General features: G+C 34.2%; 6 protein-coding genes across 6 annotated transcripts; 1 reads left to right on the top strand and 5 right to left on the bottom strand.

Moving 5' to 3' along the window:
• Positions 1-29,611: 29,611 nt before the first annotated feature.
• On the bottom strand, positions 29,612-30,448 carry LOC112016556 (uncharacterized). Its single transcript, XM_024049110.2, has one exon. The coding sequence runs from the start codon at positions 30,446-30,448 to the stop codon at positions 29,612-29,614; it is 837 nt and encodes a 278-aa protein (XP_023904878.2).
• Positions 30,449-41,449: 11,001 nt separating this feature from the next.
• On the bottom strand, positions 41,450-47,594 carry LOC112016551 (uncharacterized protein At4g13200, chloroplastic). The gene is made up of 3 exons (XM_024049106.2): positions 47,262-47,594; positions 43,730-43,884; positions 41,450-42,053 (listed from the first exon to the last, which is right to left on the bottom strand). The coding sequence occupies exons 1-3, from the start codon at positions 47,488-47,490 to the stop codon at positions 41,787-41,789; spliced, it is 651 nt and encodes a 216-aa protein (XP_023904874.2). The 5' UTR covers positions 47,491-47,594; the 3' UTR covers positions 41,450-41,786.
• A 4,096-nt stretch (positions 47,595-51,690) lies between these two features.
• Positions 51,691-58,384, bottom strand: LOC112016557 (DEAD-box ATP-dependent RNA helicase 15). Its single transcript, XM_024049111.2, has 12 exons — positions 58,202-58,384; positions 57,973-58,091; positions 57,070-57,170; positions 56,091-56,263; positions 55,748-55,979; positions 55,512-55,630; positions 54,917-54,973; positions 54,647-54,831; positions 53,187-53,331; positions 53,019-53,102; positions 52,872-52,935; positions 51,691-52,326 (listed from the first exon to the last, which is right to left on the bottom strand). The coding sequence occupies exons 2-12, from the start codon at positions 58,086-58,088 to the stop codon at positions 52,316-52,318; spliced, it is 1,287 nt and encodes a 428-aa protein (XP_023904879.1). The 5' UTR covers positions 58,089-58,091; positions 58,202-58,384; the 3' UTR covers positions 51,691-52,315.
• Positions 58,385-59,536: 1,152 nt separating this feature from the next.
• On the top strand, positions 59,537-61,284 carry LOC112016555 (protein BUNDLE SHEATH DEFECTIVE 2, chloroplastic). The gene is made up of 5 exons (XM_065762068.1): positions 59,537-59,671; positions 59,780-59,878; positions 60,064-60,123; positions 60,464-60,560; positions 60,880-61,284. Exons 1-5 carry the CDS (start codon positions 59,614-59,616, stop codon positions 60,956-60,958), a joined length of 393 nt encoding a protein of 130 aa, XP_065618140.1. The 5' UTR covers positions 59,537-59,613; the 3' UTR covers positions 60,959-61,284.
• Positions 61,285-61,444: 160 nt separating this feature from the next.
• LOC112016553 (probable carboxylesterase 6) lies at positions 61,445-62,901 on the bottom strand. Its single transcript, XM_024049108.2, has one exon. It carries the CDS (start codon positions 62,515-62,517, stop codon positions 61,582-61,584), a length of 936 nt encoding a protein of 311 aa, XP_023904876.1. The 5' UTR covers positions 62,518-62,901; the 3' UTR covers positions 61,445-61,581.
• A 945-nt stretch (positions 62,902-63,846) lies between these two features.
• Positions 63,847-67,592, bottom strand: LOC112016570 (SPX domain-containing protein 1). Its single transcript, XM_024049125.2, has 3 exons — positions 67,061-67,592; positions 65,829-65,955; positions 63,847-64,486 (listed from the first exon to the last, which is right to left on the bottom strand). Exons 1-3 carry the CDS (start codon positions 67,349-67,351, stop codon positions 64,047-64,049), a joined length of 858 nt encoding a protein of 285 aa, XP_023904893.1. The 5' UTR covers positions 67,352-67,592; the 3' UTR covers positions 63,847-64,046.
• Positions 67,593-72,089: the final 4,497 nt, after the last annotated feature.

Below are 72,089 nucleotides of genomic sequence, written 5' to 3'. Positions count from 1 at the left end.
AATGTAAAATATGTTAAAATAGAAGCAAAAGTGTAAGTATAAAATCAAGAAATACAAAAAACACGAGAGTTACATAGTTTAGACCGTTACATCTTTATTAATAGGAGTGAAGTACAAATCATGTGTTACAATGAACTCAACATAAGTATTTATAACAGGCCAAACCTTAAACTAACTATATATTAACTATGATTACTAGGCTTGTGATACAAGTAGGAGACTTGACTTACACACAAAGTATGAATAACTTTAGGCCTATACTATTGGACTAATATATCTCTAATAATGAATTACCCAAAAAAAAAAAGTTTATTACTTCTTTCTTATTACAAATCTCGTGTTATACTCTTATATACTTGGTTCTAAGATATACTCTTTTTTTTTTTTTGGTAAGTAGCCACTAGTTGAATTTTTAAGTAAAAAAAATCACTTGATTATATTATTATTATTATTAGAGAGTGAGAGACCAATGGGATAATAGTTCTTCGTTTCTATTTTTTTTTTTTTTTTTTTGATAATCTTCATTTCTAGTAATTCGATCCTCAAACAGTGTCTTTCAACTAGTGTAATAAAAATACTCAAATTATTGAAACTATACCTTTTAGATTTAACACTCCCTATATTTTTGTCACATTAGTTTTCTTATTAAAAAATTATTAAAATGATTTTTTTTTTTTCAAAAGTTCCAAATTACCCGAAGTCTTTTTCCAATCTAACTTCAAGAAGTTAATAAATCCCTAAAAATTATTTTATTCAAGCTAAGATATACAGCTAGATTGGACTACACGGGCAATGGAGATTCAATAAATATAGGAGTTGAGCTTTCTCATTGGGTGGGTTTGATTCCTGGTGATAGTGATAGATGGCAGTCGTATTGTCCAATGTCTTTAAGGGTTTCGGGGAGTTATGGCAGGGTTGCTTTTGAAAGTCAACCAAATGTACTATCCTCATTCCTCAGTGAGAGATCCTCAATGTGAGCGGCAGGATCGGAGCAACTATGTAACTCATAAGTGTATGGCGAGTAGTAGCTGTTTTTTCTAGTGTTTTTATATTAGAAAGAGTTTGTGTCCGGTGGCTAATTTTAGTGAACATGTTAAGATACGGATACATGTTTAATTTTGAATACGTGTCTAGTAGAACTAGTCATTAGATACAAATTGTGTCCTTCATTGCAAAATATCAGGTCTATAGCCGCCTTTTTAAAATGCATTTGTAGCTTCTAAAAATGCAAGTATAGGTTCATTTGAGCTATATTTGCGTTTTATATAGCCGCAATTTGTAGTGTTGCCCATACACTGCGGCAATAAACTCGACTAGACTATACCAGCATTTTTAAAGCACCGCTATAAATCTTTAACCTATAGCGGCATTCTAAAAATCCAGCTATAGGGGTTTTTTATTTTTATTTTTTAATATTAACTTTATAGGTCTTTAACCTACAATGCCATTTTAAAAACGCAGCTAAAGGTTTCTTTTTTAATATTGACTTTAGTAGTGTTTTACAAACGCTAGTCTTTAACCTACAGCATCATTTGAAAAATGCAGCTAAAGGTTTTTTTTTTAATATTGACTTTAGCCGAATTTAATAAACGCTGCTATAGGTCTTTAACATACACAGCTTTTTTTTTTAATTAGCTATAGCCACGTTTTATAAACGCTGCTGTAGGTTTTTTTTTTCTTTTTAATTTAGCTATAACCGCTTTTAATAAACGCCGCTACAGGTTTTTTTTTTAATTTAGCTATAGTAATGTAAAACGCAACTATAGGTTTTTTTTATTTATTTCCCTAGCACATCACAGATTTTTGTTTTTGTTCACAGATCTATGTAGCAACCTGCTAGGCTATTTTATCAACCTATTTATATATGTCCAAAATATTTAGTACTAAATAAAGAAGTGGACAAACCAACCTATCAAATTAATTCATTAACAACATGCTACGATAAATAGATTGAAATGTCAAATTAAAGAAGACAGTTCAAATGTCTAGAGAAGTTAACTATCCTACATTATACATTCAATATATAAATAAATAACTAAGTACTCCTTAAACCCAAAAATATAAGAACTAAGTTAACTATCCTACTATATACATTGAAGAATACTTCTTGCAGCCGGAGAGTACTCATCAATCCTCATAATCATCATCATCGTCATCCTGAATATAATAAAGGCATAATATTAAGATCACTTAACAACATTCGTATGAAATAGACAAAAAAGAACACAATGCAACTAATTTTCTTCCAACTCATTGCAATAAGTTACTTTTCCTTAAATTAATTTTTTTTTTGTACCTGAGAAAGAAATGAAGAATGCATATGTGTGCTAAATCCGGCCATCATTTGTCTCATTTGCAACATTTCTTCCCTCCTCTCACTTCTCTCTTACTCTAGTTGCTCTTTATGCATTGCATCTGATTGGGCTTCGGCCATCATTTGTCTCATTTGCAACATTTCTTCCCTCCTCTCACTTCTCTCTTACTCTAGTTGCTCTTTATGCATTGCATCTGATTGGGCTAGTTGCTCCTTCATAGACACAAGCACAGTCTCTAATTTCGTAACCCTCTAGGAGGTTTCATTGGAAGGTGGCGATGTCATTGTATATTTTGAAAGGTTTCTTGGACTTCTTCCTGAGGGATTCGTCCAAAACCCACCCCACGTACCCGTCCATTGTGCTCTGGACCCATCAACTGAGTGAATGCATCATCTTTTGACCATAGGATTCCACCACTACTCTCTCCTTGTAGTTGTGTGCCCTTTTCATTCAGAAGTTCTTTCATGCTGGCCTGCTTTCCTAAAAGAACCAAATAATATATTACTTTCTATAAATAATACAAACAATTCCACGTATTTACAGTGAACAGATAATACTTACAATGTTTTCTCCTGCTCGGGCAGTAATAGGAGTTCCATCTTTGCAGCTATATACTTTTTCATAAACCATAAACCACTACACACTCTACTAGTGACCCTATTTCTTGCAACTACAACATGTTCAATAAGCTCATTACAATAATTATAGGGTGAAGACGTGTTTAAGTCTTTATAGTATCATCTTTGTAGTGTGGCTACCCATATTCATTCAATATAATATTTAAGAGTTCATGTCGATGATAGCAAAATATATGGCATCATGCACGTACAACCTATATATAGCAATAGTCAGCCCAAAGCCAGATCTAATCTATATATTACTAAAAGGTTAAGCGTAGCATTTAATGTTGCTACGCTCAGGTTGATCCACATCAGCTGCCATGTCATTACCATTCTTTTTCCTGAATTTGTCCTACAATTTAAAATTAGTTTTTTTTAAAATTTAAAAATACTAATAAAAGGAAAATAGTTCCCTACCCTTTGTGTTCCATGGTTACAATTTTAGATGACAACCCTTTGTGTTCCATGGTTACAATTTTAAATAGCAACCATTTGTATTTTGCAGTTATAATCTCAAACGGCAACCCTTCAGCTTCTTAACACTAGACTTTGGCTTTCTAACTCCTTCATCTCTTCCTCTCCTCATACTATATTAATACTGAAAAACTGGATAATTCAGTTTAGGTATCTCTAAATCCCAATTGCTCTTAACCTCTATTCTTGTGGCTGCCTACATAATAGTTAAATGTAAGGATTAGATTAATAGTGTTGTTCTTTTTTATTGCTGTTTTTTCTTTTTCTTTTTTAATTTTGTTACTACCTCTTTTGTGTTGTGGCTCATATATGAGTTTTTATGTATTTAGATTAGATATTTGTACTGATACATGATTGTTTGTTTCTATGTTTAAAATTGATTTTTTTTTTTTTTTGGTTTAATGTTTGAGACAATAACGTTATTGGTTTATGTTGTGTAATCCGTGTGATAGAGTTTTAGTAGTATCCACGTGATAGAGTTTTAGTAGTTAGAAAATTGAATGATAGAGTTTTAGTGGTATCTGTGCCTGCAGAAATTCAATTGAATGATGTAATCCGTGCCTGCAGAAATTCAATTTGCTAAGGTATTTTAGTAGCTAGCAAATTGAATTATAGAGTTTAAAATTCAATACTATACTCAAAACATGATACTTCTCCTTTTTTCTTGGTCTCCTCATTTAAGTGAACCCCTTCTTCATCATTGAAATAGATTTAAAATTCCTTCTATTAGCTTTGATTTTGCTCTTGGCTATATCATAAAAGACTGTTTTTGATATAATCTTTTATGGTAATTATCGTCATTTTTGTTGTAGTTGAATCAAAATAAGATTATGCTAGATCTGCATAATTAGTAGTTGTTGCATCTTCATCATTATCACAAGTTTAAGATACAGATTATCCTCATCAGTAGTTGTTGTGTCTTCTTCATTGCCAAACTTGATCATCTTGACAAACCTTTTATTTATTTGATTGCACCACATGTATTTATTTACTTATGGATTCTATTTAATTGTATGATTTTTATGTCTTTTGATATAAATTAACTAGCTGGTATGCTAGTGAAACCGCTTACTTCTTCAGTTTTTTTTTTAAATCTTTTACTTTGCCTCCAACACTATCGTAATTGGTTGTCTCTTTAATGGCATGTTCTGTCTCCATTGCTATATATATATATATATATTGTTTTGTAAGATCCAAGCAAGAAAGAGTTTAAGATGCTTGCTGTGTTATTCTCTCAAATTTTTTACAGCCTGAATAACTTGCGGTATTGAAGTAATTACTGAATATTTTATATCAATAGTTATTTGTTAATAGGTGTTTGACGACTTTAGAATATGAAAAGTTTTAGGTTAAATGGGTAAAAATTTTAATTTTGTTAATTTTTGCTTTCTAAATTACTAATAGTGATTTATCATGTTAAATTGGTAGTTTATTTGTATATTAATCAGCTACAATGTTGTAATGTTATTTATTTTTTCTTTCTAATTTGTGAGGTTTAATTCAAATAATTTTGAATGAGTCCTNTGGACACTCTATCCTCATATGACCAAAACTTTTCACTCATGGCATTGAATAAGGGGTTTTTTCATTCTTGCCCCTCCTAGAGGATTTAAATTTCCTAGGAGGTTTCCTTTATTCTTTTCCTAAATTGAAGAAGCTTGATAATCTCATCAGTTATGAATTATAGATCCTCATCCTCATCCTCATCTTCATCTTCATCTTCATCTTCATCTTCATCTTTGCTTTCAGAGTCCTCAATCTCTTCCTCTATACCCTTAAGAGTCAAGTTTTTACTCTTTTCACCTTTTCCCATTGAGCCTAATCCCATCTCATAAGTTTGAAGGTTTCCTATAAGCTCAGTCAAAGGAATTTGATCAATGTCCTTTGCTTCTTCAATGACAGTGATCTTGGCATGGAATCTTTCAGGTAAGGACCTAAGGATTTTCCTCACAATTTTGGATTCTACAATACATTCTCTAAGGTTAAAGGCAGAATTCACAATATCCTTGAGTTTGGCATAGAACTTATCAAAGGTCTCATTCTCTTCCATCCTTTTCTTTCAAAACTACTAGTGAGTTATTGAAGCTTCACAGTCTTTACTGCCTTGGTACCTTCACAGGTGGTCTCAAGAATGGTCCATGCTTCCTTGACAACTTCCGTGGATGATATTTTCTTGAATTCCTCATTGGTCACCCCACAGAACAAAGCATTCAAGGCCCTACTGTTAAATTTTTTCGCAATGATTGTTGCAACATCCCAATCCACTGGCGATTCCTTTGGCTTAATCCAGCTGACTTCAATAGCTTGCCATACCTGTTCACATAAAGCCTGCAAAAACACTTTCATACGAACTTTCCAGTACGCACAATTAGTTCCATCAAATAAAGGAGGAATCAAAAGAGATTATCCATGATCCATGACAACAGGGGTCAAGGATCACACTCAGGAAATTAATGTAATCAGAGTGAACCCGCTCTGGTAACACTTGTGGGAAATTTAGACCCCGGTTGATAGAAATAACAAGTTTTAAACCAAGTTGTTAATTAGATTTATTATGAATAAAACTTGTTAAAACAAACAAACATTAATATCATGTCAAAATCATGCAGCGGAAAAATAAATAAGACAAGATATGATGACCCAGAAAAATCAATGAAACAAACTAGTCTCACAGTAAAAAAACCTAGGGGGAAACCTTCCCGAAAAGCAATCCACTATAGTAAAAATAAGTTTTAGATCTAGTATAAGACCTTTGTTCTTAGACTCTACAATCCCCGTAGATGAACTCACAGTAGAAACCTTCTACCGCTTCAGAACCTCTGAACTCTTCAATATATGAATGCCACCATTTTTGTTGCATAGATCCCAATACGTGACTAACTCCTTTGCACGAATCCCAGTACGTGACTCACTCACCAACTTAAGGAAGAAGAATGTTGGCTGCAAAGTTTTTCACTTCATCAATAATGAAGATCAAGAAGCACTTGGTTATAAAATCCTAAGGCGCAAAGACGCAGTAGCTTCTTTTTGAGAGAATAAGGTATCGGTCACTTTTTGCATATGTTCTCCTTGTATTCTCTTATGTGATGACCTCTAAAATTAGCCTTATATAGGTCTAGGGTTGTGAGAAAAGAAACCCTACACAAATACAAAAGTCTGGCCCAAAAATTAGATCTGAAAATTCTGATTTTTTGTAACCTCGATCGGTCGGGAGGTGTCGAGCTTTAAACCTCGATAGATAGCTAGGTGTCGAGGAGGTGTCGAGAAGTTGTCGAGGGGACAGGAGATTTCTCGATCGATCCACCAATTGTTGAGAAGGTGTCGAGATTGCGATAACAATCAACTAAAGAGCTCGATAGATAGCCAGCTGTTGAGAGGTGTTGAGCAGGTGTCGAGCTATCTGTTCGCAGGTGTCGAGCTATCTGTCCAGCTTTAATGAACAACTTTTTTTCACTTATTTCATGTTCCAATCTTTATGGCTTTAATACTAGACTTAAACAACATATTTCTTGAAGTATTAAATACATCCTAGATTTACCCAAATACAAGTAAAATGCGTTTTGTCAAAAGATTAACTAATTACATAAAAGAATGACATATGTTCTTAATAAGTGAAACACATATGTCCTAACACTAAGCTTCTTAGTGGCCAACCTATACAACTTCTCATACTTTTCGGAGACTTTGTATAACTTTGCATAGGCTGTGTGTATGTCATCTTGTTTATCCATCTTTTCAAACTTAGACTCCACCAATTTCTCTTCTTTATCCACATCTTCAACGATCCTCTCAGTAGTATTTATGGTGGTAGTGAAGGCATTTAGGATTCCATCATCCTCATTATCAGAATCATTTTCAGGCTCAGTGTCACTTAACGTAGCAGTATGTGCCTTGCACTTCCCAATGGTCTTGAGATACGTAGGGTACTCTTGTTTCATATGATTGAAACCTTGACACCCAAAGCACTTTAGTCTTAAGGGAACAGTGTACTGATCGCCATCCCTAGCATCCTTCTTCCCTTTGTCTTGGCTCTTAGACTGAGAAGAACTCGACTGTCTACGGTCCCTGTCAAAACCCTTTGCATTGGCATTCTTCATAAACTTCTTGAATTGCCTGGTGATGTAGGACTTCATCTTAGAATCTTCATTGTTTAAAGACTCATCAGTGTCTTTGCTCTTGACTTTCAAAGTCATCCTTTTGCTTTTGCTTGATTTCCCTATCCTTGTCAAACCCAACTCATAGGTCTACAAATTTCCAACCAGTGTAGTCAAAGGAATTTTATCGATGTCATTTGATTCCTTAATGGTAGTGATCTTGGCATGAAATCTCTCGGGTAGAGACCTGAGCACCTTTCTCGCAATCTTGGGTTCAGAAATGGTTTCCCCAAGATTAAAGGTTGAGTTCACTATGTCTTGACATAGAATTCATCAAACGACTCATCCTCCTCCATCTTGATCTCTTTAAAGCTTGTAGTGAGCCTCTGAAGCTTTGAATCCTTAACAGCCTTAGTTCCTTCATAGGTTGTTTGGAGAATGGTCCATGCTTCCTTAGCAGTTTCAGTAAAGGATATTTTCTTGAATTCCTCATTTGTGACTGCACTGAATAGAGCATTCAATGCTCTGTTGTTGAAGTTTGTCGCCTTGATCTTAGCATCATCCCAGTTAGTCGACGCTTCTGTAGGCTTGGTCCAGCCTATCTTCACAGCTTGCCACACTTTCTCATCTAAAGATTGTAAGAAAGCTCTCATGCGTACTTTCTTTTATGCATAGTTACTGCCATCAAATAAAAGTGGTATAATAAAAGACTGTCCTCTATCCATGACAAACAGAGGTCAATGGATCATATAGAAAAGATTAACTCTAATCAAAGTATGCCTGCTCTGATACCACTTGATAGGCCAAGAATGTATTGACTCATTATGTTGAATTAATTGATTAATTAGCCAAATTTATTAATTAATCAAATTAACATGCAAAATGCATGGTAGCACAAACAAATCACCAATTAAACTAAGTATGAAGCGAAAAATAAATTGACACGGTAATTTGCTTACGAATGGGAAAAACCTACACAGCAAAAACCCCCACTAGGTGATTTTAAGGTCACCACTCCTAAGAATCCACTATTATCAAAACAAGTGGTTACAAGTAAAGGAATCCCAGTACCTTATACCAACTTACAGTTGAACCCTTACCCTAATACCTAATTGGACTTGTTCTGTAGTGACAATCTCTCTTTCTCAATTTACAGCTCCTAGTACGTGACTAATCAATTGCGCGGATCTTAGTACACGACTTGATCACCGACTTGAGAAGGATTTTGGTTGCAAAGTTCTTCTGTTCATCACAGGATGAAGATCATGAAGTTGCTTGGTCACAAAACCCTGTGGTGTATAAACACAGCAGCTTATTCGAGAGAAAGAAGAACTGGGGCAAACTAGGTTTCTGGTTACACTTTTCTTTACACTTGTGGAATTGTACTCTTGTGCAACTGTGCGTAACCTTTTACGGTCCTTAAAATAATCCTTATATATGTTTAGGGTTGTGAGAGAAGAAAACCCAAACATACATTCACAGATTGGATGAAAATCAGATCTAAAAAACTGAACTTCATAAATCTCGACAGATACCCTATCTTTCAAGCAGTTGTCGGGCCTTCGGGCCGAAACAGCTCTCTTTAAGCCTCAATAGATACTAGATGTCGAGCTTTAATGAACATCACTTTCTCACTTGATTCTTAGACAGATTTGCATGGTTTTAACACTTGAACTTGAAACCTTGTTTCTTGAAGTATTAAACACATCATAGATCTACCAAATTACAGGTAAAGTGCGTTTTGTCAAAGGATTAGCCAATTACATAAAATAGTGACATATGTTCCTAACGTTGAATCACATGTCCTAACAGTAGCATTTTTAAAGTGTTGCTGTAGGGGAGGTCTATAATCGTGTTTTTAAGGGTCTTTAGCCGCATTTCTGTGGAGAGGGCCTATTGTAGCGTCGAGAAGCACAGCTATAGGCCCAACAAAAAATTAAAAAGAAAAAGAGAGAATGTACTACGACATTTTCGAAGCGCTGCTATAGCCAATCTATAGCCATGTTTTTAACAAACGTCACTTAAAACTCTAATCTATAACAACATTTATAAACACTGCAGTAGAAGAGGTCTATAGCTACGTTTTTAAGGATCTTTAACAGTGTTTTTTTGGATAGTGCCTATTGTGACGTTCGAGAAGTGCGGCTATAAGGCAACTAAAATTTAAAAAAAAGAAAAAAAAGAGGACCTATTGTGGCGCTTTTAAAGTGCCGTGATAAGTCCTACCCAAAAAAAAAAAAAAAAATTTGTGTAGACCTATTACAGAGCTTAGAAAGCGCCGCAAAGATCTTGTCCCAAAAAAAAAAAAATTAATGTACCTATTATGGCGCTTGAAAGCACTGTAAAGGGGTATTGAACATTTTAGACATATTATAGTGCTTAGAAAGCACCGCAATAGGGGATTACCAAAAAAAAAAAAAAAAACCCTTAAACGTGTTTTTTTTTTTTTAAAAACACTTCAGCTCTTTCTCTCTCTAACCCGATTTTAGATCACTCTCTCACCGTCAATCCACCCCTCACCGGCACCAATCCTCTTCACAATACTGCGCCAACGAAGCTTAGGCTAGCACATACTAATTTGATCTCTACCTAACAAATGCCACCCCTCCTTGCTAATGCTGACAAACTCTAGCTGCCCCTCCTTGCCAGCGGCGCCTTAGAACCCAGCGCTCCTCCTCACCACCGACCCATACTCTTTCATACCCATTTCACCTACATCTCCTCCCTACTCATTTCCACACAACCTTCCACAACCATATATGTATATACCATACCCACTTCCCTTCCCTTATGGTATAAACAAAACTCCTACATTAGATCTACTACATTATCATATGTTATCACATGCTATCATGGTAGACTATATTCACCTAGTACTCGTCCTACATTATCATCATCATCACATTAGATCTGTTACATTAGATCTATAGTGGCTATACATAGGTTTTATGTACACAAGACTTGAAGCATCCAACACCATTTTATGAAATGATCAAACGGTTGAGTATGGTTGTAAGTTGCAACTGAACATGCATGTGATATAAATAATGTTCAAATTCATATTGAACCCACTGTCTTATAAACACAAGAAAGAGCTCACTTTAAATAAATGGGAAACTCACAATAATAAACAAAGTGTTTGGAGCACACCTACACCAATAGTGACTTGTACCAATACTGTTATGTACTGTGGGTTAGTTAGGATTTTAAGAAAATAAAAGGCATGGATATGTATAGAAATTTTGAAATTTCTTACTTTGGATAGTTTTGCCATTTTGGTTTACTAAATACAACGTTAGGCATAAGAAATATTTGCCATCAGTGAGGGCCAAACTCAACCCAATTTGCTGTGTATCAGTGTATTGATGAAGGCAATAGATCACTCGAGCTGAAATGGGCTAGCTCAAATATAACACTCAAGAAACAGTCATATAGATTAAAGTCAAAGGATTAGATGAGAATGCATATGGATTATTCCTTGGGGATCCCAAAAAAGGATAACAGAATTATAGGAAAAAAGAAGAAGGTGTGAATGCATGGATTCCTTCGGGAATCAAGATCGCTTTAAGCAATTGTAACCTTTAAAAGTACCTCTTTTAATTGAATAGCGCGAATATAAAAGTCAATTGAATAGCTCATCTAGCTATCTTTTTCTAGATCAAATAGCTTCTTGTATGACATGACAGATTTGACACTTCCAAGAAATAGGATCTTAATCTGTATTTAACTAATCATATAGATGAGAGAGAGAGAGAGAGAGAGAGAGAGAGAAGAAAAGAATTAAAAAAAGAATAAAGATTCGAGGTGTAAATAGAAATGAACAAAGTGATTTTTTAGGTGAAAATTACTAAAAATGAAATCTAATGAATTCAAAGCAATTATGCAAAATACTATTTAAATTAAAAGATAAATATTAGTGAATGTCATTATTTTTAGCTATTTGTGTTACATCTAGAGTTTTATATCTAAGTTACTACAATACTACTTGTAGCAATTGAAGCTCACAATATAAATATATTATATGAGGCCAAAACTTATATTATCTTTAAGCTCCTCTTGGCCTTACAGAGTCCTTAACAAAATTTCTTTTGTATTGAATTTGATTTCAGGTTCTTCGTTTCTAGTTTTTTTTTTTTTTTTTTTGGTTGATAATCTTCATTTCTAGTAATTCGATCCTCAAACAGTGTCTTTCAACCAGTGTAATAAAAATACTCAAATTATTGAAACTATACCTTTTAGATTTAACACTCCCTATATTTTTGTCACATTAGTTTTCTTATTAAAAAATTATTAAAATGATTTTTTTTTTTCAAAAGTTCCAAATTACCCGAAGTCTTTTTCCAATCTAACTTCAAGAAGTTAATAAATCCCTAAAAATTATTTTATTCAAGCTAAGATATACAGCTAGATTGGACTACACGGGCAATGGAGATTCAATAAATATAGGAGTTGAGCTTTCTCATTTGGTGGGTTTGATTCCTGGTGATAGTGATAGATGGCAGTCGTATTGTCCAATGTCTAATATCGTTTAATGGTTTCGGGGAGTTATGGCAGGGTTGCTTTTGAAAGTCAACCAAATGTACTATCCTCATTCCTCAGTGAGAGATCCTCAATGTGAGCGGCAGGATCGGAGCAACTATGTAACTCATTAAGTGTATGGCGAGTAGTAGCTGTTTTTTCTAGTGTTTTTATATTAGAAAGAGTTTGTGTCCGGTGGCTAATTTTAGTGAACATGTTAAGATGCGGATACATATTTAATTTTGAATACGTGTCTAGTAGAACTAGTCATTAGATACAAATTGTGTCCTTCATTGCAAAAAATCAGGTCTATAGCCGCGTTTTTAAAATGCATTTGTAGCTTCTAAAAATGCAAGTATAGGTTCATTTGAGCTATATTTGCGTTTTATATAGCCGCGTTTTGTAGTGTTGCCCATACACTGCGGCAATAAACTCGACTAGGCTATACCAGCATTTTTAAAGCACCGCTATAAATCTTTAACCTATAGCGGCATTCTAAAAATCCAGCTATAGGGGTTTTTTATTTTTATTTTTTAATATTAACTTTATAGGTCTTTAACCTACAACGGCATTTTAAAAACGCAGCTAAAAGTTTCTTTTTTAATATTGACTTTAGTAGTGTTTTACAAACGCTAGTCTTTAACCTACAGCATCATTTTAAAAATGCAGCTAAAGGTTTTTTTTTTTAATATTGACTTTAGCCGAATTTAATAAACGCTGCTATAGGTCTTTGACATACACAGCTTTTTTTTTTTTTAAATTAGCTATAGCCACGTTTTATAAACGCTGCTGTAGGTTTTTTTTTCTTTTTAATTTAGCTATAACCGCTTTTAATAAACACCGCTACAGGTTTTTTTTTAAATTTAGCTATAGTAATGTAAAACGCAACTATAGGTTTTTTTTTTTTTCCCCTAGCATATCACAGATTTTTGTTTTTGTTCACAGATCTATGTAGCAACCTGCTAGGCTATTTTATCAACCTGTTTATATATGTCCAAAATATTTAGTACTAAATAAAGAAGTGGACAAACCAACCTATCAAATTAATTTATTAATAACATGCTACGATAAATAGATTGAAATGTCAAATTAAAGAAGACAGTTCAAATGTCTAGAGAAGTTAACTATCCTACATTATACATTCAATATATAAATAAATAACTAAGTACTCCTTAAACCCAAAAATATAAGAACTAAGTTAACTATCCTACTATATACATTGAAGTATACTTCTTGCAGCCGGAGAGTACTCATCAATCCTCATAATCATCATCATCGTCATCTTGAATATAATAAAGGCATAATATTAAGATCACTTAACAACGTTCGTATGAAATAGACAAAAAAGAACACAATGCAACTAATTTTCTTCCAACTCATTGCAATAAGTTACTTTTCCTTAAATTAATTTTTTTTTTGTACCTGAGAAAGAAATGAAGAATGCATATGTGTGCTAAATTCGGCCATCATTTGTCTCATTTGCAACATTTCTTCCCTCCTCTCACTTCTCTCTTACTCTAGTTGCTCTTTATGCATTGCATCTGATTGGGCTAGTTGCTCCTTCATAGACACAAGCACAGTCTCTAATTCCGTAACCCTCTAGGAGGTTTCATTGGAAGGTGGCGATGTCATTGTATATTTTGAAAGGTTTCTTGGACTTCTTCCTGAGGGATTCGTCCAAAACCCACCCCACGTACCCGTCCATTGTGCTCTGGACCCATCAACTGAGTGAATGCATCATCTTTTGACCATAGGATTCCACCACTACTCTCTCCTTGTAGTTGTGTGCCCTCTTCATTCAGAAGTTCTTTCATGCTGGCCTGCTTTCCCAAAAGAACCAAATAATATATTACTTTCTATAAATAATACAAACAATTCCACGTATTTACAGTGAACAGATAATACTTACAATGTTTTCTCCTGCTCGGGCAGTAATAGGAGTTCCATCTTTGCAGCTATATACTTTTTCATAAACCATAAACCACTACACACTCTACTAGTGACCCTGTTTCTTGCAACTACAACATGTTCAATAAGCTCATTACAATAATTATAGGGTGAAGACGTGTTTAAGTCTTTATAGTATCATCTTTGTAGTGTGGCTACCCATATTCATTCAATATAATATTTAGGAGTTCATGTCGATGATAGCAAAATATATGGCATCATGCACGTACAACCTATATATAGCAATAGTCAGCCCAAAGCCAGATCTAATCTATATATTACTAAAAGCTTAAGCGTAGCATTTAATGTTGCTACGCTCAGGTTGAGCCACATCAGCTGCCATGTCATTACCATTCTTTTTCCTGAATTTGTCCTACAATTTAAAATTAGTTTTTTTAAAATTTAAAAATACTAATAAAAGGAAAATAATTCCCTACCCTTTGTGTTCCATGGTTACAATTTTAAATGACAACCCTTTGTGTTCCATGGTTACAATTTTAAATAGCAACCATTTGTATTTTGCAGTTATAATCTCAAACGGCCACCCTTCAACTTCTTAACACTAGACTTTGGCTTTCTAACTCCTTCATCTCTTCCTCTCCTCATACTATATTAATACTGAAAAACTGGATAATTCAGTTTAGGTATCTCTAAATCCCAATTGCTCTTAACCTCTATTCTTGTGGCTGCCTACATAATAGTTAAATGTAAGGATTAGATTAATAGTGTTGTTCTTTTTTATTGTTTTTTTTTCTTTTTCTTTTTTAATTTTGTTACTACCTCTTTTGTGTTGTGGCTCATATATGAGTTTTTATGTATTTAGGTTAGATATTTGTACTAATACATGATTGTTTGTTTCTATGTTTAAAATTGATTTGTTTTTTTTTTTTTTTTTTTTNATCCGCGCAATTGGTTAGTCACGTACTGGGAGCCGTAAATTGAGAAAGAGAGATTGTCACTACAGAACAAGTCCAATTAGGTATTAGGGTAAGGGTTCAACTGTAAGTTGGTATAAGGTACTGGGATTCCTTTACTTGTAACCGTTTGTTTTGATAATAGTGGATTCTCAGGAGTGGTGACCTTAAAATCACCCGGTGGGGAGTTTTTGCTGTGTAGGTTTTTCCCATTCGTAAACAAATCACCGTGTCAATTTATTTTTCGCTTCATACTTAGTTTAATTGGTGATTTGTTTGTGCTACCACGCATTTTGCATGTTAATTTGATTAATTAATAAATTTGGCTAATTAATCAATTAATTCAACACAATGGGTCAATACATTATTGGCCTATCAAGTGGTATCAGAGCAGACACACTTTGATTAGAGTTAATCTTTGCTATATGATCCATTGACCTCTGTTTGTCATGGATAGAGGATAGTCTTTTATTATACCACTTTTATTTGATGGCAGTAACTATGCATAAAAGAAAGTACGCATGAGAGCTTTCGTACAATCTTTAGATGAGAAAGTGTGGCAAGCTGTGAAGATAGGCTGGACCAAGCCTACAGAAGCGTCGACTGACTGGGATGATGCTAAGATCAAGGCGACAAACTTCAACAACAGAGTATTGAATGCTCTATTCAGTGCAGTCACAAATGAGGAATTCAAGAAAATATCCTCTACTGAAACTGCTAAGGAAGCATGGACCATTCTCCAAACAACCTATGAAGGAACCAAGGCTGTTAAGGATTCAAAGCTTCAGAGGCTCACTACAAGCTTTAAAGAGATCAAGATGGAGGAGGATGAGTCGTTTGATGAATTCTATGCCAAGACATAGTGAACTCAGCCTTTAATCTTGGGGAAACCATTTCTGAACCCAAGATTACGAGAAAGGTGCTCAGGTCTCTACCCAAGAGATTTCATGCCAAGATCACTACCACTGAGGAATCAAACGACATCGATAAAATTCCTTTGACTGCACTGGTTGGAAATCTGTAGACCTATGAGTTGGGTTTGACAAGGATAGGGAAATCAAGCAAGAGCAAAAGGATGACTTTGAAAGTCAAGAGCAGAGACACTGATGAGTCTTTAAACGATGAAGATTCTAAGATGAAGTCCTACATCACCAGGCAATTCAAGAAGTTTATGAAGAATGCCAATGCAAAGGGCTTTGACAGGGACCGTAGACAGTCGAGTTCTTCTCAGTCTAAGAGCCAAGACAAAGGGAAGAAGGATGTTAAGGATGGCGATCAGTGCACTGTTCCCTCAAGACCAAAGTGCTTTGGGTGTCAAGGTTTCAGTCATATGAAACAAGAGTACCCTACGTATCTCAAGACCATTAGGAAGTGCAAGGCACATACTACTACGTTAAGTGACACTGAGCTTGAAGATGATTCTGATAATGAGGATGATGGAATCCTAAATGCCTTCACTACCACCGTAAATACTACTGAGAGGATCGTTGAAGATGTGGATAAAGAAGAGGAATTGGTGGAGTCTAAGTTTGAAAAGATAGATAAACAAGATGACATACACACAGTCTATGTAAAGTTATACAAAGTCTCCAAAAAGTATGAGAAGTTGTATAGGTTGGCCACTAAGAAGCTTAGTGTTAGGACATATGTATTTCACTTGTTAAGAACATATGTCATTCTTTTATGTAATTGGCTAATCTTTTGACAAAACGCATTTTACTTGTATTTGGGTAAATCTAGGATGTATTTAATACTTCAAGAAATATGTTGTTTAAGTCTAGTATTAAAGCCATAAAGATTGGACCATGAAACAAGTGAAAAAAAGTTATTCATTAAAGCTAGACAAATAGCTCGACACCTGCAAACAGATAGCTCGACACCTGCTCAACACCTCTCAACAGCTGGCTATTTATCGAGCTCTTTAGTTGATTGTTATCGCAATCTCGACACCTTCTCGACAATTGGTGGATCGATCGAGAAAGCTCCTGTCCCTTCGACAACTTCTCGACACCTCCTCGACACCTAGCTATCTATCGAGGTTTAAAGCTCGACACCTCCCGACCGATCGAGGTTACAAAAAATTAGAATTTTCAGATCTAATTTTTGGGCCAGGCTTTTGTATTTGTGTAGGGTTTTTTTTCTCACAACCCTAGACCTATATAAGGCTAATTTTAGAGGCCATCACATAAGAGAATACAAGGAGAACATATGCAAAAAGTGACCGATACCTTATTCTCTCAAAAAGAAGCTACTGCTTTGCGCCTTAGGATTTTGTAACCAAGTGCTTCTTGATCTTCATTATTGATGAAGTGAAAAACTTTGCAGCCAACATTCTTCTTCCTTAAGTTGGTGAGTGAGTCACGTACTGGGATTCGTGCAAAGGAGTTAGTCACGTACTGGGATCCATGCAACAAAAAGGGTGGCCTTCATATATTGAAGAGTTCAGAGGTTCTGAAGCGGTAGAAGGTTTCTACTGTGAGTTCATCTACGAGGATTGTAGAGTCTAAGAACAAAGGTCTTATACTAGATCTAAAACTTATTTTTACTATAGTGGATTGCTTTTCGGGAAGGTTTCCCCCCAGGTTTTTTTACTGTGAGACTAGTTTGTTTCATTGATTTTCCTGGGTCATCATATCTTGTCTTATTTATTTTTCCGCTACATGATTTTGACATGATATTAATGTTTGTTTGTTTTAACAAGTTTTATTCATAATAAATCTAATTAACAACTTGGGTTTAAAACTTGTTATTTCTATCAACCGGGGTCTAAATTTTCCAACAAGTGTTACCAAAGCGGGTTCACTCTGATTACATTAATTTCCTGAGTGTGATCCTTGACTCCCGTTATCATGGATCGTGGACAATCTCTTTTGATTCCTCCTTTATTTGATGGAACTAATTATGCGTACTGGAAAGTTCACATGAAAGTGTTTTTGCAGGCTTTATGTGAACAGGTATGGCAAGCTATTGAAGTCGGCTGGATTAAGCCAAAGGAATCGCCAGTGGATTGGGATGATGCAACAATCATTGTGAAAAAACTCAACAGTAGGGCCTTGAATGCTTTGTTCTGTGGGGTGACCAATGAGGAATTCAAGAAAATATCATCCACGGAAGTTGTCAAGGAAGCATGGACCATTCTTGAGACCACCTATGAAGGTACCAAGGCAATAAAGACTGTGAAGTTTCAACAACTCACTAGTAGTTTTGAAGAAATAAGGATGGAGGAGGATGAGACCTTTGATAAGTTCTATGCCAAACTCAAGGATATTATGAATTCTGCCTTTAACATTAGAGAATGTATTGTAGAATCCAAAATTGTGAGGAAAATCCTTAGGTCCTTACCTGAAAGATTCCATGCCAAGATCACTGTCATTGAAGAAGCAAAGGACATTGATCAAATTCCTTTGACTGAGCTTATAGGAAACCTTCAAACCTATGAGATGGGATTAGGCTCAATGGGAAAAGGTGAAAAGAGTAAAAACTTGACTCTTAAGGGTATAGAGGAAGAGATTGAGGACTCTGAAAGCGAAGATGAAGATGAAGATGAAGATGAAGATGAAGATGAAGATGAGGATGAGGATCTATCATTCATAACTGATGAGATTATCAAGCTTCTTCAATTTAGGAGAAAGAATAAAGGAAAACCTCCTAGGAAATTTAAATCCTCTAGGAAGGGCAAGAATGAAAAACCCCTTATTCAATGCCATGAGTGCAAAAGTTTTGGTCATATGAGGATAGAGTGTCCAAACTATCTCATGAAGAAAAAGACCAAAAAGTCAGAAGATAAAGGGTTGGTTGCTACTTAGAGTGACACTGAGGATGACTCTTCTGATGAGTTTGTGGATGAATGTCGTCACGTTATGGCCTTTGCTGCCTCAATTGATAAGGTGATTATGGAGAGTGCTAGTGACAGTAAGGATTCTTCTAATGATGAAGTACCCAAGAAGTTGACCCTTCAAGAAGCCTATGATAAGCTATGCACTAAATTCATAAAATCTGAAAAGACTTCTCATCTTTGTAGAAAAGAGCTCAATGAGGTAAAAACTGAAAAAGTTGATCTGTTAGGCAAATTACATGAAACTATAAAGTTAGTTGAGACTCTTGTTGTGGAGAACGCCTCATTAGAAGAGAAAGTCAAGAATCTTGAGGTTGAGCTTAGTCAAGCTAGAACTCAAATAGAGAGGATGTCTATTGCAAAGCTTGATGAGGTATTGAGTGCTCAAAAGCCTAGTTTTGATAAGACTGGCTTAGGATATGCTGTTTCCTCCGGCCCCTCCTCTTCCATGGCTTCTGGATCAAGGACTGTCTTTGTGCCACAATCTGAGAAAGGTGATAAAGGTATGAAATTTAAAACTGATCTGTCTAATTCTAAATCCTTTATTAGACCTCATATTTGTGATCATTGTGGTATTGCTAGACACATTCGTCCTAATTGCTTTAAGTTGTATCCTCATAAGCAATTGTCCAAATGGTCACAGGTTTCCTCTCAAGGACCTACACTTTTGTTTGGAGAGTTATTAAAAGTTTTGAACTTTTTAACTTAATTTTAGAAGAATTCTAATTCTTCTATGTCCTTTAGTAGATATACTAGGACACATGCCTTTTCATCTTTACGGCCAAAGACTCGTGCTGCGTGGGTGAGAAAGGAGCCTAAGACTTAATTATCTTTTCTGTTTGTCCTCTGCTTTAATTCTTTCTATCTAACGTAGGACTCTCTTTACTTGATTTCTTATCTATTTTTGGAATCATGTTTTCATGCATTTGCATTTTTCTATCATGCCTTCATGCATATGCATCTTTCTTTCTGCTTTCATGTTGTTTATCTGTTTTTGTTTGGTTGTTTAGTTTTTATTTTTTTTTTGTTTTCAAAATAAAAATAAAAAGGAAAAAATTAGAAAAATACAAAAATAGTGTGTGTTTTGTGTACATTGGTACTTGTGTACCTTGAATGGCCATTGAAACAAAGTTTTCTAAACTTTGTATCTCTTGTAATTTAAATGAGCATCTCTATGCACAACTAAGCAAGTGAGCTTTGTAGCTCTTGTTTATGATAGTAAGATTAAGTCATTTCTTGAACTTAATACTCATATCACTCTTTTTGACAGGTAGGACTAGAAAATGCTAAGAGAAAGGCATAAATAACCATCTCACCACTGTTGTCCGGCAATTATAATAAGACACCTGTATGCTTCGGCATAGCAAAAGTGCAGTGTCAAATGCTTAACATCTTGGGTATTTCTTTTCTCTCTCTTTTATGCCCATGCATGAGATGCTAAAATAAAAGAAAATATGCAAAGAAAATAAAAAGAAAAGAGATCAAAAATGCTTTAAATATTATTGCAAGCGTGTATTTTAGGAGATGTGGGAGTTATAGGATGTACCTCGAAGGTGATAGTCCCCATCAAATAGTTATGATTGTGTATGAGTTAAAGTTATTTTCTCATATCTCAAATCGTCATAACATGTATACACATATGCAATCTTGTGATGTTTTTCACACACAACACACAATATTCTTTGCTACTCTTGATACATGTGCAGGTACAATGTAATTTGGCCATCACAAGGTTTTACATGTGCTAATGTATGCTCACTAAACGATCTTGACTTGTTTTTGAAATATAAAATTGGTTAAACTTATTTAGTGTGTGTGTGTGTGTGTGTGTGTGTGTGTGTGTTTTGGGATCTATGTGCTTAAAATTTTTTTTGTTGAGAGATTTGTTTTTCACATGTTTTGCATCTTTCTTTATCTTGTCATCCATAGCATCTTGTTTCATTACATTCATGCATTTATATGGATTTCTTTGTGCCCCCTTGATCATCTTTATGTTTCTCGGGTGAAGATTTCTAGCTTCTAGTACCCTTTGTCAATCATGACAAAAAAGGGGAGAAATTATGGAGAATATGTGGTTTCTTTTGGAGATTCTACATGTTAGAAGGAGAAATACATTCCTTTGTAAGGGGGAGATGTGTTTCATCTTGTTAGGGGGAGTGCTTACCTCCTTTTTCTTGTACCTTGGGTCTTGTGACCATGTTTATATACATTATGCTTATCTTCTTTATATGCTGATGTATGTTTCTTTCACCTACCTTTACATGTGATGTTTCTTTTCTATCTTCATACACATGTTTCTTATATTTGTATGCAATCTATTATTTCTGTTTCACACTAAAATGCCTTGATGAGTTTTGTTTAAAGTGTTTCAGAAATACAAGTTGTCAAAGTCTACTTGCCATAAACTTTTTTCTTGCAAAGTTTTTCAAGAGTTTGTGTTATGATAGATTTTATTGTATTCAAGAAGTGAATATGAGTTGAGTGATTTATAACTTCTCTCATATCTCATTTGTTTGTTGTGGTTTTGTCACGGATTGCCAAAAGAGGAGATTATTAGGACATATTTGTTTTACTTGTTAAGAACATATGTCATTCCTTTATGTAATTAGTTAATCCTTTGACAAAATGCACTTTACTTGTATTTGAGTAAATCAAGGATGTGTTTAATACTTCAAGAAACATGTTGTTCAAGTCTAGTATTAAAGCCATAAAGATTGGACCATGAAACAAGTGAAAAAAAGCTATTCATTAAAACTGGACAGATAGCTCGACACCTGCGAACAGATAGCTCAACAACTGCTCGATAGCTACTCGACACCTCTCGACAGCTGGCTATCTATCGAGCTCTTTAGTTGATTGTTATCGCAATCTCGACACCTTCTCGACGGCTAGTGGATCGATCGAGAAAGCTCCTGTCCCCTCGACAGCTTCTTGACACCTCCTCGACACCTAGCTATCTATCAAGGTTTAAAACTTAACACCTCCCGATCGATCGAGGTTATGGGAAATCAGAATTTTCAGATTTGATTTTTGGGCCAGGATTTTGTATTTGTGTAGGGTTTTTTTTCTCACAACCCTAGACTTATATAAGTCTTATTTTAGAGGCCGTCATACAAGAGAATACAAGGAGAACATATGCAAAAGGTGATCGATACCTTATTCTCTCAAAAAGAAGCTACTGCATCTTTGCGCCTTAGGGTTTTGTAACCAAATGCTTCTTGATCTTCATTGTTAATGAAGTGAAGAACTTTGCAGCCAACATTCTTCTTCCTTAAGTTGGTGAGTGAGTCACGTACTGGGATTTGTGCAAAGGAGTTAGTCACGTACTGGGATCCATGCAACAAAAAGGGTGGCGTTCATATATTGAAGAGTTCAAAGGTTCTAAAGCGGTGAAGGTTTCTGCTGTGAGTTTATCTACGGGGATTGTAAAGTCTAGGAACAAAGGTTTTGTACTAGATCTAAAACTTCTCTTTACTATAGTAAATTGCTTTTCAGGAAGGTTTCCCCCCTAGGTTTTTTTACTGTGAAACTAGTTTATTTCATTGATTTTCCTAGGTCATCATATCTTGTCTTATTTATTTTTCCGCTGCATGATTTTGACATGATATTAATATTTGTTTGTTTTAACAAGTTTTATTCATAATAAATCTAATTAACAACTTGGGTTTCAAACTTGTTAATTCTATCGACTGGAGTCTAAATTTCCCAACATTTAGTAATGTGGAGCTTAAGCGAGAAGAAATCTCTACAAAGTTTAATGAAGCCAATCAAACTATTGGAGCACTGAGATTTGAGAATAATTTCTTGGCTGAGAAGACCAAAAAGCTTAGGCAGGGCTGTTCCAAGTCAGAGCTCAGTTGGAAAGGACTTCAAGTGCTAAGCTTAATGAGATGCTCAGTCTTCATAAATCGGTTTTCGATCGAACCGGTTTAGGGTATGATTTCTCTTCTCCTATTATTGCTTCTACTAGTACTACTGTTTTGTTCCTCCTACTAATAATGTTAAATTTGAGAACAATGATGTTAAGAATGAATTAGCTAGTGAGAACATAGACAAGGGTAAATCTATCTTAGGAGCACCCCCTAAGCTTGATAAAAAAAAGAGATTAAAAACCCTAGGGCTAAGAAAGGAAACTCTCAGAAGCCAAAACAAAAAAAAAAACAAAAAAAAAAAAAAAAAAACATCATTTTTGTCATCACTGTGGCATAGCTAGACATACTCGACCAAATTACTATAAGTGGCTAGCCACTCAACAGAGCAACTGGCATGATCGTGTCAGGAAACCAGAATCAGTTTCCATCCTCTTTTACTCCTCTTGGAGATCTTCTCATAGCCCTCATGTTCCTTTCGAACTTGAATGGTTTTAACTCTTCTCCCTCACCATCGGATCAAGGGTTTGCTAAACGGAAAGGTTCTTCCAATGTGTGAAAGGAAAAGAGCTCCAAGTGATTCTATCACTTATTCTCTCTCTCCCCTTCTTGTTTTTAGTTTTGCTTTACTTTTGTGTTTTGCTTTTATGTTCTGAGTCAATCTAGTTTTTTGCATTGCTTTATTTTTGTTTAACATGTTTTTGTTTGGTTAGTTTTCAATTTTGCTTTATATATATATATATATATATAAATAAATAAAACTTGAAAAATCAGAAAAATACAAAAACAGTGTGTGTTTGTGTACATTGGTTCTTGTGTACCTTGAATGGCCATTGAAACAAAGTTTTCTAAACTTTATATCTTTTGTAACTTAGATAAGTATCTCTATGCACAACTAAGCAAGTGAGCTTTATGGCCCATATTTGTGATGAGTAAGGTTAAATGATCTCTTGTACTTAACACTCATATTACTCTTTTTGACGAGAATGACTAGAAAATGCTAAGAGAAATGCATAAATAACCATCTCACCAATATTGCCCACCAATCATGAAATGACATCTGTATGCTTCGGCATAGCAAAAGTGCAATGTCAAAAGCTTAACATCATTGGGTATTTCTTTTCTCTCTCTTATATGCCTACGCATGATATGCTTAATAAAAGAAAAATATGTAAAGAAAAATAAAAGCAAAAAGAATAAAAATGCTTTATATATGATAGCAAGCATGTATTCTAAGAGATGTGAGATTTATAGGATATACCTCGAAGGTGATAGTCCCCATCAAACAGTTATAATTTTGTGTGAGTGAAAGTGATTTTCTTATATCTCAAATTGTCATAACATGTAGAAACTTATGTAATCTTGCGATGTTTTTCACATACAACATGCAATATTCTTTGCTACTTTTGATACATGTGCAGGTACAATATAATTTGGCCATCACAAAGTTTACATGTGTTAATGTACCCTCACTAAACTGTCTTAACTTGTTTTTGAAATATAAAATCGGTTAAACTTGTTTAGTGTGTGTGTGTGTGTGTGTGTGTGTGTGTGTGTGTGTTTTGGGATCTATGTGCTTACATTTTTCTTGATTAAGAGATGTTTTTGAGATATTAAAATATTGTTTGGATCATTGGTTAAGTTACATGTTTGATTGCATTCATATCTTGAAAAACTATTTTTAAGCAATCTTGATAGCTCCTCGACACCTCTCAACAGCTAGGCTATCTATCGAGCTCTTCAGCTTCTTTTTTTATCGTAATCTCGATAGCTCCTTGATCCATCGAGAAAGTTTGTCTCCTCGATAGCTCCTCGATCCATCGAGCCTTGTTTTGCTATGGACACCTCTAGATAGCTGCTCGATAGCTATATCTCTTCAAGCCTTTAAAGCTCGACACCTCTCAATCTGTTGAGAATTATAAGAGTCTATAAATAGGATCTGCGCAAATTCCTTTTCATTTCTCTCGATCTCTCTCGACTCCTGCAGACTCTTCACCTCCCAAAACCTCTCTTTTTCACTTCAAACTCCTTTCCCAAGAGTTTTTCGGCTTCAAGATCATTTTTCTTACATCTGGTATGATCTTTATCTCTCATTCTTCATGCATTTAGGTATAAGTTTTAGGTTTTTGAAAAAATTTTGGGGTTTTTCAAAATTAGTGGAGTTTTTGTGAAATTTTTGGGATGGGCTTTGTGAAAAAGGTTTTAAATCATCATGCATTGCATCTCATTTGCATTATAATAATGTTTCATGCATTTTAGATGTATGTTTACTTTGTTAAACTGATTATGTGCTAGTAGGATTGGATTGGGCTGAGCCCATGATGTTTTTACTATTGCATATCACATGCTCATGCATTTTCATGCATTCATACCTTACATTCTCTATATTCTTATATATTGATTGTGATTGGTGCTTTTTTGCGTGTCTCTCTCTCTCCCTCTCTCTCTCTTGTTTACATTAGTTGCGTCATAGCACCTAAACATAAATCTACTCCGTCTCGGAACCCTCTTCATTCCGGGGCATCCACTTCTTCTGATCCTACTCCCTCACATGTTCGGTTCCACGATGATAAAGCCCAACAGGACTTTTCGAAGAACTTTTCTAGACAAGGCATTCATTCGAAACACTAAGTCATTTTGTCGGACTTCTCTGACACTAACCTACCCACTGTCATTCACAGTAAGGGTTAGGAGTCACTATGTGACATCCCGATCACTTGTCCATCCATGCTTATACAGGAGTTCTACTCCAACATGCATAGATTTGATTATTCAGTACCTCTCTTTATCACTAGTATTCAAGGTACACGCATCGTGGTCACTCCGGATATTGTATCTGACGTGCTCCATGTCCCCAGGGTAGAGCATCCTAACTACCATGGTTGTGAGCGTCTTAAGACCATGTCTAAAGACGAGCTTATATCCTCTTTTTGTAAGCATCCCTCTGATTGGGGTGATCGTCAGTTCACTTCTTGTATGGCCTTTGCTAAAGGTCCTAGGTTCATTAACATGGTTATGACTTTTTCTTTTTTTTGCATCCTTTATCTCATTATAACTCTATTACAGAGCCCCGTGCTCGATTTTTGCTTTCCCTTTTAGAGCATCTTACTATAGACTTTCCCTCTCATTTTATTCTTTCCCTCATAGACGTGTATAGGGATACGGCAACCAATGATAAGCTCATCTTCCCTTCAGCTATCACGAGGATTTTACGCCATTTTTCTGTCCCGTTTCCCGTTTCTGACCACTTCCATGTCATGTGTGACATAGACGCCGCTACCATTAAATGAAGCGAGGTGCAGCTACGTTCAAAGCAGTCCGGGACAACGATTCCTCCAGCTTCTACAGCTCCATCCACATCCACTCTCTCTTCTTCTACGGGCAGTGTGACTTTTGAGGATATCATAGCACAGCTTATGCGCATGGATGCTCGCCTCGACACTCTCAGTGATGAGTTGTATCAGGTGAACACTCATGTTGATCATATTGCATGACAACAGGCAATCATGGGTGGCTTCGTTGCTTCTTCTCCTCCTACTCCAGAGGCTTCTGAGAATGAGGATGATGATGCTGATGTTGATGCTACTGATGCTGAGGATGATGGTGCTAGCTCCTCCAGTGCTAATGAGATGTCTACTTGATATACTTACCATTTGTCACTCATGACAAAAAGGGAGAGTAGTCTTGGATATGAGAGTAGTCATACTCATAAGGGGAAGGTTAGTATAAGAGATTTTTGTTAGGGGGAGTGTTCATATTTTGAGGGATGTAGTGAGGACTTTTATGTATCTTTTCTTTTCTCTCTATTTTAGATACATTGTTCATGTGATCTTATGATCATTTTGTAATAGCAAACCTTGTACTTGTTGATATATATATATATATACATTTGAGGTTGTTATTACATTTCTTTCACCTATATTTACATGTGTTGTTTCTTTTCTCTCTTTATGCACATGTTTCTTATATATTGTATGCAATTTTTTTATTTCTGTTTCACACTTAGATGCCATGATGAGTTTTGTTTAAAGTGTTTCAGAAATACAGGTTGTCAAAGTCTTCTTGCCATAAACTCTCTTCTTGCAAAGTTTTTCAAGAGTTTGTGTTAAGATAGATTTTATTGTATTCAACAAGTGAATATGAGTTGAGTGATTTATGACTTCTCTCATATGTTCATTTATTTATTTTGGTTTTGTCACAGATTGCCAAAGGGGGAGATTATTAGGACATATGTGATTCGATGTTAGGAACATATGTCACTATTTTATGTAATTGGCTAGTCCTTTGACAAAACCCACTTTACTTGTAATTGGGTAAATCTAGGATGTGTTTAATACTACAAGAAACAAGGTTTCAAGTTCAAGTGTTAAAACCATGCAAGTCTGTCCAAGAATCAAGTGAGAAAGTGTTGTTCATTAAAGCTATCGAGGTTTAAAGAAAGCTGTTTCAGCTTGAGGCTCGACAGCTGCTCGATAGATAGGGTATCTGTCGAGATTCATGAAGTTCAATTTTTTAGAACTGATTTTCATTCAATCCATGAATGTATGTTTGGACTTTCTTTTCTCACAACCCTAAACATATCTAAGGATTATTTTAAGGACCGTAAAAGGTTACACACAGTTACACAAGAGCACAATTCCACAAGTGTAAAGAAAAGTGTAACCAAAAACCTAGTTTGCCCTAGTTCTTCTTTCTCTGGAAGAAGCTGCTGTGTTTGTACACCATAGGGTTTTATGACCAAGCAACTTTATGATCTTCATCGTGTGATGAACAGAAGAACTTTGCAGCCAACATCCTTTTCAAGTTGATGATCAAGTTGCGTACTAGGATCCACGCAATTGAAAAGTAGAGATTATCACTACAGAACAAGTCCAATTAGGTATTAGGGTAAGAGTTCAACTGTAAGTTGATATAAGGTATTGGGATTCCTTTACTTGTAACCGCTTATTTTGATAATAGTGTATTCTCGGGAGTGGTGACTTTAAAATCACCCGGTGAGGTTTTTGCCATGTAGGTTTTTCCCATTCATAAACAAATCACCATGTCAATTTATTTTCCGCTGCATATTTAGTTTAATTGGTGATTTGTTTGTGCTACCATGCATCTTGCATGTTAATTTGATTAATTAATAAATTTAGCTAATTAATCAATTAATTCAACACAAAAAGTCAATACATTCTTGGTCTATCAGCTACTATAAGTCAAGGTTTTAAGCGACATTTGTTAAAAACACGGCTATGGGTCAGCTATAGCAGCATTTTTCAAAAATACTGCCAAAAAAACACGACTATGACCTAATTTTTAGTAGTGCTTTTATATTAAACTGTAATAAATAAGAAAAGACTGTTGAGATCAGTATTAATCTCGATGTATTGTAATAATTAAACACAGAGATTGAACTCATGTGTAATACCAAACACTTTTAGGTTTCATTTCTCGTCAACTATGAATTTATTATTATGTTAATGAATTTTTCATTACCATACCAAATACAGAAAGATGAAAACTTTATTTTGTTATGCATTGTTTTGGAATGTAAAACAAATTAACATGAAAATATTTATTATTAACTTTGACCAGGTGCACATGTGACGCGTGAGCATAATATAAAATTAGAAATAAAGCAAATATTTATCCAAAATAGAAAATAAATTTGTTATTATTGATTTCATTGGAAATAAGGAAGAAAAGAAATGTGTGTAGCTTATTAGCAAGATGCAAAAGAGAATTGTAGAGAAAAAATAAGAGTGTGTTGAGAGCGCAAAAGAAAGTAGGTAAAAAATGAGGATATAATCATCAAAATTAATTATCTTTATTTTTTTGAAAGATTCGTTTTATTTAAAATATTCCTTTAGGTTTTGTTCTTGTTGACTATGAATATTTTATTCTGTTTAAAGGATTTTTCATTACTACACCAAATATAGAAAGATGCAAATTTTGTTTTCTTACACACTTTTGTAAACTACAACAAATTAACATGACACTATTTATTATTAAGTTTGAATAGACATGGAGCACATGTAATGAGTGAACATAACAAAAAGTTTGAATTAACAAATACTTATCTAAAATAGAAAATAAATTAGTTGTGTGCAGTTTATTTGAAAGATAATAGAAAGAATTTTTAGAGGATAAATAAGCGTTTGTAGAGAGTGACAAAGCAATGTTTGGGAAAATTTTGAGATGATTATCAACAATTTAATTTATCTTTATTTATATTGCTAATTTATTACAATAACTAAAAATTTATTTAAGAAGTTAGTCATGAAAAATGATGTAATTTCAAATTTTTGTAATATATATATATATATATAAATATAATTCTTTAATTACAATGAAGAAGGAAGTTTAAATCTTAAATATCTTGTAAAATACGAAGAGATATTAACCAATTGGAATACATCTATATGAGGATATGACATCGACTTTTATTATTACATTGTGTTTTCAAGTGATTTATTCTACACCATTTCTTCATGAATATAAATAAACAAAATATGTACTAAGATTAAAACTGTTGAAATAAACTATAATGATACCCATAGGAATCATATTTTAAGGGTTGTATAAAAAATTCTCTTTATTTTTTCTTTTTCTTTTTAGTTCATCCGATATATGTATATCAATTAGAGAAGTCAACCCTAGACCTTTGATTACAAGCTGTCATTTCAGGTTATTGTCAGACCATAGGGATGTTTGGATCTTCTAATTTGAATTAACAAAATATATCTCATGAGGAAAAAAAAAAAAAGTATTAATGTATGAAAATTTCCAAGTGAACAAGAATTATAAAAATTTAATTCTTTCTTTGGGTTTTTTTTTTTTTTTTTGGGCAAAATAACATAAAGAGTCTATTAGCAAATAAATAAAAATAGCCACAATAACAACCACTGGGCAAGACAATAACAAAACTACTTGAAACACCAAACCCCATCCTAGGACTAAGGAGTTATTACATATCCATATAGAAGAAGAGGAAAATGCAATTTTTTTTTTCTTTTTTGAATTTGGCTCTCTTAGATAATCTATTCTCGACGTTCATACTTTCTAGCCCATATGTGTTTCCCATTGATCCGAAATTTTGCAATGTGGAGTCCACTCAAAATTCGATCAACATTCTCAACAGAACGCAAAACCATCTTAGCATACAAGGGCTGTGAATTATTGGAAGGTGCATTCCCCATTTGCACACTCTCCACACAATCTCCATGTTTTTTTGTAAAAAGCTCCTTCACTTCCTCTTCCAACACTGGAAAACCCCGAGAAAATGTCAAAAAGATTGTCCTATCATCCTCCGAAGCACAATCAGTTGCTTGCCAACCCCATAATTCTCCTGTAGGAAAATCACACTGTGTAGTTGTTGGTACTATAGTGATGGGACCAAATATTGGGTGTGGAGAACCAGGGAGATCAAAAGGTTGGTTCGAAGTTGATTGTGAAGTGCCAGCCATAACTTGTTGCAAAATATCTGTAAAAATTTGGCAACAAATAGTGTTAAGAAAATTCTTGATCCCAGTAGTTGCAGTGAATCTATTTTGCCTGAACAGTTGTAGAGATATGTCCCTTTCCATGAGCCTTGCAGTGATGGGAATGCCACCACTTAGTGCCGCAGAAGGAGTGCTGGGATCTAGACACTTGAGACATAAAACAGCTTCGTTTGCCAATGCATTTACAGTAGCATCAGGCATCTCCACCATTTTTACAACAATGTTGGGATAACCCTTTTCTTCAAGCCACAACCATGCAGCCATGACAAGCAAGGATTCCGTTGGATCTCGGGCTAATTTCATAACTAGTCGAGAGAATATCTCTCTATCAATTTTGTGAAAAAGGTGGAGCTCCTCAAGGCTAATTGAGGCCATCATGAGAATGTGTAGGTAAATAAACAAAAAGGCAAAATCTTAATAGAATGAATAGCAGAAGCTACTGTTACTGAAAAAACCTAAGAATGTGTCTGTATGTGGATGAATGATTGTATTATATAAACTAAGATGGGTCATTATATGGTAAGTTTTGGCATATAAAATCTACGGTAAAACGTGTTACACGCAAAAGAAACTATTTCAAAAGAAGTCAGCATAATTTGCACATAATCCTAATTTCCTTCACGTGATTGCATGCCCTCAGAGGTATTTTTCACTACTAAAGTTTAGAAGTAGTCACAGTGCAACTAATATCACTCCTCATGCTTTTATGAACTTCCCATCTATGGCTCTTTTTACTATATTCTCTCTTAATTTCACAGAGAGTCAAAAGTTTGACTATGAATGACATTCTAATCCTTATTGCCACTACAATTTGTGAACCTAAATGCTAACGTGGTTTAAATAAAATGCACCAGGTGCACTTTTGGTGTATCAGTGAGCAAGTCGAATGGAAGCCAATATTTTGTTTGAAAGACATCGAATATCACTACTGCCACATCATAGGGGACTGCAAAAGTTAGTGCAAAGAACCAAACATTACCTGAAGGAAAGGAATAATGAAAATAAGCTCTTAAAACCAGTCGGGATTGTATAAGGAAAATCAAAATACGATGAAGTTGATGCAAACCTACTTTCAATCCCATCAAGTAAAATCTTTATTTAGAATCATGAATTTTGCATTCTACATGATCCTACCATATATGTCCAAAGAAAGAATGGTTGATCCGCATAAACTTTAAATTGTGAAGATTAAGATGTTTGATAGGGTTGTGACTTGTGAGAGTTCTTGAAGGAGTAAAACATGTTTTAGGCCTAAAAAAAATTTAGTTTCTTGTGGTGTACTAAATGTGTTAGGAGTTAGATGTTAGCTAAATTCATGATAAATTTATATATCATTGTTAGGCTTTCATATTATAATGTACAAAGTAGTAAAGGCTAAAGTTGAAGATATTGTTCACTATGCAAGAAAGACAAGCTTGGTATTGCGAAGATTAAGCTCGATCATGTGAAACTAAAGTATTAGTCATGCAAGATCCAAATAGAAACTCTCGACAGAGTCTCAATAGAATTTCGGTCAACCAAAACCTTGTCTCAGTAGATTCTCTTCAGGGTCAATTTTGTGACTAGTTCTAGCCCGAATGAACCCTATACATATAAAAATCCTATGTCAACCTTGGTCTAAAAGGAAAGAAGACAACTACCAAAATACACATAAAAATCTATTGAACATTTTCTTTGTCTCCCAACCCTCTCTAATTGAATTATTCTTGAGAGGGGATTTTCACACAAATTCTAAGATCACCTACTAAGTGTTTGTTTGGGATGTGATGAAAAACTCAGCTTATTTGAGTTTTTAGTTTCTTTTTGGTACTATTTATGGATCTCATTACACTAAATTGGGTTCCATTGTATTATTTAGCTAGTTGTTAACTTTTTTTTTTATATATACTTTTAGCAAAAAGTTTTTAGTTTCAACTAAATAAATTGTTTTCAAGCAGACCCTAAGGGTACATTTAGTACACTGAATAGAAATTACGACTGAAATTGTAATCTTTATTACTAGTAATAAAGTGTATTGTAATGTAATAACTAAACATATTCATTAGTTTGGCTGTGAGTTATAACATTAGAATGAAACTTAACATTTATTTTAAGAAATATCTTACTTATACAATTATATCTCTTTAAAAATTGTTATTTTTAAATTTAAAAGAGATATGTGTTATTTTTTATGATTTTTTTTATTTTTACAATTGTTAGATATATATGGAAAGTTTATTTATTTAGAAATATATTAAGTTTTGAAATATTGTACTTACGAAGGAATAACTAATACCATATTTTAAAGAGGAATAGTTATTCCTCATTTTGAAGAATAGCTATTTATAAAGAATTATTATTCCTTGTAACAAAAACATAACCAAACTAAAGAATAACTAAACCATAGGAATAACTATTACATTACAACGCCTATTATTGTCTACCAAACATGCCCTAAGTGTATTAGACTACCTTGTGAAACCGCAAAGAAGACGAAAGTCTTCAAATGGCCTTAAAGTAACCAAGAAATTGGTTTTGTGATTGGTGATAGACTTGTAGCGTTGGATTATTGTGAAGACACAGGTTGGATTAGCAGTTGCAATAGGAGCAAGGAGATCAGATCTAGTGTCTGATTACATGTACTGGAGGTCTTGTAAGTTTGCTTCTATAGCAACTTCTTTTCTGGTGGATTTGGTGAGCTGGGCTAGGCCCATGAGTGTTTTTTCCAATTAAGTTTTAACTTCGTTGGACAATCCCTTATCTCAATTCTCAAGTGTGTGGTTGTTCTTGTGATTTTTTTTTATTACAGCCTTATCCATATCATAATTGTAATTGGAAAATTAACTATTTGGACTACTAATTGTAAAATTAATAAAATTGTTAGTAAATCATGTTTAGGGGGTCTAAAAACCGTAATTTTCAACTGGTATTAGAGCTTTCGTTCGCGTTATTTGGATTTATTTCCTCTATGTGATCCTTGACCCAAATATGTCATATTCAAAGCACAATTGTTGACTGTCCCGCCATACTTTGATAACAATAATCATTCAGATTGGAAGGTTCACATGCATGCATTCCTAATATCCATCGATTACTGAGTTTGGTTAGCCATTGAATAAGGGTGCACCAAACCAGAAACACCCATTAAGCAGTGGAACAAAGAACAAATAGCTAAATCTAACTTTAATAATAAGGCTTTGAATGTAAGTTACAATGCAATCTACCTAGATGAGTTTTAAAGGATTTCTACTAAAATAATATATTCTAGAAACTTCTCATGAAGGTACTAAAGTGGTTAAAAACTCTAAACTCCTTATGTTAATCACCAAGTTTGAAGCCTTTAAGATGGAAGAAGACAAAAGCTTTAACGAGTTTTATGCGAAATTGAATGATATAGTGAATTCAACATTCAATCTAGGTGAGAAGATCAACGAGACTGAGATGGGTAGGAAAGTTTTAAGATCTTTTCCTATATAAGATTCTGTCCAAAGTTCACTTCAAAGCACAATTGTTGACTGTCCCGCCATACTTTGATAACAATAATCATTCAGATTGGAAGGTTCACATGCATGCATTCCTAATATCCATCGATTACTGAGTTTGGTTAGCCATTGAATAAGGGTGCACCAAACCAGAAACACCCATTAAGCAGTGGAACAAAGAACAAATAGCTAAATCTAACTTTAATAATAAGGCTTTGAATGTAAGTTACAATGCAATCTACCTAGATGAGTTTTAAAGGATTTCTACTAAAATAATATATTCTAGAAACTTCTCATGAAGGTACTAAAGTGGTTAAAAACTCTAAACTCCTTATGTTAATCACCAAGTTTGAAGCCTTTAAGATGGAAGAAGACAAAAGCTTTAACGAGTTTTATGCGAAATTGAATGATATAGTGAATTCAACATTCAATCTAGGTGAGAAGATCAACGAGACTGAGATGGGTAGGAAAGTTTTAAGATCTTTTCCTATATAAGATTCTGTCCAAAGTTCACTATCATAAAAGAGAGCAAAGACTTAGAATCTCTTAAAGTGGATGAACTTGTAGGGTCTTTACAAACTTATTGTTGGGTTAAGATAACTTGACCCTAGTTAATTTATTCAACTACCCAAGTTAATTAATTAGGTTCAATTTCATGCAAATGGTGAAAGCACCAACAAATCACCAAAAATACTAAGTGCAGCGGAAAATAAATTAGACACGGTGACTTGTTGACAAATGAGGAAAATCTCGCAAGACAAAAACCCCACCGAGTAATTTTAAGGTCACCGCTCCCAAGAATTCACTAATCAACAATCATGCGATTACAAGCATAAAGAATCTTACCAACTACCCTGGCCTATCCCGAAATACCAACCTATAGTTGAATCTTCGCCCCCAATATCCAATTAAACTTGATCTTATAGTTGTCTTCTTTCCTTTGATGCACAAACCTCCAATTTGTGACTAACATTTTGCACAAATCCCAGCACGTAACTAACTCCAGCAACTTGAACAGATATTGTTGGTTACAAAGTTCTTTACTTCATCAACAATAAAGATCAAGAAGCACTTAGTTACAAAACCCTATGACGTACAAACATAGTAACTTCTCACAAAGAAAATAAGTACCTTGGTCTCTGTATCCGTGTGTGACAGCTCTTAAAATAAGCCGTATATATGTCTAGGGTTGTAAGAAAAGAAACCCTAAACAATTGCACAAGACTGGACCGAATTTCAAATCTGAAAATTCTAAAATCATAGTTCTCGATAAATCGAGTTGTAGTTGAGCTATCTATCGAGCTTCACATTAAATCTCGATAGTAGGCTTCTGTCGAATTATCTGTTGAGACTTAGTGAACAGCTTTTCTTCACTTGTTTCTTAGATCAATCTTCATTTCTTTAATACTTGACTTGAAAAACATGTTTCTTGAAGTACTAAACTCATCTTAGATCTACCCAATTATAAGTAAAATGCATTTTATCAAATGATCAGCCAATTACAATAAAATATAACCCTAACACTTATGAATTAACCCTTTCCCTCAATAGGAAAAACAAGTCCATAACCCTGAAAATTGTTAAGTAATAAGACTCTTACTCATCCATTGATGATGATGCTGCTAAGGAAAACTTAGTTCTCCTAGTTAAGAATTTTAGAAAATTATTTAAGTTTAAGAAAAGTTAAAGGGATCTAAGGACAACAACAACATGCTAATAACAGTAGTTACGTACGCGACATTGAGTCATTAAGTTACTAGGAGAGGAGAGAGTGATTATTAGATTTGAAACCCAATTTTTTTTCTCAATCCGAAACAACCCAATATGAACGGGGACAAAATAGAATTATTTTTGTACCAACTTAGGTACTAAAACGAAGAATATAGGTTGTATCGGTTGATATGGTACAAAATTGACTTCCTTGATTTTGAAACATTTTTGGGGCTACTTATTGTGTGTGAAACTATTTTCTTTTAAGCTTTGTGATGGTTCCAATTTCCAAGAATATATATATATATATATATATCTTCAATTCAAGTTATACCCAGTATAACTCTAAGTAATGTTACACCGCCCAATAATTTGTTATAGAATTCATATTTTGAAAATCTCACCGTTGAATTACATATTCTATATATTCTTAACATTCATGCCAATTTTCATATCAATTGGATGCTATTTACCATTCGATCAATAAACTCATCTTTTATGCTTTATTTTAGACTATAAAAATTTGAATTTAAACAATTAATTGATGACATGACTATTAATCTTTAATCACCTTGAAATTTTGCAAGCATAGAGAATATATGAAGATGATATAATCTAACGGTAGATTTGTTAAAATTTACATTCAATTAAAAAATATTGAGTGGTGTAATATTCCTTAAAATTACATCAAATGTAACTTGAACTCAATTCTATAAATTGTGATGCAACTCATTCAGGGTCTCACCATTATTCATAAAAATCAAAGTGATCACACTATTAATATAAGTTTCAAAAGTACAACAAACTAACTTTCAAACTAACCCAAAAGAATTTAACTTGGAAAAAAATCTAATGCATAGATAACACATCTCGCCATTATTCATAAAAATCAAAGTGATCACACTATTAATATAGGTTTCAAAAGTACAACAAAGTAACTTTCAAACTAAACCAAAAGAATTTAACTTGGAAAAGAATCTAATGCATAGATAACTCTCTCTCTCTCTCTCTCTCTCTCCATTCGCTGGACGTATGGCCCAAGTTATCGGCACATAGCTACTAAAATGTAAGAAAAATTAATATTGTACAGGAATAGCTTTTTTTTTTTTTTTTGTTTGGACAGTTGTACTGGAATAGCTTAGAGAGTCCTGCATTTGGTGAATTTCATTTTGTCAAAATCATACTGCCCAAGATTCTCATGCCGTTGATTTATCATTGGAAGGGTAAATAGATTTATGTTTATTACTTAATTTTTGGTTCTCTCATTTGCATGCATTACATCAATGATCGTGAGGATGAAAAAAAAAAACAAAAAAAAAAAAAGAGAGAACTCAAAATTATGATTTTGGGAGTTAGAACATGGTTAAGTATAGAAGGCAAGGCACAGTAGACATAGCACAACTTCATCTTCGATGGACATTATTTGTAGAGGCAAATATTCCACTTTCAATATCACAATCATCAATAGCATTCAATGGTAACGTTGTCGGTTAAGCAAGGCACTTCAGATATGATGCAGCTAGACTTTCCCTCGGCATTTTTGCAAGAGGCAAATACTCGATCTCCATTGTACGATACTATATATGACGACTCTTGGTCATCACATTATTTCTGGTGCACGTTAGAGTGCAGTTTTCAAGATCAATAGTGAGTTTGGCTACATACCCTAATACAGGGAATGGCTTGAGGATGTCCTTTCTCGATGTGAGATAATTATTCACATGGCTCATATACACATATGATCATAATTAATGTTGATGTCATTCGTGCATTTTGTGAGGCATGGTGTCCAAGCACCAACCCTCTATATACTCCTCTAGGAGAGATGTGTATCTCTTTGGAACTTATATCTATTTAGTGACTCTTGTCATTAGCCTTTTCTTATGATGAAGTGAGCCATTCCTTTTATATGAAAAATTGACTAGACACAATGAGAGAAGTAGAGTCATCCCAAAGAGCTGAGTACTTATTTACTGCTTTCCATCAAAAAGAAGGAAAGCCGCATGTTCTGGTGGATGATTGGATTGCCTTCTAGTTCAAAGGGAACTCAGAATACACAAAGCCAACTACTCAAAGGCAAAAGAAAGCATGTCATCCTAAGCCACCTTTTTGTCTTGCTGGCTCTACACGTTTGTGTTTTTGAGTGAAGATATTCACTCGGAAACACAAACGTGCAGATCCAACAAGATAGGAAGGCGGCTAAGGCAATCCAATCATCCACAAAAACACTCAGCTTCCATTCTTTCTTGCTATGATATGGAAAGCAACAAATTAGTACTCTCATCTCTTTAGAGACTTCATCATTAATAAAAATAAACATAAAATTTAAAAGCCAAGATAAAGAACCTGTGAAATTGATACGAGTCCCAAAAAAAGATAAACATCTTGCCTGGAGGAGTATTTTGAGTGCTGGTGCATGGACACCATACCTCAGGCTCATAGATGCACGAATGACCTCGACATTACAATCATATGTATAAAGATGCAACGATTGCCTCAAAGATATAAGCCTTGTGAATAATTTTCTCACTTCAAGAAAGTACATACCCAAGCCATTCCCAGTAGTAGGGTATGTACGTAGCCAAACTCGCCATTGATTTTGAAAACTTTACCCTAACATGTTTTACCAGAAATAATGTGACGACTCGTCATAGAACTTAACTCAGGTGTATTCTTATAAATGTGTGGTGCGCAAAGACCATTCCCTAGAAGGAGAAATTAAAATCTCTGAGATGTGTCGCACATAGGATTCTTAAGTTCAGGCCCTTCCCTTTTCAAAACCAAACCAATAAGGGGCTTTAGGGTAAGCAAGGATAATCCTTTTTCAACCACATCATTTGAAAATAAACCAAGAATTTTCTTCTATGGTAAACGTCACTGTCAGAACATCTATGTGAAGGGGAATGTCTCTGTAAAAACATTCGAACATCACTATATGAACATTCGTCTGGCAGGGAGTTTCTGAGCTAACCATTGGCAACTATAGTGATGGAAATCTTGTCGCAACATTCTTGTCTTACAAGATGAAAATCGCATGCAATATCACTCCTGCATTGGAGAAAAAAATAAATTATCCATGGTTCTAAGTTCTAACACATATTGGAGGAGCTGCGAGTAGAGGAAAAAATAAAAACAAACAAACAAAAAAAGACCCTGTATGGGAAAATTTGAGAACGAGAACATAAATTCGAGAAAATAATCAATGTTTGTTCGAAGTTGTGAAATATGCCGTTAAAATCAGAAGGAACAAGGGGTAATCAACAACAGGCAGAGACTAGTTGCTAGTAGCAAAAACAAAAACAAAAAAACAAAACAAAATATAGGTTGCATAACAACAACAAAAATTTGTTTAGTGGAGCTGGGTCCAAGGTATGGAAAGTGACATTAAAGGACTGAACAAAGAAGGTCTAAACTTATTCTATGATGAACAGGTTTCATGTCTGTCCAGTTAACTAAGATGGAAGCAAAGATTGTATTCACTACAAAAAACGGGAAGAGGGTCTACAAAAGATTGTATTCTACAACGTTTTTTGGGCAGAGGTGGAGTTACTCGGGCAGAAGAGGGTCTTCTTCTATAGCCAAAGAGGTGGCGACTATTGAAAAATTAATAAATAAAAAACACGAGGAAGAAGAAGGAGTTGGCCTCACCTTGCAGCAAGTTTGATTATGGAATTCAAGCTTTTGCAAACAATGATAGACGATCAAAGCAAACCCATATAGTAAATACAAAGGTTAAGAAAATAAAAAATTTGAAACAAGGTATGTATAATACCGAATGAAGAATAAGAGATAGATGTTGCTAATTGTGTACAAGAGGAGTCAATTGTCAGGCCTGTATTGAAGAAAACAATAATCAAGATTAGAATTTTTAATATGTAATGAAGAACATCTAATTAAGGTGTCTCTTCAAAGGTGCCTATTGAAGGGCCACACCTCCTTATCTATAAATAGTGATCCATATTTATGTTAAGAAAGACTCTCTTCACTATTACATAGAAATTCACAAGAATTCTTTGAAAAATGTTACTTGAAGAATTTTTAGTTTAGTTGTATCCTAGGAACAAATTAGCTAGAACCCTTTAAAATCATTTTAATGGGGACAAATATTAATTGTGTAAGGAAGGAGATTCATGCCTCTAAGTTTTGGTTTATCAAACTTTTATTCATTGTTTGGATTTATTAAGCCCAAATTTTCTAACATAACAAAGTGCCAAGTGGCATACCAACTAAAAAAAATGGTTCAAGCCAAACAGAACTAGTAAGGAAAAAATAATAATTTCAAGACGTATCTGCTAATATACCATAATCCAAAACAAAAAGGCAACGGCTAGTACCTCTCCAATCACACCAAATTTTCAAGCAGAAATTGTTGTAAAAATGTTGTAGTTATAGTTTTATCCATCTTTCAAAGTATGGGCCCATCTTTTTTCTTTTTTCCTTTTTTTGGAGCAAATCCATTTTGGGAGAGTTATTCCTGCAAAAGATAATGTTAGTGATAGGTGTGCTATAGCGTGGAGACACTAGCCTTCACGCCATTATGTATGAGTTGTCACGTCATACTATTAAGTGTATATATAGTACAGCCAACTACAAAGTGCGACATGCTAAGTATATCTCACTATTGTCATTTAGAAACTAACGGAAATAAGTGTCACTAAATGAAAATTAATACAAAGAATATTCAAGAGTCAATCACATATCAACGCATGTCAAGGTCTTAATTTAAAGTGGCACAAGCAGTCTAATTACATATTGTCATGTGTTGATGTCTGAGCAAATCAAGTGATGTCTTGTATCCCTTGAAGAACAAGACTTACAAAGTCCCATCATTTAAGTTATAACACATGTCGTTAATCAAAATTAACTGTCTTTAAACCTTCTCAAGACTCCTATAAATAGAGACCTTCATTAGTCTCAAGGGATAGACTCAAAAGTTTCGAAATTCTACTAGAATCAAACTCTGAAGTATTCAAGAACTGTTATTTATAGGCCTAAGGCAGGGGCTATAAAAAATTTTGTTTAGTTTGTGACTTCACCATCTTCACTTTTTCTTTGGTTATTTCAGAAATCTTTTGAAGACACTCTTAATTTGATGCTCTGCATTTCCTTTACTGGAGCACCGGTTTATATTCTGAAAATTTGGAATGCTCAGATACTTGCAGAGTCTTTTCCCACCCTTTGGTCTCCAACTTAGACTTGTTTGTTTGATTATCATTATACATTCGCTGTGATTTATGGTCTGTTTAGATACCGCTTATTGCTGAAAATTGAAAACACTGTAGCAAAGTAATTTTTAAATGTGTGAAAAGTGCTGTGCGACCCAGTTTTGAAGAAAAAGTTACTGAAGATATTTGTAAATCCTGTGAACAGTGCATGTGACCCACTAAAAAAAAAAAAAAAACGCTTCCTCTGGGAAACGCGCTTCCCAAACAGTGGCATTTAGTTTGACTACTAGATTATTTTGAAGGGTTTGAATATAGGTAAGTTTCCGACACTGGTGAGTCGGCAGGAATTCCTGGAGTCGAATTTTAATGAAACAAAAGCAATGGTGTAGTTTAAACTTAAGAAGGTTCTTTGTATGAGTGTTGCTGTTGGGAATTGCAGAATGGAAGAAAGCAGATCTTCCAGAACGTGCAAATGAGTGTCAACTTCCTTGTTTCGTTGTTGAAGAAAAATTGGCACACTGTAAGCTCAAAAAAATATAGATTATACTGCAATCTAACATCATGCGAACCAAACATCATGCAAACCAAATACCCCATTAGTGTTTTATCTTCACATTGTCCCCCGTAAGTGTTTTTTCTTCACATTGTTTAGCGTCGATCAATTTTGTGTATTTGGAGTGTGCTTAAATAGGTGACGCACTTGCATATGAAGAGTACCATGAGAGTTATCTAGGGGAAGAACACAAGCAAAATGTCTAATGAACACTTTTGTTATTATTATTTCCCTTATTAATGGTAATTGTGTTTAAGTAGCTATTAATATTTAAATCTTTATTTTGGGAAATTTATGTAATAGATATATATTATAATGTATGTGAATTTTGTGCATAATTTTTTTATAACAGTCTATTAATTTATTGTTACTATAGTCATCCTATTAAAAAATGTATTAATGTAGGAAAGCGCATTCTACACTTCTTATTAAAGTAAAACAATTTCAATTAGCATAATTACTTTACTTTTTAATAAAAGTTCAAACATAATACCGAACGCAATTTATCAAAATAAATTTAAACATAATACAATCTGTCAGTACACTCTGAAAAATGTATTCTACTACTAGGATGCATTCCAACAGAATACAATCTCAAATAGTATTAAACCCAACCTTAGCATGGTGAGAATTTTAGTATAAAAACCAACTAGTATAGATAGCTGATCAGATTCATTGAGTTCCTCATGTGTTTGGCCCATTCTTTTCGCATAATCGAACTTGAGTAGGTATTTAGTGGACTAGACAATTATTAAAAGTGGGGGTGAACTATATCACAAGACAAATTTATTGTATCATATTCTAGAATAGGATATACTCATAAATCAGTCATCATTTGACACCCCTAAAGCAGGTTCCTGCTTATCGGCAGGACCTCTATCTGGCTGGGACATGGGGGTAGTCGGACTCGACAATGAGGATGGATTTGCAGCACTAATCTCACTGACCGTTGATGATGCAGTAACAGAATCAACACTATCAGTTGCTGGTGTTGTATCTACTATAGTAGACTTCGGAATTAGTCCTTGTGCCTCCATTGCCTCCCGTGCTGCTTTCTCCTTAGCTTTTTTGGCTCTTTCCAACACATCTTCCTGCATATCATCAATGAATGAAATATTCACCTTTTAAAGCAGTGATGGATTGGATCTAGTACCCAAAGAACAGATATGCCATAATGAAAGGTTTTAAGCTTCCATTGCAAATTAAGAAAAATGTGCCCCAAGTAAATTCGATAAATCATTGTTCATGATTCTCCTGGACCAAAGGAGTTTTAATACCATTTATAAAATCAAAGAACTAAACATTTTCCAAATAAGAGATAGGCATATGGGAAATGGGGTCTATGCAACAACTGATCATTGTTCTTCATGATTCCCCTGGACCAAAGGACTTTTAATTCCATTTATAAAATCAAAGAGCGAAACATTTTCCAAATAATAGATAGGCCTATGGCAAACGGGATCTATGCAACAACAACCTAAGTATTTCCCCACATATGGCTATTATCAAACATTCTGAATCCAATAGTGTTCACCAATCCCTAGTGAAAGTTCAGAACAATCTAGAAACTTCATACACACTGAAGATCTTATTATCTGTTAACTTTGTGCACCATCCGCAGATTGAAACAAAATCCACTTACATTTTCGGCTTAAGTGCATGAACTTTGAAGGAAACCCATGAAAAAAACTTACCACCGAAAATCTGAAACTGAAGAGCTATGTGAGACTGGGAAGGGAACTGGAAATAGAGCAGCTCAGATTGGGAATGGTATTAGAGCAGTTGGATTGGGAACAAGAGGAACAAAGCAAAGCAATGCAGAGATTAGAAAGGCTGAAACTGATTTGGGAATTGGTGTGTTTTGCGGGTTTTCTTTTTTCTTTTCCCTTTTTTTTTTGGTGTGGATCAAATTTGGGTAATACCCAAACCCAACCTGATAATTTCAGATAAAACCCACCTAATTATATTTACCCATGACATTTTGTAAAATGCCCGACAACTTTGAGTAGGGTCAGTTTGGGTACCCATTACCGTGGGTAAAAATCTGGGTAGAAATCAGGTACAGGTGCTTAACAAGTATTGGGATCCGGGTATCCATAAGTAAAATATTCGGGTCAGGTACGGGTATACCCAACCCAAACCTGATCCATGGTCATCCCTACCAACTCCTAAGAGAGAGGGACACAGAGAGCTCTTCATTTGGCATATTATAATACTAGATTTACAAACAAAGTTCCATTTGATTTGGAAAGTAGATTCTAAAAAAGGTTTTAGAAAATCCTACTTTTTGCAGCACAAGAATGAGTGAATGATAATAACAATCGAGTTCATCAAGATTATTTAAATTGGATTCTTTCATCATTTCTACATGCCGCTTTTCATAATTTAGCTAAAAGTACTGATTGCTTGCCACATAACAATATTACAGTCACCATGCTATGCAGCTTTGTCCAAAGATAGGCACAATTGTGATTTTTAATTTTGATTTACAACAATATATTTGGTGGAAAAGTGTTAAATTTCTTTAATAAAGACAGAGAAGCTTTTACATAGTTACTACCTCTTTTAACTTATCTTTTTTTATAAAGTACCTCTTTTAACTTGTCTGCAATAGAAATCAGCATATATGTGATCTTCCACAAGATTTACACTGTAAACAAAGCTAGTATTGAAAAGAAAGAAAGTAAAATGACGTAGAAAGTAGCTTAAAACCAGAAAGGAATCTAAAGACTAAAGAGAATCTACTGCAGTTTGAATTGCCCACTACCTGGAAGTCCTGTATTTGGCTTTGTTGCTCAGCTTGCAGCCTACCAACTGCACTCAAAAACTCTCCAACTGTAGACTCAATACGTTCATTTAAGGCTTCCGCTAGAGCTTTTCCCAAGAAAAATGCATCCAGAACACCTCTGCTGTCACTATCACCTACAAGATTGAGAATGAGTAACTCACTCATTAGTCATTACAGAGATAATAAAGGAAGTGATATTCTATATTAGAAATGTAATATAAAAGATCAGCAACATTTTTTAGCAAACTTTTTTCAATAAGTCTAAGTTTCCTTCTTTCGTCCATCACTAACTCTCTTCAGGTAAAGTGAATCACACACTTTATCAAAGAAAAATCTCTCCATGTATGGGCTAGAGATGGTATATGTAGAATAGAAAATAATGTTCTGCATCACATCATGAAACACAAATTGGTAAGGTCTGTAACACTAACACCCCCCCCCCCCAAAAAAACCACCCAAAAATAATAATAATAATAAAACAAAATCTCACACACACGCAAATGCCAAAAAAAATTTTAAAAAAAAGTATACTGGCAAGTGAAGAAATGAAAATTGAAAAGAGAGGCAAAGGATATTGTTGTAAAATGCAAAACAATAATATAGCAAGCACCACAACAGTAACACACAATTTAACATGGTTTGGCAAACTCTATGCCTACGCCTACAGGCAACGCCAACAAAAATTCCACTATCAATAATAAGGATTACAACCACACTCAAAAAGTCTCACTAACTTTCACAAAAACTAACCCAAACCCCTAACACACCCAAAAGCTCCCTCATGCTACCTCACAAGACAAAACTTAGTCCTTAACTCTCTCACAAGAAAAAACTTTACTTGTAACTCTCACACCTTAAACAAAGATGCACTACCACTCTATTTATAGGGACTAGAACACCTCCCTACTTTTCTTTTCAATGTGGGATTAACTCTTTTAATAGGATTAGTGCCCCTTCTTTTTATTTGACTAGCCAATGCGGGATTCCAAAACCAATAAAGAAATTTTTAAACTGCACATATCATGGGTTGGACTTAACAGATATTAATTATTCATGTCATCAAAATCTGCTAGATCAGTTCCCGTTTTTAATTAGAAAAGGAATGTGTAGAAATGTTCCTAGTAGGCCTTCTCACAAAGATGTCCCAAATTACTAATTCAATGAATTTCTTTCCAGCTATAATATTCCATGTATAAATTCACACTGTTTTTTTTTTTTATAAGTAATAAGTTTATTGATGTCAAAAAAAGGGGAACACCCTAGTACACAGGGAGTGTACAAGGGTTGAAACAATCAAGACGAAAGTTACAAGAATCTAAGAAATCAAGAAAAGATAAATTCACACTGTTAAGATGATCCTTCCATCAAAAATGAGAAAGTAAGACAAAAGTGATAGAGAAGCTAGAATAACCTACAAATGACAAATGCTTTTCATGGCCCTGGCAGGTAATATCACAAAATCTTATACAGAACATCCTAGAGGTTATTCCCTACAAAGGCACTTGTTAGAGAGATAGTTTCTTGAATCACGAAAGTGAGCCACTTTGTGGTTGAGTGGAACAACAGGCCATCTTGAGACAATAACTTGTACTTTTTTGTGCCCCTGGACTCTGAAAACCAAAATGAAGATGCATTTATTCTATTAACCCCGTCAAAAGAATTCTGTTTTGGTTCAAGAAATATATTCTAAAGTAAGTCACACACTTTAGTTAAATATATACCACCTAACCTCAATCATCAGCAGACTCAGTGTTGGCAGCCCATCAGCAAGTCTAGAAATGTCCAAAACTTCAAGAGTTACTTTTGCAATTTAGCTGTGCCTAGGATCAATGCCTTTAAGGTTCTACTCTCCAAGCAAGCTTCCCTCAAATCAGATAGTACATATACAATAAATTCAGCATTCATATATTCCCTTTTCATTATGATCACAAGTCACCAGAGTTGCATCATGAAAAATGCATGAACCAACCCAAGCTTCATCAGTATAGCTTAAGGGTAATTTAAAGTCCAAATTTGTAGTAAAGCCTAAACTAACTGGTTGCTAGCAAGAATTAGTTCAAATTTATCTCACCCACAATTGCACCAAAAGAAATTCATTCACTGGAATAAGAGTTTTTTATTCACATAAGCTATGTTCAAAACACCTTAGCAGTTTCCTACTTTCCCCAGAGAGATCGCTGATTTCATGAAGCGCACATTCACTACGCCTGTGCTTAACCAAAATTCCATGATTTCCCTGATGAGAAGCGATTTATGGAACTTTTGTTAGATCATTTTGAAATCCATCCATTGCCTCCATAATGATCTGCTAGCCTTCCCATTTCTTATTAGCATTAGCCAATAGCCAATTTCATGACCTCGTCTACCAACTTCAAAGTTCATCCTTTGCAACTTCAAGACTTTCTAGCTCCAAATTTATATAAAACTCAATTTCCATAAAGAAGAATACGATGAGAACCAAAGCATATTTCACATATTACACAAAAAAATTAAGCAGAAAATTAATATCAAACCTGTATAGTTACAAAGGGAGGAAGAAAATTACAATGGTAGCCAAAACCAAAACTACTCCCTCAGCTGAAATTATTCTATAGAGAATATATTCTAAGAGCAATTCTAAAGTGGTTGGAAGCAAATCTCAAACAATGAGGGAATGGGATGGATGTTAAGTTGCTTAGAGGGGGGAAACTAGTGAAACAACTCTTCAAAATCACTTTTGGAAATTCAGTTCTAATCAGAATGATTTGTTAAATCCTCTCAAAGACCCTTTACAAATGCCTTGACTTTGCTATTTATAGATGCAAGGTTGTGTGGCTTACGCTAAACTTTTTCTAACTAATTCTTGGTAACTCTGGGCTAAAATCTTTAACAAACTATTAGCCAAGCTTTCTTAAATATGCCAATTACAATTTGTGACAAAAAGTACTCTAAACTAATTGTTACAAGACAATTGTAGCCCAAATGGTACCCTCTCGGTCCCCTTTAAATTTCAATCCCCAATGAAAAAAAATATATATTTGTTACAAAAAGAAGATACAAGGTGTTATACAAGTGCATTGCATCAAGCTTCGATATCATCATTGAAAAGACAAGAAACACCAACTTCTCTCTATGTTGAATTATAGAAATTAGAAACAAGTTATTCATCCCAAAACTTTTTCTAAGAGACCCACTGGCCACTAGATATAAGTATAACAAGTCACCACTTGAAGGTCATATTTAATGAGAAATGTTTTGTTCAGATAAATTAGCTTGGAATGAGATTAGTCTTATTGATAGATTATAAGTCAGTCATGAATAAATTCAGATATTGACAATAAATTAAGAACAGCCATAACCCATGAATTTCTAAGTTACAAATTATTAGCTAGTCTAGCCTCCCTCAAAGTAGTCCATTTTATCAAATTAAAGGGCCTAGTCTCCTCAAAACAACCAATAAAAAATTGGGTCTTTATCATTCTACTACAAATAAAATTTGAGGAAAAGAAGTAATGGGAATTAATAGTAATACCAGAGGCAGAACCACCATCAGCACCACCAGTTCTGTTGCTGCTATTGCTGTATATTCGATTTCCTTTGGGTCCAGAAAATCTGAGACCTTTGAGCTTGAGATTCGGGGAAGACAAGGTACGAGGAATGAGTGAGGTGGGTGCATAGCAATAACTACTACATCTGCGGGTGGTTGGTGAAAAGCAGCTTTGTAGGGAAGCTGCTGCTGAACCCAAACCCCCACTACTCATTTCTCTCTTTAACTTTTCTGTCTCTTTTCTTTCTCACTTTTTCTTTGTCTATGAACTATCAAAAGCAGTAGAAAATATGTTTCTCTTTGTCTTTGGCCTGCAATAAAAATCTGTCTCTTAAATAGTAAGAATCGGAAGAATGTGAGAAATGATTGTTACTGGTTAAAAAAATAAATAAATAATAATAATAATGATGGTGCGGATTAAATTATAATTAATAATATCTTATTATCTAAAATTTATTGTAAAAATGTTGTAAAAATATTATAAATATAACACTTCTTAAAAATTTAAGTAAGTCTATACTTTTTTTTTTCATATTTATTGAGATGTCAATGCTCAATATGTGATCAATAAACATTAAAAGTGACGTCAATAGCAATGATATGTAAAGCAGGAGAAATTATTAGGTTCACCAGGAGAATTATTAACGTGGTCTTTCTTAACCTCCCAACTAATAAAATGCTATTATTTATACAAATATGATATCACCTGATATTTTTTTTTTTATTCCTTCTACTGATTAGGAAACTCACTCACATATTTGCATAAATGGCATTGTCCCATTGGTTAGAAAAATCATATTAGCAATCCTCCCAATGGACCTAATAATTTCCCGTAAAGTATGATTCAAAATTCATGTGAAAAAAAGAATACAATATTATTGAAAAAAAAAAAAAAACCCTAATGAAATTTGAACATATCATATAACTAATTAAACAAGTCATGTGACTAATATAGGTAGTGTGATTTATCACTCAACACGAAGTGGTTTTTTGCTCAAAAAAAAAAAAAGGCGAAGTGGTTTTGGGGTTTTTTTTTTTTTTTTTTTCCTAGATTTATGGTATATGTAACATTGTTGTAAAAATCTTGTAGCTCTTTTTTTTTTTTTTTTTTTGAGTTTGGAATGTATCTCCACATATTTATTTGCTTTCTAATTAATATTTCAACAATGTTTAAAAAAAATATAAATAGCTTCCAAATTTTCTAGTATAAATTCAAATAAAATAAAATACTTGTAAAGAATTTACTAGACTTAGCAGATCCCTAATTCTTCTTCCCAATATTCCTCCCGTTCAAATATATCTACAGATTCAAAATCCATGAGCTGGTCCAAGCTACACCAGGTAAAATTCAAGGTGCACTTCATTGACAATGAGAGACGGTTGAGCTTGAGATATGAGATTGAGAGTTTGATTACGCTAACGAAGGGGTCACGCAAAAACATGCACATTTTGGAGTCACGCCCAAAATGCTGATTTATTAGTGTTGTGCAAATAAGCCCAACCTTAAATCGTTTGTTAGAATAAAGACTAACACTATACACTATTTCACAATTTTTTGTCACAATTTTAATGTGACAAACTGTGAGTGGTTGTTTGCATCTTATTCATAGACTTACTATTTTTCTTCCATCACTTACGCTTTGCTACATAATAGTTGTGACAAAAAAGTTGTAAGATAAGTTATAGTACTAGATTTTCTCTAAAAAGAATAATGTTTAAATAACAATTTATAAGAATATCTATATGTATTATTTAAAGAAACATGTTTGAAACCTTGAGCTCCAACCAAAAAATAACATGTGTCTCGTCATGTGCAAGTAAAATGCATTTGACTCATTTGATTGGTTTTATATATATATATATATATAAGCACTCGATTGGTTGGTTGGATTAAGTGAATCATGTGAATTGCACATGATGTAATACATATCATCCAAACTTTTTCACAAAACACATCTTTGACACTGAGAGAATGAATTAATTTAGTGGTAGGCATTATTTTAATTTCGATTTTGATGTGTGAAATTTATTTGTGTGTACTCTATATTTTGGGACGCCCAATAAAGAGGTTGCAATTTGGGTGTCTTAGATATTGGTAAGATATTAAAGTTTATAGGCATTATTTTTGAGATTATATTTGGGTACTTGCCTTAAGGACATAGATTAAAAAAAAATAACAAATACTCAATAATGAGTAATAGTTCACATTTTTTTAAAGAATAAAATACACGAGTTAGTTATTCATTGTCTTACACATACAAATTTATTGTAGTTGTTTAATAAAGTATTAAATATGCCTAATTAGTGTTCTTACAATATTCGTTAACAAAAACCTTATTTTTTGAGATATTAAAGTTTAGCTTCATTACGTGGGAACATTCACATCAAGTTACTAAAGAAAAAAAAAATTAGCTCACCAAAAGATTACTTTTTCTATTTTAGATAACTACTTTAATAATACATCTCATTCTCCTCTTACCACTCTATTTAAATACTCATTTCTTATTCTGTCTTTATTATTTGTTCCCAATAGTCTTTTTTTTTTTTTTTATTCTTTAGTACAGTGGAATAAAATATGCATTCTTACTTTTTACATTTACTGTGATCATCTACATTTAGATGATATTGTACCAATGTGTACAAATTTGAACTATAATGCATGATCAGATGTGATTGTATTTTTGGAAATTTTTTACTACAAAATCATCTAAAATATATTTATATGCATTTTGCTCTCCCGATGTGATACCATAAAAATATGAGGTAAATCAAGCTTATCCGATATGATGAATGAAGGATGGCTAGATATATATATATATATATATATGGTTATATAAAATAAGAAAAATATTCAAGTATTCAAATGATAGATAAATTTAGGACCAGAGCAAAACTGAAAAGGATACAAATATCATCACCTAAAAGAATTTAGCTAACGATACATAACTAAATTAGCTCACCACTCAATGAGATACATATTATCACTACTCAAAGAGATACATAAACCAAAACTCACCACTCAAAGGAATCTACCCAAGGGGTAAGAGTTAATTTAGAAAAAAATCATTTTTTAAAAAACACAAAGGCTAATTTTCTAAAAAGCCTCTATATTCTCTTCATTCCAATAAAATAGCTTTTTTATAGTGCTAAGAACAACCCTCTAAGTATAGGAAAAAAAAATAAAAATTAAAACATTACATTTTCAAGAGCATAGTCAAATTTGACTCGTAGAAACTAGAAATAAAATAAAATACTTATATGTCTATGAGAACTAAAACATAAAGGCTGAATATTTCCTAGGAAACCTAAAATAAATTATCTTTAACTTCTCAGAGAAAATGACTTATTATTCTCCAATTATCTTCTGAATTATTGGAAAATTTTGTTCAAAATAATGACCTTCGGCCACTTAATCTGCTACTTCGCTCTAGCGTTACAATTCAAATGCTCTAAAAATACCGATGGGTTGGGCAGATTGATTGGGTGGTCCAGCAACTTTGGGGTTAGGTCAAACTAGTTGGCTGATGCGTTGGTGTTTTTTTTTGGGGGGGGGGGGGGGCGCTGTGGGGTGTGGGGGTGGTGTTAGGAGATGGGAGATTTTAACTGTTTGGGGCCTTAACTTCAACATGGGTCAACTTGGTGGCTAATAGAATAGGAGACAAAAGTCTAAGACAAATAATTCGACACTTGCCGATGTGATATATACTAGTAAGCAAAAAAGTAATGCTAATAATGAACACAAATAAAAACCAATAAAAACTTGCTAACTCAATTACTCCAAAATTCTCAAGTTAAGTTTTTAGAGGTTGTAGTCCAAGATTCTCAAGTTGAGTTTCAAGAGGTTATATCAAGCTTTCTTTGGGGTTGAATTGCGATAAATCTAGCGATTGGATGATTTTTGAGTTGATGGATTGTATCGTATGGTTTGGGCTTGTTGCCAGTGGCGGGTGGCTTTACAGACGATATGGGTGGGTTGTTTGACGGGTTTCAGGATATGGTTTCATGTGTGGCTTGGCTGGGTAGATCTGATTATCGTAGCTGATCTAGATCACGGTGATGTTTCAATAGCTCTAAATAGACCAAATTTTGCTCTAATTATTTGCATTTATCCAATGGGCTGTGAGCTAGAAAAATGTTTACATTTTACTTCAAAACAAACACTACAAAATAGTTTCCCAAGCATTTTGAAGTAAGCAACAACTAGAGGACTAACAAATCGTGTATCAAAAATTTCTTCAGGGGCTGATCATTCAAGTTCCCCAAGAGAGTTCTAGAACACGGGCCAGCACCACAACATACCTATATATAATGGCCACAAGCCCAACTCGATTAGACCGAACAGTTGAAAAGTATGAGAACGGAAGGGAAAAAAAATGGAATAATTTTCTTTTGTTTTGTAAAATCAAAATGAAAATAAATATAAATGATTGATTTCTATTCAACCCCACATCTTCAATCTTCCCAAAAGGTAAAGAAAAGAGAACATGTTCTATCAGCATTTCTACTCCTACCAAACATTCGAAATAGAAAATATCAGTCTCTCCTCGTTTTCATTCTGTGTATCCCTTCTTTCTTACCTAACAAAAGCCTTGAGAGCACTCAAAAAGGATCCAGCAATTATACAGATTCTGATTACATGCAGCTTTTAAACAAGCAGAGGGTGGCCGATGACAAGTTCTAAATGCAAGCATCATAATGGGGCTAACAATTTTCGTAATCCTAAGACATCAAGTTTTATTCTAAGCTCCAGCTATGATTAAAATGAAGCTCTGATTAATACATAATACTTCAAATCAATGCAGCAAACAAAAAGCAACTAGTGCAAAGCCCTAATAGCATAAACTCTAAATCCTCACATGCTATGCGACCAGCAACAGTTTTTAAATGCTACAGTAACTCCAATGCAGAGTACACCAGATCAAAGAAACTGCCATTTCCCAAGTCAATTGTTTCACATCAGTTTGAAACATAAACACAAAGGGTCTGCAGCGCACCCGCCAATTGTATCCAAGTGATGGTTCCAACGTAGATACATCAACCTATGATGGCACTACAAATAACAAGTTTTTAAACAGTTAGTATAAGCTCCTAGCAAGACTTTTTTTGCAAAAATAAAACACAAGTGTACTAACAAAATGCTACAACAGTAAGGCAAAATGCCAACATTCAATTCATAGAACTAACAAAATGGAAAATAAAACACAAAGAATAAATTGGCTAATTCACGTATATTAAAAAGAGAGAGATACTTCTAGGTCATGAAATCAACTGGGATACACTACAAGCTACTACGGAAAGGTGTGATGGGCAGGGTGGAGATTGATAAAATGTCCATCAGCATCTTTCCCTCGTACAATGGGAAAGCGCACACAAAAGGCAGAATTTGGTATAATTTATTGAAAAATACAATTCATGCTAGCAAACACGCAAACCCAACCTAAATGAAAAGACTTGTGTCACACCAAACCGTATAACTATAATTGAAATCCAAATTGCCAAATAGGTTCCAATATACCCTCATCTAATAACTAATGTAGAGCTGGGTTCAAATAAATGAAAAATGGATGGAACCATTAACACGCATGAGAGACTTACTGTATGTAGAGGTATCAATCTGTTCAGGAAGTTCTTTTATATCCACCTCAAACCTCATCTGAACCTGCAACCATCCAACCAAAGAAAATTAGATCCACCAACATTTGAGCAACAAAACAATAAAATGTAAAATACTGGATGCCATACATTATTGAGAACCTCCGAATCAGAAGCAGATGAAACAAACGTAATTGCAAGCCCTTTGGTGCCGAACCTACCAGCTCTACCAACCTGTTAGAAGAAGCCAGAAATCTCAGGAATGACAATGTAAAAGAAACAATATCAGATAAATGATCATAATTACTTTGTACCTACCCTGTGCAGATAAGTGTCTGCTGAATCTGGCATGTCATAATTGATGACAATGTTAACACGTTCAATGTCTATCCCCCTACCAACCAAATCGGTGGCTACAAGAATCCTTGACTGCCCTTCCTTAAAACCTTTGTAGCGCGTCAACCTTTCAGAAAATCATGTTACTCCACATGTTAGACCAACACTTTTTTTATAAGTAACAAAAACTTATTGAAAAAGGGAAGAACCATTAAGTACACATGATATACACACAACTCCTAAAGCATTAGAATTTAGAGTTCTCAAAAACTAGGATTTCAGCTCAATAACCAAGACCTCTAAACTGAAGAAACAACAGAAAAACCAGAAAAGCCAAACACATTTGAACCTAAAAGATGATAATAAACATAGGAAAATTGAAGAAACGCAAAATAAATGTGTCAACCTGATAATATAAAATATATATATAAATAAATAAAAACATCATAAATCTATACTATAGCATAAGAAAAAATCATTTGTACTTGGGGGGAAAAAAAAGGTGGTTTTGTGTAGTTTTGCTCCTCAAACTGCTATGAACATTTCAATTTTATTCTTTTCCTTCCAATTGCAACAATGTTACAACCAGACATTTAGCAATGATTCAATGTTACCCTCTATGATTGGTGCTCCAAGAGAACCTTACAAGATCCAGTTGCCATTCTGCCACATAGAAACATTAATAAAAAATAGTTTTAATTTTTTTTTTTTCTTTGAACCCCAAATCTCTTATTTGAGGACAAGAGACTTAACCAATTGAGCTAGCTGGACCCCACAATTAAGGCCCCTTGTAGTAGTTTATTCTCCTAATAAGCTGTGCAATGTGCATCAATATGTTAAATCAAACAGGTTTGGACAAAGGGACAACGTTAAAAACAAAGTTAAAAATCTGATTACTGAATTTTAGGACAAGAACAAAATTAAAAATATCAATAGAAGTCGGAATATCAAAATTGAATTTCACCCAAAATAATATAACATTGTTCTGAAGTGAAATACCCCTAAAAATTTTAAAACATGAGAGTATTAACAATCCATTATAGTTTACTTACAAGTCTACAATAAATATGATACAAAATTAATCCATAAAGGAGTGTCTTAAGCAATAACATATCCAGGGTGCATCATAAATACTACAAAATCAAGCACAATTTCTAAACCACACACAATAACAATGACTGCGTGCAATTCTTGGAGAAAATATTAACCAAAATAGTCCAAGTACACAGGGAGTATGCATGGAAACAAGAAAATCTTGCTCTTAAAAGTACAAAGATCAAGCATATCCAAAAGAGTATACATAAAGGAAATTACATTAGACAGAGAATGGTAAAATTAGCCTTATAAAGTATAAACTATGAAATACAAAGCAGAACAGCAGCATAAAATAAACAATAAAAATCAAGGAGCATTATTATAGATAAGTAGCTTCTAATACAAACCTTTCCTCCTGGGACATCCCAGAATGGATGCATATGGAGGGAAAATTGCACTCCTTCAGTAGCTTGTTCAGTTCAGCAGCTCTATTAACACTTTTGACAAAGATAACAACTTGATTGAAGTCCAGTGCATCAAGGAGGTCGTTCAACTTGCGGTTTTTCTCTGACTCGCTCAATTTGATGTAGTGCTGCCATTATAATTGTCGAAGGTAAGAAATATTAGCAAAGACCAGAAAGGTGAAACTTAAAAACAACTTTAAAATATATAAATACCTGAACAAGACCATGCAGGGTCAACTTGGCCTCGTCGTCAACATAAATTTCCATTGGCTGTAAGGAACAAATGTCACAGTAAATCATATTAGGGCCTTTCCTCAAGCTATGGAATCCAGAACGAAATTAATGATGGATGCACATCCTGTGAATCAAGATCCTGCTCCATCTGCTTTGTCTCCTCGCAGGTACTTTCCCAGTCATGCCAATCAAGAACCATTGGCATTCACAGAAATCTACTGTGAAACTGACAGCAAAATCCACGAAGATAACCACCCTACCCTGTCCCCCTCACTTGAAAGTCAAAGCACACACCCAACATCCATACTCATAAAGTAAAAAGATTATAAGCGTACGAAAAATAAGTGCAAAACAAAAAGAGACTAATCCCATACGATTTTGGGATCACCTAAACATTTGCCACCTTGTTACTCAAACCTCCCCAAAAAATGACTGGATATAACACAACACCAATAACAAGCTAACAGTGACGGAACCACCAAACTTCTAATTTCTATAACTTGACTCTCGGAGAAAGTGGGCATAATGAAAAATAGACTTCTAAATTCAAGTAGTACTGGCCATGGAACATTACTTCTTGCATAAATCTCTTGCAAACCGGGCGGATTTCTTTGCTGAGTGTTGCAGAAAACATCATTACTTGTTTATCATGAGGAGTCATCTTGAAGATCTCCTGCACATCTCTCCTCATGTCTGCATAAAGTATAAATCATACAATGATTAAAGTTAATCCCATTAATACCAGACAAACTTGACATTGAAACAATAAATTTAATCAAATCAAGGTTAGAGGGTGGTTATGTCTTATACCAAGTGATTCAAGCATCTTGTCACATTCATCCAGTATAAAATGCCTCACGTTCTTCAAAGAAAGGTCCTTCTCTCTTGCTAGTGCCAATATTCTTCCAGGCGTTCCAACAACAATATGAGGGCATTCATTTTTCAGCAAATCCTTGTGAACTTTGATGTTGACACCACCGTAGAAGACGGCAACCTTTAGATCAGGCAAGTATGTGCTGAATCTCTCAAACTCATGACAAATCTACAGAGTTTTAAATGAAAAAAAATAAGGGACTAGACAAACTAATAATCTTAACGATGGAAAGCAAACATGTTTTATAAGCCTTTTGAAAATGGAAGATATTAAATATACCTGGTATGCTAACTCCCTTGTATGACACAGAACAATTGCAGAAACTTGGCCGGCAACAGGTTCAATCTGCTGCAATGTTGAAAGAACAAAAACAGCAGTTTTTCCCATTCCAGACTTAGCTTGACAAATGACATCCATACCCAGAATAGCTTGAGGGATACATTCATGTTGCACTGATGAAGAACCAAAGAAAATTGGATCGAAGGAACCATCGGTAAGTAAAATATAACTTCTCTGATCCTTTTAATGGAAAGGGTAACCAAACCACATAAGTTCCCCGAAATCAAGTTTATGACAATAGTATATTACCTGAAAACAAAAATTAAAATAAATTAGGGAGCATAAACCCAAAAAATAGTAACAAGTAAACATGCAATACAGGAAAAGGTCACATAGGCTAAGATACAAAACAGGTGAAAGAACTGTTTATATAAAATACACAGAACTGAACTCAAATAAACACCAAATTAAAAATACCAATACGCTGGCCAAAACAGAACGGGAAATATTTCATTCAGACCAACAGTATTCACTGGAATAGAAATTACAATAAAAGAGACCAAGTCAACATATTTCTCTCTTACACACTAAAAAATATGTTTAAGGAAAAGAAAAAGGAAATCCATAATTCATCTACAGAAAATTGATATATGAATGGCATACATGAGTACAACAAAAAAACTAGAATCCCTATAGGAATGCTGCTAAAGCATAATTCATGCTGACCACAAAATATTTGAAAAAACAAATCTCATAATTTCTGCCAAAGCATAATTCATGCAGAAATACAGGGTCACAGGTCACAGAATATTTGATAACAAGCTCTGAATAATTAGATTTGTCGTCAGCCAACCACTAATCCCTCTTTAACTTTTTATTCTGAATTTTCCTTAAACTAGCACAGGTTATAACTTATAAGATTATTAGACGATATAGCTTCACCAACAAAAATAATTGAGAAAATGCTTAGATTGTTTGCCTTCAGAAGGATGCTCAAATCCCGAGTCCACAATAGCTCGAAGAAGCTCTGGCTTCAAAAGAAAGTCTCTGAATCCTGAACTGTGAATTCCAACATAGCCCCTGCAAAGAAGGAAGAAGCACATTTATAACCAACCATAGACCAATATTGCTATGGGAACTTGTCATGGTTAGTATACGTGACTACCAACTAACAGAGGAAAAGAAACATCCATACATCAAGTAGAAAATGCAATAATAATCCCCCCCAAATGTGAGATATGGTTCAAAATTGTACTCATAACATTTTTTTGGGTGGAAAAATACACAAAATCCCTCTGTGATTTCTCCGTAAAACACAAAACCCCCCCTGAACTTTTGAGTTCAACCTGTGGTATTGTTTTATGGTAAACCATTAAACATCCATGAAAATCAACCATGAATTGGTCATTTGATCACACATGTCCACATCTAGAGTTGATTTTCACATAAAAAATTAGCACAGCGGGGTTTTTTCCTCAATGGGTTAATGATTTATGTGGTAACCACAGGAAGATTTTGTGTTTTCCTTTTTTTAATAAAATGAAAGCAAGAGACAATATTAGACACAGCAACTTTTTTGTCAAAAAAGGGAGACTGACTCGTTCCTCAATTTTCTCAAAAACCAAACATGGTTTACAATAGTACCAAAGGGAACAGTTTGTATCTCATACTCCTCTGTTTAAAACTAACTAGGTATTACCAAAACACAAATGAATACATACAGAGTAATGTTTTCTTTTCCATTTTCCCATCAAATCCGAGCAAGCAAACAAACAAACAATGAGACATCTATTTCCTAAACTATCTGATAAAGCAAACAGGCAACATATAAAGCAAAATCAAAAAGCGAAAACAGCAGCACACAAGGGCTACTCTAACTCACTTCTTGACTGTTTCGCCGTTGACTTTGTTTGCGACGGAGGCCGGGGCATTGGCTTCTTCATCATCGTAATCAACAAGCTCTTCTTCGTAACCATCGTTCTCCCTGGTCTCTCCCATATTCTGCACAAATACACAAAACAGATTAGCAATTAGAGTTTCGGAAAATTAGGGTTTGGAAAATGAAATTGAAGGAGAAGTGAGAGAGAGAAAGAGATTAGAGCAATCTTTACCTGAGAGGCTGTGTGAGAAGGTTGGCAATTAGGGTTAGGGTTAGGGTTTGGAGAGTCTGCAAATGAAAAAGGTTAGCTGAAAAATACCAGGAGAGAGAGAGAGAGAGAGAGATAGGTCGAAGAGAGAGACAGTAGAAACAACAACACGAGCGCACAATTCCGAAGTGAGGGAGAATAGGGTTTGGAGTGTCATTTTATAGAGAGCGATAGCGGTGTATTGACCGGAATGCCCTTGTTATCTGTCAATCATATCTCATCTATGGAGTGTGAACTGTGAAGATGTATCCCTATCATTCGAAAAACATGTTTGGTATCCATTTCTCCGATCTATATATCTATATATATCTTCCTTTGGCTTTATGCTCTTTTTATTTGAAGTGTCCATTCACAATTTTTAATAAGAAAAATGTGTGTGTTACTTTTTTGTTTTACTTTAACAGAGACATAGATGTAAATTTATATTAACTTTATTTATTATTTTCTTATTTTTTTTCTTAACCAAACAAATAAGTTTTCCATTTTTTTCCTTTTCACCCTCCTAACCAAACACAAATAAGGGAAAACTAATCTCTTCTATACTCCCATTTTTCTATCCCCCATTTTCTATCATCTCATTCTCACTTTTCTACCCCTCCAAACAAATGGTCCCTGAATATATTCAAAAAATACATAATTTTTTAACTTATTTATAAAATTAATATGCTTTAAAAAAAAATGTTAATTGAATTCATGCTTTCAAGATTTGAAAATCATGAATTTAATGTTGTATGCGTTTTTTCAGAAATGTTGTGTACTTGTGTCTCATAAGTCATACCTTAATGGGGTTACTTATTGTCTTCTCTTTCTCTTAATACATTTTTTTTCCTATTGAAAAAAAAAATCTAAAAATTATAAGTTTAAATTACAATTTCAAAATTAGTCGTGAATATTTGAATAGGACAAATCATCCGGTGGATATATTTGTTTAGGAACAAAACAATAAAAATTTAGTTGAGGATTCACTCTTTTAACATTTCAATATAAAATAATGAGTTCAGCTCACTTTTTTTATAACGTTACAATTTTCGAATAAGTTTCATAAATTTAATATTTTCAATAATTTTTATTAAAATAAAAATTTCAGCCTAATCAAGCTAAATTACCTACCATTACCAAATCAAGCTAAAAATTCACAACGAAACCGAGACCATACAAAATCTGTCTATTTGGGCTTTTGCTCCAGCCCTGCCCGGCCCTTACACACTTTTCTCACTAAGGTCCAAAGCCAATCTTGAATCCATGGGCCAACACTGCGCCACGTTTCAATGTGAAAAAATAAAATAAAATCTTGTTTTCCAGTTCCAACTTCCAACTTCCAACCAACTTACCTTACCTAGACCAAATTCAACTGGAACTTGGTTCTCAAATCTTCAATGGCTTCTGTTCTGTGCTCAGCACCCATAACTTCCTTCAATGCTACACCAAAACCAGGTCTCTCTCTCTCTCTCTCTCTCAATACCCCGAAGTCACTTATATTTTAGCAAATTCATTGCTTACTTCTTTTTTGCTAAGGAATTGTCTGTTCATTCAAATGATCAGGGAAGTGTATGAGCAATGATAACAATCAAAAGCATGCTCAATATGATGTGTTCCAAAATTCTCCAGCTGCTAAATTTGGAAAACTGAAAGCTAAGGTCCTGCCTTTTCACATTTAAATCAATTCCAACAGTTGGGTTCTTATGGTATTTAAATTTGCAACTTAGTGGATAATATAATTGAGATGTTCATTGGTAAGAATATATTGCATTTTTTTTTTTTTTTGGCATATTATGATTTTGATTTGTGTTTCTCTTTTCATGATTTCATCCTTATCCAAGTAGGCTGCAAAAGTAATCAAAGTGGCAAATCGAAAAGCGTTATTTGTGCTGATTGTGATGGAAATGGTAAGCTTAAAGTAGTTGGTACATCTTTGATTATCAAAAGATAAACAAATAAAATTGGTACATCTGAGAATACAAGTCCTTTCCGTTTGATCTTTGTTCACTAATTTAAGATGACTATGGGACTTATTATTGAATGGTTTGTGTTGCTGAAACAAATAAAAGCATTTTAGTGAGCTAACTACATGTTTCCGATGATGAAGGAGTAGAAAATTTCAAAAGAGAATAAATTCTATGCCATTTGAAGAGTGCTCATACTTCCAAGTTATGGAAGGAGAAAAGAAACAATTGAGAGAGTATGGAGGTTATATATTTTTTTAAAATGTGTACAATGGGCATGCAGGTGCAATTCAATGTTCGCAATGCAAAGGTAGTGGAGTTAACTCTGTTGACATTTTCAATGGACAGTTCAAAGCTGGTGACTCATGTTGGCTTTGCGGGTAACTACTTCCAGTTACTTCTTCTTCTTTTTGTTTTTGTTTTTTGTTTTGTTGCCATTGCATGTGTTATCTGTACTACTACTGGTAAAAATACCATATCACTGCCCTTGTGATCTTATACAATAATTACAATTTCAAGGATAATCCAAAAAAAAAAAAAAAATTACAATTTCGAGGGTGGAGACTGGAAAGAATACTCATATTTGAGGGGAGAGGAAGAGGGGGGGATCATTTAGCTTGCACATAGCACAAACAAACATAATTGAAACTATACAATCTTGTTGCTTATCGTTATTACTATAATTTCTTTCCCTCACAGTGGTAAAAAGGAGATGTTATGTGGAAATTGCAATGGAGCAGGTTTCCTTGGAGGTTTCATGAGCACCTTCGATGAATAGATTTTTTGTTGTTTTTCTGCTATTTCCAAAGAACAGAAGTTGAGAGGTAGATGATGAAGCAGGAGTGCTTGTGCCATATGTAGAAGTATGATTTGGTCCTCAGTAGTCAGTACCCCAGAGCAAGTGTATGTTAGTGAACAAATGTATATCAACAAAGGTTTTTCTTGGAGCATGTAGAGCTTTTGTTTGATATTGTGGCATGTAAATACTTTCCCTGTTTTCGTCTAAATATTGGGCATGTATCATGTATATTAGAAAGTACACTGGTGCTAAAGCAAACAGAAGACAATGATAATTTCCCCCTACCTATTCCTGTGAGAACTAAACCTACTCATTACTGTGAAGGCTAGATTTCTGTTAGTTATTTCTTCTCATTTGTATTACAGCACCAGGTTGTTTTTAGGATAGGAGATTGGAGGATTCTGCATTCTGCAGTGGCAGTGCAAGTTTGGAAAAACAATTTGTACGTATATTGGATCCACAAAATTGATAAAAATTCTCATTCCATAAATTTCACTAATAGCATTTTTCATTTATTTAAAATTCCATAGTCCATAGTCCTTATGATTACTAAATTCCAATAAGAAAAAAATATTTCGAATGTGCATATTGGATGTTAATACTTAATAGCTCTTCATGAACTCATCCATTTGTTGTTGGAGCAAGTGAGTCGCCTCAGATTTAGGATGAAACACATGAAACACATGCGGCTCTCCCTCAGTCTCCACCAGCCTCACCACTTCAACCCCTTTCTTCTTCAAAAATTCTGCATACATAACTCCCCTTTCCTTCAAGAAGTCCAAGCCAGCCACAAAAACCACCACACTAGGAAATTGACACCATTCAGACGCAGACAATTCTGCCTTCTCAAAATTACAACCAAAGTAATCACGGTTTGATCCTTCTGGTATACTTAGTCCCCAGAACATGTCATTGCTTGCCACATTCCCTGCTTCTCCTTCAGCCATCTCATTCTCAGTCCTCTTCTCGCTCCCAAAATAAGGATGTATCAACAACAATCCCTTGATTTTTACATTACAAGTTTTGTTCTGAATTGCCTTGATGGCAAGATGGTGTGCAATGTTCCCTCCAGCACTGTCGCCAGAGAGAAACACACGTGAAAGGTCAGCTTGCTCAAGCCATGGTTCAGACCTTACTTGGTGACTAAGCCAATCTAGTGAGCTATAACAATCTTCATATGCTACCGGGAGACGATTTTCTGGAGCCAAACGATAGTCAACAGAGAGAACAATGGATTGTGATGCCACAGAGAAATCTCCCAGGAAATGATGGTAGCCAAGCCATGTAGTCGAGCCAATGCAAAAGCCACCACCGTGGAAATAAACCACAACAGGAAACTTACTTGAGAACCCCTGAGTAGGAGTACTAGGAAGAAATAACCTTCCAGTAATTGGCTTTGATGAGTCAATGATCACATCCTTGAACTTGTGTCCGTTAATTGATTCGGTTGAGGCCGGGACAATCTCAGGATCAAAGCGTTTTACAGACCCATCAGAAAAGACTTGAAGGAAACCAGGTGCTTCTGCTATTATGGACATTGTTCTTACAAAGGCGGGGGGAGAATCGAACACTAAGTTCTCTGTCTTGTTTCTAAGAGTTTGTGGGGGTAGTTATAATAGGTTCATTGGAAATGTGCTAACTAAAATAAAGCTTTAGTATAATGGCAATGGGTTGGTCATGACAAGTGCATTGGGAATTTGGGAGTGTGTTTGTGAGAAGTTAGGTTGGAACTTTGAAGTCTTTGAGATTGTTGGTTGATGGAATGGTAGAATTACCACAAGGAACATGCCAGGTAGCGGTTGTGGTTGAACTCTTATGACCTTCTGCTTATGATGCTTAATGGAGATCCATTATTTGGGAACTATTTTACAGAAATAGAAATGTCTATTGAACAAATTAGAAAGAAAAATCAATAGTTGGGAGAGAGTAATTTGAATACTGAACGTCTGGAAACAATAACATACTCTTTGACTATTGAACAACATTCTCTCTTTTTCTTTTCTACAGACCCCAACATACTCTATTTTTTTCGTTTATTCACTTTGCAACAAATATGTGGAGAAGCAACATGTCCTGTTGTTCCACTCATTTTTGTTTTTTGTTTTTAATAAACATAAATAATAATTACAAATTTGTTGAGGGAGACTACACCTTCGACGTTTTTACTTAATCTAAAAACTTGGGCTCTACCTTTTCTTTTCTTTTTTTCATTTTTTCAGCTCTACTCCCTTTTTGTTTCCTGTTTCATTTTTCTTATCATATTTTCGGGTATTGATGACTACAGAAAGAGGATGGCATTCTCACATGCCAAAAACAATTACCAGCAAGCAGTTCAATTAGAATAAAGAAAGGGGAGGGCAGGCTAATGCACTGGAGAAGGTATTTAGTATCACTGTGATATATCAAATCTCTCTTACAAGGGTGGACACCCTAGTAAGAGATATATCATACATCACAGTGTCTAAAAATAAAAACCGAATGCACTGACAGTGGCACCTAAACGTAACAAGCCGCAAGACAACATGCTAGCGCGAGAAACAACCCTCAAAATTTTGCCAAAAGCAGAAAATGAGAATCAAATAAGAATGATTAAAATTATCAGAGAGAAATACAATCTCGATGAATTCGTCCAGTTACTTTTCATCAAAATCAAAGCCCATCCAAACTCCAAAGTCCAAACCTAGACATAGCCACAGCCCAGATAGCCACATCTACAACAAATGGTTTGACCAAGGAAAAATCAATGGCAAACCAAAATTTTCCTCTGCATGCTATTGTTCACCTCATTTCACATTGAAAAAACAAAAGTAGGAAAGATCCTCCATTGCACAAACCGATTATAGTCAGCTTTCAGTAAGTAGTGGTCCTTAATACTAAAGCTAAAAACATCATTTTAAAAAAATAGATGAAAAGCATACCAAGATCTGAAATTCTCTACAAAAGAGGGAAAAAAGATTTTCCAATGTACCATCCAGGAAGTGGTTATTAGCATACAAATGTGTTGGTATCCAGTGACAATGGTAACAGAAATGTACAAGGAAAGGGGAGAGAGATAATTTCTCTATAACTATTTGGCTGCTTGTTCTAGGAGAGGAAAATTTTTCAACTCCGTTGCATTATTTTGCAGAGGGGGCAATGAAAACTCACTCACTGTTGAGCTTCCACTCCGAATCTCTTTTACGGCACGCAATGCTGATAATGTTAGCTTCATGTACATGCTCTCCATATTCTCGATTTCTGCAAGTTCTTTGGGAACTTTAAGTTGTTTTTGTTTACTTTCAGTTGCAGCCTTGGGATCATTCCCTTCTTCCTTATTGGTTGCTTCAGGACAGCCTGATGGGTCATCATTCTTGGAGAAAAGACTATCAAGCACGCATTCACACTCTTTCACAAGATTGTTAAGCACATCAGTTGAGAAGAATGGTTCTTGCAAGACTTTTTGGATAAAAGGCAGGCGAACAAGAGCACCGCTTCGCTTGTCGTATTTCTTCAGTATCTTCACTAATCCTGTGTATATCACATCACAGCTATTACTAGGAAAGAAAAGAAATGCACACTATGTTGTCAGAATCTAAATTTAAAATAAATAAAAAAGAGGTCATGAGAGCTGACAGGTTCCACAGTCAAATATTAACCATCCATTTGTTGATCAATTTCTCCTCCAGGCCTCCCAAAAAATGTTTCTCTTCATGACATCTAATTTTGCATATTTATCTCATATCATATCAGGCTTGCTAACTATATACAAATTAAACTTAACCTGGATTTTCAACTGATCCAATTAGTTTTTCTATCAACTGGATTTTAAATTTATACTCTTGCAACCCTTCCTTCAGGATGCAGCTAACCCTTTTTTCCCTATCTTGAACACATAGACAGCAGCCTAGCATATGTACAATAATGTAATCCAAGAAACCAATTGTGCCCAAACACCAATCACATTAATTTGTGACATAGCAATTGTTATTCATCGTAATGTTTTTCTCCATTTTGTCTGCTTCATTCATGTTTCCCTTTCCCCAAAGAAAAATTCAGCAAAAAATACAAATTTTGTAACAAATGGGTGTTAAGTTACATATTCATGACCATCATAAGATCCTTGACGTTTGCATCAAGGGACACTCATTTTCACCAACTTGAGGAAGTCTATGTTTGCTTAGTATAAGAGGATGCCAAAATATTCTCATAAACATTAAATAAGCCACTTGTAAAAGAGTACAAGAATTCCGCTCAATTTGTAGGAAAAAATTAAGACAGATCAAGAGAAATAGGCTCCCGCACCCTCACACTCTCAAAATGGAATTTATATTCAAGTATGACATTTTGCATGTAATGTATGCATTTTTCAGTGTTAGATTAGTTCATGCTGTTCATATGAAGGTAAAACATCACTGAAAGCTTCCAACACTCACTCTCTTAAAAGCCATTCTGCCTTAAAAAAAATTTATTAATATTTTCATAGAATTAGCATCTTCCTATGCTACTAAGGGTTTCAGCTACTTCAAAGGAGAAACAATATATGGTTACTCAAGTTTTTCTTGCAATAATTGTCAAGGATCAAAACTAAACCCATGATATTTCACAAGTTTATCTCACCAAGTTGGCTATATTGACCTATATTTAAACATGGTATGCTATCTTATATGATACTAACAGTTTGTTGGATTAGTTCTAGCTTATTATTATTTTGCATATCTATAATTACAAGAATCAATGATTGGTTGTTTCTCACAAGCAATTGCACAATCAGAATTCGAAGTTAGTCCAGAACACACATCTCTATTGACCATATATTACTTATTTATTCACTAATAACATGGCTCTACACATCCAGGAAAGAGAGAAGCACCTGTGTAGTTAAGTGCACTGTAATTCTCTAAGAGAATCATCTCTCCGTGAAAATCCACTACTTCTCTCCCTACTTCAATCAACTCTTCGCTTGAATCTTTGGCCTTCGCTATACCATCTTGCAGCTCCTGCATTCCAACCACAAGCCCAAACAATTATTTTAAAAGATCACTTTAGAACACTTGCCCAAGCATATTAGATCCTTTTCTTGCCAAAGGGCATGCCCCAAATCAATCAATGTATTCCATATATGTAAAGAATCAGAGAAGGAAAAAAAAAAAAAAAAGAAGGTAAATGTAGAAATTTCCACAGAGACCTTTGAAAAACACAAATAAATCATGTGAAGAGCAAGGTGTTTAGTGCCATCAAATACCAAACAATAAAGCATGATGCTTGGATGGTGGTGCTAAGAATGCATGATTTCGTAGGACAAACAAGGACTTGAACATACATGCAGATCAATGGGCAAAAAAATTAATTTAGATTAAATAAGAGCACCTCAAGGGACATGGAAACCTAAAAAAACTAATATAACGGAAATCAGAATTGATTAAAGTGTAAGAAATAGCAAAGCATTAATTGTGGAATGCAAATTATAATATACCATATAGCCACAATGACATTGAACAAATCAAAGAATATGACATAGTATAACCATCCTCTTTCCTCAAGGAATGGCAATCATTATTGATTGGGCAGGTAAACCAAGAAATGGGAATGATAATTTGATTAAGGCAGGCAGATTGCAGTATATGTATGAGGGGTTTTAAGCTACAACTCCTGGTGGAGGGAGCTAGACTATTGTCTCTTTTGTGTTCTTTTGCTAGTCAATTTTGTCATAACAAAATGACTCCTGCCCTTAAAACCAGAGCAGACAATGAACTATAAGAACAAAATATAAAAAATCAAGCAATCTCATCTGCTTCCCATTGCTTTCATTCTCACAAAAACCAAAAACAAACCCTTTCTTTTTTTTCTTTTTTTTTAAATATCAGCTTTCCAATTATTCTTCTTCATTCATGATATATTGTTGCAGGGACCACATCCGAATCTCATTTTCAACATGGTCATTTAAATTGTCATTAAAAGCCCATATACTTCAAAAAATTTAAAAAGGCAAACGCTCTGAAAGAAAAACTCAATCCTCCATAACATTCTAAACAGGAAAGTACCCATAAACAAACAATTCCTCAATTTCCCATATTTCTAAAAGACAAAAAAAAAACACATTACCTTCCATCTAATAACGTATTCCTCCTCCTTGTCGACAAAGAAAGCGTTGAACTTGTCGATCTCGACCTCCAAAAGCCTGAGAAAATCGACGAGCTCCTTCGACACCTGGGTTTCGCTTTCTTCGTCGGTTGTGGAAGTGGGGTGGTCCAATCTGCGCCGTTTATTGTTGGGTTGATGGGTCGGGTATATAAGCTTAAGCTGCTTTTTGAGGTCCTTGTAGGACAAGAACTTGTCTCGCCACTCCGGCAGAGTTTCCTCGATAAGGTTGCTTAGGATTTTCCAGAACTTCATGTCGTCGCCGCGCCGCCACAAAACCAGAGATTGCAGTTTGCAAAGGTTCGATAATAATGGATGGTTATTATATATTATTGTTTTTATTTTTTTTGATAAGAACAGAACTGTTGTTGATGTTGTTATGTTTATAGTTATCTGTATCTCATGTGGTTGAGATTGGAATATTCGGAAGGATGCTGTGAATTCGGGAATATACTCTTTCGGAACAGGAACGGGATAATCTTTCGGAATTATATTCTCTACCACTTGCCCCCTCTCTTCCCTACTCTCTCTCTCTCTCTGTCTCCAACCAACGTCCCAAAAAAGAAAAAGCTCTTTTTTTAATAGAATTGGATAGTTATGATTATCATTCATTATTATTAATTATAATTAAATTTTTATATAGAACTATTTATTTAGTATTAGGAGTGGTTATCTAAAAAAAATTATATATTATTTAGAGAAAATATGACATAAAATGATAAAATGATATTCTTTCCAACTTAGAAATCGATATTTTTAATTAAATTTTTATATAGAACTATTTATTTAGTATTAGGAGTGGTTATCTAAAAAAAATTATATATTATTTAGAGAAAATATGACATAAAATGATAAAATGATATTCTTTCCAACTTAGAAATCGATATTTTAATAAAAGATTTAAGGAGTATTTTTATATATTTTTTTTATTTAGAGAGTTTTAAAAAAAAAAAAACTTATTTAGAGAGTTTCAAATCTTGCAAAGTTACAATAATTCTATCGTAACAATTGTCCCTAAGAAACTCAATAATAAAACTGAGATTTAAATATAGATTAAAAAAAAAAACACATCCTCTAAGATTAATAATTTGTTTATGTCAAAATTTTTCATTCATGCCAATTTTATGTTCATTTTTTTTGTTTGGTGTTAATGTCTTATCACATGCTTGGCTATTTGAATGCACCAACATTCTTTTTTTTTTTTTTTTTAATCCACTTATGCTATGTCTCTCTGTAGTCTTGGGTGTAGTTACGAGTGTGTAGCCAACCCATCAACTCGCCAAAATCGACCTGACCCAACCCAACCCACCGATTTGGGTCAATTTTTAGTAGTTGGCGGGTTAGGTTGGGTTATGCAAATTTTTTATTTACAGTTAGTCGGGTTGAGTTTGGGACATAACAATTACAAACTCGCCTAACCTGACCCAACCCACCTATATATTTAAATTTTAAATTATATTTATTTAATATATATTTAAAAATATATTATATAATTAATAATTTTTTGTTTAATTTTTTCCCTATTCGGCTCTTCCTATATAAAATCCAATTACCTTGCAAACCCTAACAATCTTGTTTCTCTTTCTGCTGCCACTCACTCTCACTCCCCCTCCACTCCTATTTGTTTATAACTAAGTTGGGATACTAGTTCACATATATTTTGTTTATCAACTCAGTTGACTATATTTTGTTTATAATTGAGTTGAAATATTAGTTCATGTATATTTTATTTATCAGTTCAAGTAGCAAGTGGGATATATTTTGTACTGCTCAATTTAATAATAATAATAAATAAATAAACAAACTATTGAACCCCTATGATGGGTTGGGTTAGGTTAGAATTTTTTTAACCCACCATGATAGGTTGCATCAAAAAATCCCCTCAACTCCAGCCAACCTAACCCATGCATAGTCTAACTCAAATATAATAATGTGTTCGTGAACAAACTATTACGTATAAGCCTCAAAAGCCTCAATTGAATATATCTAATATTATACATTTATAGGTATACATGTATAAAATTGCTTGATGGTACAATATAAAATATAGGGGTGGCAAAATTTAACACGACCAGCAAATCCAACACGACACGATAAGAAATTAGTAGGTTATGGGTTGGGGCTTAACGGGTTCGTGTCATATTCGGGTTGACACAGCTGACCTGTTTAATAAATAGGTTGGGTTAGTGTTGAACACATAGAACCCGTTTGACCTGTCTGACCTGTTTAATTAAATGACATTTTACCAATATACCCTTCAAACTCTAGGTATATAAACATATTAGTTGTTGTGATTTATTTTCTTTGACATATTGTGATTAATTATTTGGGATATTCGGATATGCTTTAGTTTTGAATGATTATTTGTGATACAATTACTCGTTAGTTCTGAATTTTATATTAAAAATATTTATTTGCTTGTTTTTTCATAATTTTTTTTTTTCATTTTGATAAAATCTGATAAACAGGTCGACACGACTGACCCATTTAATAAATGGGTCGTGTTAGGGTTGAAGAATCTTGACCCATTTAATAAACATGTCAGGTTAGTGTTGACCTATGTAGTCGAATACTCATGGCTTGACACGACACAAATCTAACATGCAAACACAAATTGTCACCCCTAATAAAATAGCAACTCCAAATTCGTCCATTGAAGTTGTCCAAAGGGAAGAAGGACAGACAGAGCAGATTGCAATGATATGCTCGTCCTTCTTGGAGGTCGTCCATGAGAAGGACGGCCTCCCTACATTCTTGACACTTCTCCTCATCTTCGCTTAGGACAGGCTCCTCTTATGTCTCACAAATGGCAAATTCGTTACTATAAGCAATTTTCAATAACAGTTATGGAGAATAGCCCAAATAAGGTAACTTCCGAGGCAGTTATGGAAGTTACCTCCGAATCTTCCGAGTTCCTCAATAATAGGGACAGTTACTAAACGAGTAACTGTCCCAAAGCATAGGCTATATAAGCATTTATCCACGAGAAGAAGAGGCAGAGACTTTATATTCCAAAAATAAGTAAAAAAATCCCAAAAACACTTCCTTTTTACTAGGAATTACAAACCCACTGACTTTACCATCGAAGGATTCTTGACCGACCTCCACCAGTCCCCTCTGATTTTGTGTTTGTTTTCTCAGGACTCAGCCTTCAAGATCATCAACGCCCGAGATTTTCAGCCTACTGATTCCCAAGGATTCATCATTGCTTATATGAACCTGATGTTGCGTCAAGTAATGTTTTAACTAAATTCCTAAGATATCAAAGTAGTATTTGTAATTTACTGATAATATAAATAGTATATTGTGTAAAAACTATATATAATTTTTAACTATACAAGGTTTGGTAGATTTAATTTGTATAAATTCGTAAAAAAAAAAAATTATTTAAGTACCTCAAATAATATAATTTTAAATATAATTTATTTATTAATTATTAGTATAGATCTGTGAATGTATAAAAATTTTTAGTAGTGGTGTTTTACCACATACTCAAAAATAATAAGTGGGTTCCAGTTAACTCAATTGATAAAATCTCTTATGGTTAAGAAATTTGGGGTTCAATCTCCACCTGCAATAAAAATTAATTAGTGTCTTGATCTGATGATAAAAAGCAAAATCATAGAAGCGGACGTTATAGATTGAAACTCTATAAAGGGGAGGGGGGAAATTACATTTTACCACTCTAAACTATACCTCTGATTACACTTTACACCCTAAACTTTTGGAATGCATGTTTTGCACTCTAAAATTATAATTCTTGCTATACTTTGCACCCCAACGTCAAGTTTGCTGTTAAATTTAATGGAAAAATAGGACACTATATGAAAATACCTAATTTTCTCTCTTCTCAATCCTTTAAAAACAAAAAATAAATTATACTTTATCATCATAAACTATACTTCTAGTTACACTTTATACTTTGAATTTTCATCTAAGTTAACAGCAAACTTAACATTAAGGTGCAAAGTGCAATATAGGTCATAGTTTATGGTGCAAAATGTGCATTCAAAAATTTTAGGATAAAAAGTGTAATATGAGGTATATTTTAAGGTGGTAAAGTGTAATTTTTCGGAAAAAAATAAATATAATTAAGTAGATGGTGAGCAAACTCAAGCATGTTCGACAATTAAATAAACAATGCTTAAACATGTGATCTAGTTTGTTGATAAACTCAAGCTCGTTTGGTGTTTGAAATAAAATTAAATGAACAATCTTAAACAATAAGTGTGAGTTGTCTCCCTCTCTCATTCCTAATTATTAAGATATAGTGAAATTCCTCAAATCCAATGAAGAATGTCATTCGATATAGTTATAAACATCTCCACAATGTATTGGGTAATCAAACCTTTCCCAATCCTCCTCTCACACATAAAATTCCCAGTTCCACCTCATCTTCCACAAAACCAAATAGGAAAAACCTACAAGACTAATTGCAAATTGGTCAAACCGACAATATTGAGTGTAAACACTCCATTTGGTACCCCTTCAACTTAAATTGTTGTTAGATACCCCTATTTTGGTTAAGAGTGGAGGATCAACCACCCATAACGGCATCATGCGAGAAATGTTCGTCTGTGTTCTCCATTCATAGTCTGTGTGCATATGAGTGTGGACTGTAGGGGATTACCTAAATTTTCAAAGTCATCACCAATCATTAGGATTCCTAAGGTGCAATTAGTCACCTACGTCTATCTTATTTTGTTACCAAGCTTAAATTGGAAGGAAGTCCAGTGCTCCTAATCTAAACATGGGTAAAAAAAATAATGTCTTAAACCACTATCATGAGTTAAGGAGTTCAGTTATGTGTAGGAGAGATATTAGGCACCTCACAACATCCATCTCATATGACACTATATTTTGACTTGTTCATAGGCTTTTTTAAATGATAGATAAAAGAAACTATTGGCATTAGCTTTTGGGACAAAATGTTTTTGGGTTTTTAAAATTATTTTGAAATCGTGTGTGCCCTATTGCATGCTTTGCTAGCTGA

Source organism: Quercus suber, unplaced genomic scaffold, assembly GCF_002906115.3.
Source record: "Quercus suber isolate HL8 unplaced genomic scaffold, Cork oak 2.0 scaffold_440, whole genome shotgun sequence".
NCBI classification, from domain to species: domain Eukaryota; kingdom Viridiplantae; phylum Streptophyta; class Magnoliopsida; order Fagales; family Fagaceae; genus Quercus; species Quercus suber.
This window is presented reverse-complemented; position numbering and strand designations above follow the sequence as displayed.

What these genes read in the sequence shown, in the direction of transcription:
- LOC112016556 (XM_024049110.2), bottom strand. Translation starts at nt 30,448, where the DNA reads ATGGCCTCAATTAGCCTTGAGGAGCTCCACCTTTTTCACAAAATTGAT.
- LOC112016551 (XM_024049106.2), bottom strand. Translation starts at nt 47,490, where the DNA reads ATGAGTAGTGGGGGTTTGGGTTCAGCAGCAGCTTCCCTACAAAGCTGC. An exon ending in TGATGGTGGTTCTGCCTCTG is followed by an intron (nt 43,885 to 47,261) that starts GTATTACTATTA and finishes TCAATCTTGTAG; the next exon opens with GTGATAGTGACAGCAGAGGT. An exon ending in GCCAAATACAGGACTTCCAG is followed by an intron (nt 42,054 to 43,729) that starts GTAGTGGGCAAT and finishes GATGATATGCAG; the next exon opens with GAAGATGTGTTGGAAAGAGC.
- LOC112016557 (XM_024049111.2), bottom strand. Translation starts at nt 58,088, where the DNA reads ATGGGAGAGACCAGGGAGAACGATGGTTACGAAGAAGAGCTTGTTGAT. An exon ending in CAAGATGCTTGAATCACTTG is followed by an intron (nt 55,631 to 55,747) that starts GTATAAGACATA and finishes TACTTTATGCAG; the next exon opens with ACATGAGGAGAGATGTGCAG. An exon ending in GGGATGTCCCAGGAGGAAAG is followed by an intron (nt 53,332 to 54,646) that starts GTTTGTATTAGA and finishes ATTTTCTGAAAG; the next exon opens with GTTGACGCGCTACAAAGGTT.
- LOC112016555 (XM_065762068.1), top strand. Translation starts at nt 59,614, where the DNA reads ATGGCTTCTGTTCTGTGCTCAGCACCCATAACTTCCTTCAATGCTACA. An exon ending in AAAACTGAAAGCTAAGGTCC is followed by an intron (nt 59,879 to 60,063) that starts TGCCTTTTCACA and finishes TCCAAGTAGGCT; the next exon opens with GCAAAAGTAATCAAAGTGGC. An exon ending in GACTCATGTTGGCTTTGCGG is followed by an intron (nt 60,561 to 60,879) that starts GTAACTACTTCC and finishes TTTCCCTCACAG; the next exon opens with TGGTAAAAAGGAGATGTTAT.
- LOC112016553 (XM_024049108.2), bottom strand. Translation starts at nt 62,517, where the DNA reads ATGTCCATAATAGCAGAAGCACCTGGTTTCCTTCAAGTCTTTTCTGAT.
- LOC112016570 (XM_024049125.2), bottom strand. Translation starts at nt 67,351, where the DNA reads ATGAAGTTCTGGAAAATCCTAAGCAACCTTATCGAGGAAACTCTGCCG. An exon ending in AATACGTTATTAGATGGAAG is followed by an intron (nt 65,956 to 67,060) that starts GTAATGTGTTTT and finishes GTTGGAATGCAG; the next exon opens with GAGCTGCAAGATGGTATAGC. An exon ending in CAGTGCACTTAACTACACAG is followed by an intron (nt 64,487 to 65,828) that starts GTGCTTCTCTCT and finishes TGATATACACAG; the next exon opens with GATTAGTGAAGATACTGAAG.